We start from the raw sequence: 72,089 nt of genomic DNA on the forward strand, positions 1-72,089 counted from the left end.
TATGCACCTCCAGGGTCTTAGGGCCAGACTTTGAGGATCCCTGGACTGTGGAGTGCTTGCTTACCTTCATCCCTACCTGCAGGACCAGCCTGAGTCCTCCCAGCCCAGAGTTCTGCTTTTCTAGAACTCATTATCTGCTTCACGATGACCAGGGCAGCAACCTAGAGGTCAGGCCACTTTGAGGGCAATGATGTAAGATTTACATCTAGAGTTTTCACAGATGACACCTAATCCTTTCTGGATGCATATTTATTTTCATTTCCTTGCAGCCCATGTCTGAGCAGGTTCTCTAAGGGCTGTGTTTTAAGGGAGCTCAGTGTTACAGACTGCTTGTAAGATGGCAGAGGAACTAGTCTCAGTTTCCACCTGTGTTGATCCCTTTTGTCTGATGTACATTGCTAAGTCCTTGAAATGTGGGTCTGGGTCAAGTTCAGCAGACTTCTATGTGGTCCCCAGAGCAGTGCAGGCTGTGTGCCCAGCTCATGCAATTGTGACTGTTACTGTTCAGTTGCTCAGTTGTGTCTGAATCTTTGTGACCCAAAGAACTACACACAGCACACTAGATTTCTCTGTCCTTCACTATCTCCAGGAGTTTGTTCAGACTCATGTCCATTGAATCACTGATGCCATCCAACCATCTCAATTATGATTAGATACTCGGTTAATCTCTCTGGGTCTTTCATTTCTGTTTCATTTTCTCTAAGCAATGTATTGCACATTTGGCAAGGTGCTAAACCTCGTTTAAACAATTTAAGAAAGCTTGCAGTTATCTTTGCCATCAGTACAGGAGGTGACATCACCAAGGCACTCTGTAAACATCACCTCCACCCTCACAACATACCAGGAAGCTAATGTTGCTTTTGATTGAGGGCTGTCCAAACTTGAAATGAGAAGTTGACCTTTTAACAAACTAAATGGCAAGAATGGGGGAGCTGAGGTCTGTGTACAGTGCGGTTTTGTCGTTGATTTATTTTGTCACTAATCATATTCATTTTTTTGTGTCTCTACCCAGAGGTTGCTGTGATAGACACTTAAGAAAATTCAAAACAAAAATAAAATGTGCTATACCCAAGGCTTTTTTTGTTTTGATTTTTACAAAATGCACATGCGATTTAGGAGAAATTTTATCCATATGTTTTAGATTCACTTAACTGAAATCACAAAAGTTTTCTTTTTTTTTGGTTAGCTCTATTCTCTATTTGATTCTCCTTAAAACCTGTCTTGAATTTATGTATAAGACTCCCCTTTCTTTCCTTTTGTAAGTACCATGTCACTATTTTCCAAAGGCAAATGAACTCCATCTAGAGAGTTGGGGGTTTTCGTGGGAATTTGAAGAGCCCTGCATTTTTACTGGGGGCTTCCCAGGTGATGCTAGTGGAAAAGAGCCTGCCTGCCAGTGCAGAAGATGTAAGAGACATGGGTTCGATCCCTGGGTTGGGAAGATCCCCTGGAGAAGGGCATGGCAACCCACTCCAGTATTCTTGCCTGGGGAATCCCTTGGACAAAGGAGCCTGAAGGGCTACAGTCCATGGGGTCACAAAGAGTTGGACATGACTGAACAACTTAGCGTGCATGTGTTTTGATTAGAAATAAATTTCATTCTACCTGATGAGCTCACTTGTGGTCAGACAGGATGCTCACCCAGCTGCACAGACACTTCGTCATCCCCAGGCTGCATGTTTGCAGAGCAGGTAAACCTGCTGCTGAGATGTACTTCCTAAACTTTGTTCCAAATCCAGGTCTCAGACTGACTTATTTTCCTCCTGTAAGGAGAACTGCTTGTGCTTCTTCTGCCTCCTTTCCTCCCCTTTTACTTGATTCCTTTTTTATTTTCCTCCCCTGCAGAAAGTCACCCTGGCAAGGATGCTTCCAGGTCCAGTGGTGGGACCGGTAAAAGCCACCAGGAGCCACAGAGGATGAGGGAGAGGAGCCCTGCCCAGAGACGGCAGTGGTGCGCAGATGCGGCTGGAAGCAGGTGTGCAATGTGGACACAAGGCATATCCAGCAGGAAGTCTGGGAGCAGAAGGCTCCTTTCACTCAACTTTTGACAATATGCCTCTTTTGTGTCTGCAAGATGCTAGCAAACACACAGCGCTTGCCTGAACAGTCATGGTTCGGCTTTCTGAACCAGAGTATAGTTCTGGGGGATGTTATGAAGTTTGAGGGTGTGCTTCTAGAGGGAGGGTGGTTTCTGGGAAGGTATCCCCAGGGGATAGTCTTGATTTCTGCACTTCACCTGCCACCCGAGCTCTGGGCTGGTTCAGAGTCAGTCTCTGAAACCAGCCTGTGGATAAAATCACAGCTCCCGCCCAGGTGAGGGGTGGACCCTGGGAAAGCTCCTTACTGAATGCTCCCTCAGTCTCCTCATCTGTAAGATGGGATGATAACAATGGCCTCTGTCTCAGGGAACAGGTGGAAGCCTGCAGGACACAAAGGAAATGTTAGATGCACCGCTTGGTCATAGCTCTCAGCTTTTGCTTCCTTATTTGGAGAATAAGAATACTAATGTGCATGTGTGTGCTCATTCGTGTCCAACTCTCTGTGACTCCACGGAGAGTGGCCCGCCAGGCTCCTCTGTCCATTGGATTCTCCAGGCAAGAATACTGGAGTGGGTGGCCATTTCCTTCTCAAGGGGGTCTTCCTGACCCAGGGATCGAACCTGTGTCTCTTGCATCTCCTGCATTGGCAGGCAGATTCTTTACCACTGCACCACATGGGAAGCCCCTGGATAATAACAGTTTTTACCTAATAAGATTATTATAGAGATTAAATAAGATTAAGCATAGAAAGCATGGTGTGAGGCATGTAGCAAATATAATTAATGTTGTTATCTGTCACATTTGGGCAAACACTTATGAAGAAAGCACTTACTGCTGTACTCTTTCTGTTGGCAAAAAAGTAGAAGTCTAGAGAAATTTGACCATTTTATTTCGTTGATATTTGGAAGGTGAAATGATGTTTACAATGAATTTTTAATAACACTGGGAAAAGCTGTTGTAAAATATTAAATTTAAAGAGATAAATCTTGAGGTATCATCCAGAAAACCGGTACATAGGGGACAAAAATCTAGAAAAATACATCAATATATTTATTAGCACTTGCCTTTACATATGGCAAGCATAAAAAATGTATATTTTATTCCTACTATTTTTATATTTTTAAATAATTTTTATAGTGACAAAATATTACTTTTAGAAACTGGGGGTGGGTCCATGCTATTAGAAAACATTTAAAAATATTTTTAGGCTTGGGTTTTATAAACTATCTTCCTTCTTGATAGATCATTCAATGGCACTATGGTAACTGGAAAAACTGGGCTGTGATAAGTAATTTTATGATGACTGTGTAATATCAGCTCAAGTAGTAAATGAGAGTATTATCCACTCTTGTATCAGGCCCAGTGTCCATGCACATCATGATGAAAATTTAATAATTTATTAAGCACAAAGCCCAGCACATACCCGCTCAATAAATATTTATTAAATAAATGAGTAATTGTGTTAAAAATGAGGTTAGTCATTGAAAGAAGGTTCAATCCCTACCATGTCATCTGAGACTGTAAGAGGAGAGATGCCGAGTCATTTGTTTTAGCAGAAAGACCATCGACTCAAGGGCCAGGCATCTGCTGAAATCGTGCGCTTGGCACTCTGCTTCCTCAGCGGGCCATGACTTGTTTGCACTGAATGTTTTCTTGCGTCTTTTCTATCTTTGCGATTCCGAGGGAAATAAGTGATGATGATGATGAGTTGCACTGGTTTAATGGGAGCACACGGGCTTCCCAGGTGGCTCAGTGGGTAAAGAGCCCGCCTGCCAATGCAGGAAGCGCAAGAGACTCCGGTTCGATTCTTGGGTCGGGATGATCCCCTGGAGGAGGAAATGGCAACCCACTCCAGGATTCATGCCTGAAGAATCCCACGGACAGAGGAGCCTGCGGGCTACAGCCCATGGGGTCACAAAGAGTCAGACACAACCAAGCAACTAAACAACGACACTGTGGGCACACGGGGAGTTAGTGTGGTGAGCACAAGAGTCTCCTTGTTTTCCTTTGCAGCTGGAATGAAGACCAAACCCCTCCCAAGAGCTGAAGGGCTGGCGAGGCTGCGGGTCCTTGGTCCTCCTCCCCTCCCCCCTTCCCCTCCCCCTCCCTTCCCCTCCCCCCTTCTCCTCTCCCCTCCCTTCCCCTCCCCCTCCTTCCCCTCCCCCCTCCTTCCCCTCCCCCCTCCTTCCCCTCCCCCTTCTCCTCTCCCCTCCCTTCCCCTCCCCCCTCCCTTCCCCTCCCCCCTCCCTTCCCTTCCCCTCCCCCACCGCGATGCATCCTGGGTTGAGAGCAGCTCCGGATGATCCACACCCTCTCTCCCACTGGCGGACGCTGTCACAGCCTCTCTCTCTGCATCCTGCCTTCCCCCCACCCCAGCCTGCTCCCTCCTCTCACCTGTCAGAGCTCAGCTCAAGCGTCACCTTCTCAGGAACAGCCGAGTCTGCCCCTCGCTTCCCAGGCTGGGGTTGCTTCATTTACACACGCTCTGGGGGAACCGGGTTCCCTCTCTTTCGGAAGGTTCATCTTAGTTGGTAATTATGCCTCCACCAGCGCGATCACTTGATGCCTGTCCCTGTCTCTCACTGTTGTTTGTTTCCTTCACGGGAGCAAATGTAACTGTATGCTCTTGGCGCTTTGAAAATTGAGGCGACTCACCTCCTGTTTGCTGAAATCTGTGATCATTGCTAATAAATTAATTCAAGAATGAAAGTGTATTTATTTATCTACGAAAGAAAAGAAGAATATGAAGTCTGTGTGATGGTTAAAGCTTTCCTTACTCTGAGTTCCTACTTCATGTGACACACAGGCAGGGCAGGCTTGTTATCCATGCGTCCAAGTTGGAGAAAGAAGCCAGGGTCACGTGCAAGGTAGTGAGTGCCTAGCTCAGGAGGCAGCTCAGTGATGGAACTCCTCCAGGGCCAGAGCTGGACCACACGTTCTCTGGGTGCAGGAAATGCTCACACTTACACTCACTCTCCTCAGAGGACGATGTGGGGTCAAGTCAGCCCGGCTGGACTGGGGAGCTTGTTGGCAGGAAGCCAGGTGGCTGAGGACAGCCTGTGTCCTGTTCTGTCTCTGCAAGTGGTTTAAGCTGTCAGCTCTCTGGCACTTTCTTACTTCTGGTGTCTTCCTTCCAGGACACGGCCCAAAGTTAACGAGGAAAGCTTGGACCTCTGATGGGGGAGACACCCTGAGACTCTTTATAGCTTGACTGCAATGCATGTAGGTGTGGGTCTCTACGTTTTTCTATTTAAACTTCAGTGAACCACTTGGATCTGTAGATTAGTGTATTTCACCAAATTTGGGAAGGTTTTCTTCCCCTTTATCACTCTTCACTCTTTCTGAAACTCCTGTTACGTGTGCTGGTTTCCTTGATGTCTCATAAGTATCTTTCTTCAATTAATATTTCTTCTCTTTTTAAATCTTTTAATCTGTGGTTCAGTTTGGATCATTTCTATTGATTCTTGTTCACTTTCACTGATTCTTTCTTTTACTGTCTCACATCCCTTACTTGTTGAACCCACTCACTACAGTTTTCATTTCAGTTATTGTACTTTATGGCTTCAAATTTTCCATTGCTTTTTTTTTGTAATTCTAGTATTTTTATTGAGATTCCCTACTCATGGGGCCATTTTCATCATATTTGTATTTAATTCTCTAACTAGAGTTTGCATAATTTGAGTATTTTCAGTTGCTCTGAAGTTTTTGTCTGCTAAATTCTGCCTCTGGGCTCCATTATAATCAATTTTTGCCAACTACTTCCTCTTCTCCCTCTGAATATGAATCACACCTCCCTATTTTTACAAGCCTCATAATTTTTTTTTTATTGAAAACTGGAAATTTTAGGCAATGAATTATTGCAACTGTGAATTTCTTCCCTGAGTGTTATCATTGTTGCTTCTGCTTTTTGCTATATTTATCACTTGCCTAGGCTCAGTCTCCAGTATCAGTCTTCCCTATGATGTGTAGCTGGGGAGCTCTTTGCTTATTTTGCTTTTCTTATTTTTATCTTTAGATCTGGATTCTTAGGGGTCACTCCTGCGTCTACATAGTTTATTTTTCAACTGATGATTATTTAAAGTTTGTGCTCAAACTTTTGGTGCCAATAATTCTTCTTCCTTCTACTGGTGGATCCCCATGCAGTGCATTTAATGCTCAGGCATTAAAAGGCTGCCTGGACTTTCTCCTTCTGCATGTCTTCCCTTCTCTACCCATTGGAAGCACCATTGCAGTCACTGAATAGGCAGGAGGGGTGTGAGCAGCCCCGGAAAGGACCACTGCAGGTTCCCATTACTGGGACCAAAGTTCAATAGCTTTTCATGAGTAAACACGCCTCTGTTCATTGTTTGCTTTTGGTTACTCTTTAGAACCCTTAGGATGGTTGTTTTGCTATTTTTGTCCAGTTTAATATCTGTTTTACTGGGTGAAGAGGATTTGCTGACCTCTTCACTTGGATGAAACTTCAAGTCCACCCTCCAAATTTATCTATTTTATAAAGTATATTAGTACAAATATTATAATTCAGTCTTGTCCGACTCTTTGCAACCCTATGGACTGCAGCATGCTAGGCCTCCCTGTCCATCAGTAACTCCCAGAGCTTGTTTAAACACATGTCCACAGAGTCGGTGATGCTACCCAACCATCTCATCCTCTGTCATCCCCTTCTCCTCTTCCCTTCAATCTTTTCCAGCATCAGGGTCTTTTCTAACGAGTCAGTTCTTTGCATCAGGTAGCCAAAGTATGCTTCAGCATCAGTCCTTCCAATGAATATTCAGGACTGATTTCCTTTAGGATGGACTGGTTGGATCTCCTTGCAGTCCAAGGGACTCTCCAGAGTCTTCTCCAACATCACATTTCAAAAGCGTCAATTCTTCGGCCCTCAGCTTTCTGTATAGTCCAACTCTCACATCCATACATGACTGCTGGAAAAACCATAGCATTGACTAGATGGATATTTGTTGGCAAAGTAATGTCTCTGCTTTTTAATATGCTATCTAGGTTGGCCATAGCTTACCTTACAAGGAGCAAGCATCTTTTAATTTTATGGCTGCAGTCACCATCTGCAGTAATTTTGGAGCCCCACAAAATAAAATCTCTCATTGTTTCTATTCTTTCCCCATCTATTTCACGCACTCGATGGACGTGAGTCTGAGTGAACTCTGGGAGTTGGTGATGGACAGGGAGGCCTGGCGTGCTGCGATTCATGGGGTCACAAAGAGTTGGACATGACTGAGCGACTGAACTGAACTGAACTGATTTGCCATGAAGTGATGGGACTGGATGCCATGATCTTCATTTTCTGAATGCTGAGTTTTAAGTCAACTTTTTCATTCTCCTCTTTCACTTTCATCAAGAGGCTCTTTAGTTCTTCTTTGCTTTTGCCATAAAGGTGTTGTCATCTGCATATCTGAGGTTATTGATATTTCTCCCGGCAATCTTGATTCCAGCTTGTGCTTCATCCAGCCCAGCATTTCTCATGATGTACTCTGCATATAAATTAAATAAGCAGGGTGACAATATATAGCCTTTTCCTGTTTGGAACCAATCTATTGTTCCATGTCTCGTTCTAACTGTTGCTTCTTGACCTGCATACAGATTTCTCAGGAGGCAGATCAGCTGATCTGGTATTCCCATCTCTTTTTGAATTTTCCGCAGTTTCTTGTGATCCACACAGTCAAAGGCTTTGGCATAGTCAGTAAAGAAGAAGTAGATGTTTTTCTGGAACTTTCTTGCTTTTTCGATGATACAGCGGATGTTGGCAACTGTAGTCAGGTATAGTTAGATATTATAGTTAGCTGAATTGCAGCACGCCAGGCCTCCCTGTCCATCACCAACTCCCGGATTTCACTCAGACTCATATCCATCGACTCAGTGATGCCATCCAGCCATCTCATCCTCTGTCGTCCCCTTCTCCTCCTGCCCCCAATCCCTCCCAGCATCAGTCTTTTCCAATGAGTCAACACTTCGCATGAGGTGGCCAAAGTACTGGAGTTTCAGCTTCAGCATCATTCCCTCCAAAGAAATCCCAGGGCTGATCTCCTTCAGAATGGACTGGTTGGATCTCCTTGTAGTCCAAGGGACTCTCAAGAGTCTTCTCCAACACAGTTCAAAAGCATCAATTCTTCGGCGCTCAGCTTTCTTCATAGTCCAACTCTCACATCCATACATGACCACTGGAAAAACCATAGCCTTGACTAGACGGATCTTTGTTGGCAAAGTAATGTCTCTGCTTTTGAATATGCTGTCTAGGTTGGTCATAACTTTTCTTCCAAGGAGTAAGCATCTTTTAATTTCATGGCTGCAGTCACCAGAGTTGGACATGACTGAACTGAACTGAACTGAACTGAACTGATATATCTATATGTAATACAGATATTATAATTAGGTAAAAGTCAAAGTGGAAAAGTTACTATGGAGAAAAGAACAATGTAAGAACATTGCAGTGCATGTATCTGTATCTTCTAATCCCCTCTGTAACTTCACTCTGTGCAGTTTTCTTTTTGCGGAGGGAACACATTACATAGATGCGTCTTTCCTCCTGGGTGCCCCGAGTCCAAGAACAGACAGGAGCTCCTTACACTCCATCAGCATCAATGAATCCTAGCTTCCCTCAACCCTGGAGAAGAAATTGCCAGGAGTTTGTGGCAGCATCATCTTCACTATACTTCCTGCTCCAATCTCATTTGAATTCTGATCGCAGAGCTGAAGCCACAAATGTCTTTTCCTTCAGATTTAACCCTAATTTACACAGCTATATTGAGAAGCTTATGAGCAAATCATCTCAAAGTATTTGGAAGATGTATCAAGCTGAGCATTCTGGAATACAATTTTCTCTCTCTCCCCCCGACCTCCTCTCTCAGCCAATGATAGGTGCTCATGTTACTGAACCGCAGGGAGAAGGGTGTTGAGTGGGACCACAGACACACACACAGAAAATGAATGGCATTTCACAAAAGAAATGGGCTCATTAAACATCGTCTCTACAACATTCATCTTCCACGGTCATCTAATTTTGTGATGAAAAGGGGGGTCATTGAAACTGGCCTGATCCGTCTTTTAGCTTCTTGTCAGAATCCATCTGGGGGACCCAATTTTCTGGTTCAGCAGGGACCGTATGTGCATGGACAATGCCTCAGTGGCTGTGGATGAAGGACAGCCGTGATGGACTCGAGGTGTCATAATGGCTTCAGTTGAAGCTGACACAGGCAGCTGGACCACTCTCCAGGCACATCAGCTCTGCCGAGTTCTGGCCAGCAGATCGCACTTGCTTCTAATTGACAGTGACTGTGTGGAGATCTCATGTTGGTGCCCTATAGGCAAAGGAAGTTTGTGCCAACTGCTGAGGTTTGTAACATCTAACCTGTGCTGGCATTCGTCCTGGGAGAAATTGTAGACCTGAATGCATGGTCTAATCAGATTAACACTGGCCCTTCCTTCCCTCCTCTCTCCCTCTCTCCTTCCTTTCTTTCCTTCCTCCCTCCCTTCCATGATTTGCTTTTTATTCTGAACAATTTGGCTTTTGAAGATCTCAATTGCAGATTGTCTTTTGCAGGTATTTTATCCTTGCAATCGAGTGACATTTTATTCCTTTGTTGAGAAAATTTGAGGAAAAAAGCAGTTTCCTTTTGCTATACAGATCTTTGTCTGTAGCATAGTGCATTCAAAATAAAAAGTAATGAAAAAGAACAGAGCCGTGGCAAGCAGGAAGCTAGGGATTTGTCTAACTCACAATAACTGGAGCAAGTGTTGGCCCATTACTTACATGTAAGTTTCAGCTATATAAAATATTGAGCAATGGAAAAAAAAGAGCAATGTATTTCAAACAGCTTTTATTTCATTATTTACTCCCCCCTCCCCACACACATTTAATTTTTTTTTTTTTTAACTTGAAGGGAAACCATCGATTTTAGCATGTCTAATAAAGAAGGAAAGAGCCTGGAGAATGATGCTTTCATGAAGATTTAGCTAATTAAGCAGGGCAGAGACATCACAGTTGGGGGGAGAGAGAGGATTCAGTGGTTAAACTACTCATGCATTCTGAGAGCATTTAAATGAAGTCAGGGATGCAGGTACTGTTATATAAACCCCCTGACAACAGGAAATGCATTTTGAGAGTGCATGAATTTAAGCAGGTAAACTTCGATTTCTGTGGCATGAGGTAGGGCTTAAGGTGCCTTATAAATTGTATCTTGTTAATCTTTGAAAAATTCCAGGGAGACAGGGAGTTGGTAAATTCCATTGTCCTGTCTTTGGACAGTGAGAAGACCACAAGTGGGGAGAGATTAAGAGATTTGCCCAAGATTACACAGCAAGTTAATTAGAGAGTTTGAAAGACAGTGGGTGTCCCAGGCCAGCTTTCTTTCCATTAGACCCTGCTGCTCCATCTCTGCTCCTGGGTGTTTCAGGCCTTGACTGTGTTCCTGGCACTGGCTCATAATCAGTGACTTTGGGAGCCTTTTCTTTACAGGAGGCTTAGAGATCACGTCGGCGTGGGAACCAGTTAAGGGTTTTATTACCTCTGAAGCCACTTGGGCTCCAAACAAGCATACAGTTATTTGGAAGGCTGGTGGAAATATACCAGTTTGTGTGACTTCACAGAGGGGTCTGTGGAAACCCCGTCCAAACAAGGAGAGCTGCTGACAGTGGAGAGGAGCCTGGAGATCAGTGGTCATTGTCTTTTCAGGGGGTCTCAGGACCGTCGACTATCTTTGCATATCCTGGGGACCAAGGGAACATCTATTCATTACTCTGATTTCAGAATATCTCTTAGTGGGTACTACAACCCTTTGGATGAAGGTAAGTACTAGTTGCTCAGTCATGTCCGCCTCTTTGCGGCTGCATAGACTGTAGCCTGTCAGGCTCCAGTGGGATTTCCCACTGGAAATTTCCCAGGCAAGAATACTGAAGTGGGTTGCCATTTCCTCCTCCAGGGGATTTTCCTGAGCCAGGGATTGAACCTGGGTCTCCTGCATCGCAGGCAGGTTCTTTGCCATCTGAGCCACCAGGACAGCCCGCCCTTGGATGAAGGTAAGATGCAAGTGAAGGTGTATTCCTTGCAAACCATCTTCTCATTTGAATTTCCATAAAGCACCCCTTATGTCTTTCAGTCACATGGTCTTGAAACCACAGCGAGCCTTCCTGGGCATTTTCTCCTGCTTCATTCCCACCTGCTGTGACAAAAGCATATCAATGCCATGCCTACGATATTTTCTGTGATGTTTGCCCTGATCTTTTCTGGGCGCTACCAGGCTGTCCTGCCTCGTGTCTGGCTGCTTGACCCTGCTCGTCCCAGCGCACCCTGCTCAGGCCAGACAGACCGTGGGGAGCACACCACCCCCTCGGAGCCCAGGCTCGCCTGCCTCTGATGACTGACTCTGCAACCAAGTGTTCCAGCCAGCGGTCAAAACCTTGAACTTGCTCCCGCCTATTTTTCTGTCCCGATAGTCTCATTACGGGACACTCGGTCCCCACATACCATTGTCATCACCAGCAACCTTCTTTGCTTTGTTGGAACCCAGTTCTCTCCTTGAGATTTCCTGGAGTCCTCCTTGGTGTGGCTTATTCACTCACATATCCTGATCATCCCACATCAGGTTCAATGGTCTTCCCCTCTGTTGTTGAATTTCTTGGGAAACCTGCTTTCCCCGCTGTGCAAAGACTGTGTTGAAAGTTCCCCAGTCCCTTCCAATGCCCCATCTTCCTGCCTACCCTCACTTTCGACATATAACTTAGCTTTCAACTTCTCAGAGAAAATTCAAGCCATTAACTACTGGCTACTACCGCTCACCACTGCATGCGGCGTTTTTCCTTTCACTGCTCCTGCTGACGTCTTAAAGGAAGCGATTCTACTCCTCTTCAGAGTTATCTCCTCTACTTCTATGGTGGATCCTGTCCTTTTTGGTTTCCCAAGACTGTTACACATTCTCTCTTTCATATGTAATCAGCCTGTCCTGTCCAGGTGTCCTGGCATTATCTGAGCATCCTCATGTAACCCTACTCTCGTGATTACCCAGATTCACTCTCTTCCGCTTCCTGCCCCTCTCCTCCAAACCCCTGTCCTGCTGATGCCAGGCCCAGTAGACCCCGATGTTTCTTTGATACCCTAGCAGTACTGAATATGCTTAAGCACCCTCACCCTCCGCCGTTCTTGAAACCCTCCCTTTTCCTGGGGTTCACCACGGGTTCCTGACTGCCCTCCTACCTTTCTGGCCACTCCACCTCAGGCTCCCTTTCAGGGTCATCCTGCCCTTCAAAGCCATCGCCTGTAAAAATCCTCAGGGCTTGACCTAAGCCATTTCTCCTTCTAATGAATAGTTTCTTCTCTGGCAAATTCATTTATGCCCAGAGCTTCATCCATATCCCGTGTCCTTCTGCCTTTCTTCTCTGAGCTGCAGAGCTGTAGCTGCTCACGTGATCTCTTCGCCTGGGTTTATCCCAGGCATCTGGAACTCAATACATGCAAGCCCACATGCCTGGTTTACCATCAGGGAGCAGAGTCTCATCTGCCCATTGTTAGAAATATTTACCCACAGACTGTAGAGTGAGGGAAACCTCAGTATCCCCACTGTTCTCAAAGTCAACGGAAGTTATTATCTTCCAGTTTCCATTTTCTTGTCTAGACTCATGGTCTCCAGCCTTTCCTCTTCTGTGTCCCTAGTGTGACTCACACACTCTGCATCATCCTATACTCTTGCTGTCTGACTTACTGGTAGCTTCAAACAATAGGAGCACTTGATGGGAGACAAGAAGTCAGGAGGTGAGTGAAGTAGGATAACGTTTCCCCCTGATTCTGTTTTTGCTGGCTTGTTGCCACTCACGTCAGGCTGTCCTCTCATAAAGCGGTCTTCTCTAGATTCTTCACCCTTGGTGACAATCATCACTTCCTTCTATTCCTTTCCCTGAGACACTAAATTGTATGTCTGTGCTCAGTTGCTCAGTCAATGTTCGACTCTTTGCAACCTCATGGACTGTAGTTTGCAAGGCTTCTCTGTCCATGGGGTTCTCCAGGCAAGGATCCTGAAGCGGGTTGCCATTTCCTACTCTAAGGGATCTTCCCAAGCCAGGGATCAAACCCAAATCTCTTGCATCTCCTGCACTGGCAGGTGGATTCTTTGTCTCTGTATCACCTGGGAAGTCAAGTCGCTGGATTACTTATTAATTTGACTAAACTTTGCATTTATCTTTGAAATAGTCCCTGTACTAAATGCTCTTCAAATTACTTTGCCTGAATGCATCATGGATTGCCCAGTGGGAAATTGAGAAATGTGGAACTCTAAGTATTTGTTGAACCAAATAAAGAGTTAGTTCCCTGTTACTGCACAGGTTTCACATTAAAGCCTAAAAAACATATGGCCAGTTCTCAATGTCACTGGACACCCTGTGACTCATTAGAAGAGTAACCAGTACGTAGAAAAGTCTTAAAATTAAGTCTTGTGAAGGATGTTTATAAAAATTGGAAATATTTATTTTGCAGCCAAGAAGGCTAAGGAAGGGACTGCTGACTTTAACTATTTGAAGGGATGTCATGTAGGAGTGACATTCAGATGCATGACTTCAGAGCATAGACATGGGATGAATGAGTGAAAGTGACAAGGAATTAAAACTGGCTCAATGTTGGTGCTGTTTCCAGTCATCTGGAGTCAGTTGAAAATGGACTTCCAGTTCAGTCCACCAGGGACTCCTTGCTTGTGAAGATAGAAGCAGAGGTTGAAGAGCTTCATGTTGAGCTGTTAACAGGTGCAGGAGATGAGGTTGAACTTTGGTTAAAGCCATAGATTAAATGAAAGTAGCTGCTCTTGTTAAAAATAAAAAAGGTTTTGAGGTCATGGAACTTAGGTATTTAAATACAGAGACCAGGGACTTGTCTATTTTTTCATTTATATCTATCATTCATCCACATCTCTCTCTTTCTCTCTACCATGTACCCATCCATCCATATAGTCACCTGAATAAGAGACTTTAAGGAATGATGGACTTTATGGTAAACAGAAGTGCATTTCCTGCCTCAATGCCTTTAAGCATTAACAGATGCACTGTTTCAGCAAATCAGTTATCATATCATTTCCCCAGGCTAACTCTCTGTGACCCTAGTTCTAGTTCCAGGCATGTCCATTCACTCTCTTCCTCGACTTATCCTTATCTGTAAGTGCAGGAACAGCTAGAACTGGGGTTTAGACATAGAGTTCTCATGAATCTTTTTACCTCAGAATCCATTTTACTTTTGTGTGTTTTGTGTATATATGCATAGAGTGGTTCATTTTAATGTCTGACATTTTATATACACTAATTCCAGTACACATGGACTCTAATAATTTCCTCGAAATGAGGCTCTCTTGCTATTTTATGACTTAATAACCACACAAGAAAGAGAACAATCCTTAAAACATCTGATCAAGTCACATCTCTGTTTGGGACCCTGGCATGGTGTCACATCTCTTTCTGAATGAAACCCAAAGCCCTTCTTGTGGACAGGGACGCCCCATAGGATGTGTCCCAGTTCCCACTTGACTTCATCACCACCACCCTGCAGGCCCATCAGTTCTGACCACTTCTCAAATGTGCCAAGTGCAGAGGACCCCATACCCTTTTCTCTACCAGTAACCCTCTTCCCTAAGAATCCTTTAGGGTCACAGTAGCATCATCGCATTTGATAGGCTCTCCCAGACAAAATGGGGAGGATGTAAAGGCAGATGAAAGAGTCTTTAGCTTTTTCAGGAGCTTCTCCAGAGTTCCACTCAGTGGCTTCTTCTTGAATCTCAGCGTTGGCTGTAAGAGCAGTGTGCAAATATCATCTTATAGCTGGTGGGTTGCACCCCAAGTACCCCTGGGGCTTTTAAGAGTGGAGCAGAGAGGTTGTGAACCAGCATCCAGCATTTGCTCCACCACAGGTGTGTGAGGTAAATGCATCCCCATATGTTGCTTGTAAAGTATTTCCAATATATGCATAAATGTTCATTTTTCTCATTAGCAAGTACCTATTTTCCAGGACATTCTCAAAGTGGCTCATGACACAAAATGAGCTTTTAAGCAGTGCTTTGCAGTTAAGTGTGCTGCTCACCAAGGTGGGTTGGATCAGATTTGCCATAAAAGTCCTCTGGACAGAAGGAGGCAGTACATTTATGAAGCTGTTTCCATCCATTAACTTTTTGTTTTAATTGGAGGAAAATCACTTTACAATATTGCGTTGGTTTCTGCCATAGGTATACATATGTCCCCTCCCTCTTGAACCTCCCTGCCACCCCATGCCACTCCTCCTGGTTGTCACAGAGCACCAGGCTGATGTCACTGCATCATAGAGCAAATTCCCACTGGCTATTTTACACACGGTCATTTATATGTTTCACTGCTACTCTCTCAATTCATCCCCCCCTGCTCCTTCCTCCACTGTGTCTGCAAGTCTGTTCCCTATGTCTGAGTCTCTTCCTGCCCTGCAGATAAGGTTACCTGTACCATTTCTAGAGTCCCTGTATACACATTAATATACAATATTTGTTTTTCTCCTTCTGCTCACTTCACTCAGTGTAACCTACATAAGAGTTAATGGACAGACTTTAGTTCATCCAGTTCTAGTGAAGTAGGTGAACTGTACATTAACCCTTCCATGAACTGTCATTGAGAGGACTGCACGAATACCAGAGCATGTGTTAGGGATGCGAACACGGAGCAGCTCAAAAGGAGCCTAGGGAACGAAGGAAGAGTGATGCTCTCCTGGGCGAGCTGGTGGTCTCCTGGACAGTCCTCCCTTCTAGTGGCCTTGCTGCTCCTGCCTCAGGCTTGGCTGTGTTGCAACGATAGCTTTTGGTTCATGGAGTTTCATCGCCCCGATCACGCCAGCTCCTGGCATCCAGCAGGGTTGCACTGAGAGGTCACAAACAGGCTGAGGTTTTCAGATCTAAGTCCACAGGAGAGGGAGAAACTTAGACTGTTTTATAAATTGTTGGGGAAATTAAATGTTAAATGCCCAGAACAGATGCTACCTATTGGACCTTAATGAACAAGTTCTTTCCTGTTTTTCTTTTCCCCATCTTTCTACCTTCCTAATACTGGCGTCTTTCATGCTGGATTCTACATTTTTGAACCAGGAGCTGAATTCTGTCATTTTTAATCAGTGGATTTGGAGGCATACACAGATGTGACATATTTCAGCCAATTTTATATATTATAGAAAAAGGTCCAGTGTATTCACCAGCTTCATTTAAAAATATGAATGCTGTAGGGTCACTTTTCTTATTAATAATTATCTTCATTTTGCAGTTTTTTTCTAAATGCTGCTCATTTACAAAGATAAGGAGCATGAAGAAGCTTGAACTGTATTTGAACATTCATTGGTTAATAGCAATGATAGTTCTGTTGCTAATAATTTTATTTTTAGATGGCTTTGGGCCTGTAAAATGCTGTCTTGGTCCTTTTCTTAATAATTTTTCATATATTCCTGAGAGATAGAAATGGTTGATTTTATAATTTCCTTCTACTTGTGAGAAATCAAAAAATCAGAGTGTTTGTGGAATGGCCCCAGGTCACATGACTACTTGTCACAGAGTATTAGAGAAGCACTTTTTATTGCCAACAAATACTTTTTCCTTATGAAAAAAGAAACGGCAGTGTTCTCAGCATGGAACTTGCTATTTAAGATGTGCTCAGTAATTAAATTTTTCCCCCTCAGTGGATAGTAGTTTTTATTTTTTTTATTCACGACTGACAGAGTCTGGCCTTTCTTTGTGTCATTCTTTATATTCAATCCAGAAAAAAAATCTCATAATCCTTATTAATAATATGGTGTTCTCAATCCTGGCTGAATATTAGAAACACCTGAGGAGTTTAAGACACCATCTAGTCGGCCAAGCGTTCTGGGCATCAATAAGTTTTAAAGGCTTTGTGGGTAGTTCTCTTGAACAGATAGAGGTGAGAATCACTGGATCATATGTGACATTTAAGTAAGTTTCTTCCACTCAAATGTTTCCTAATTCTGAAAGGCCATGTAAGGTCTCTGCTTGCATTTTTAGGATTGCACGCGAAGGGTGTATGTGTGTATGTGTGTGTGTGTGTGTGCGCGCGCGCGCGCATGCACACACACGTGTGCACGTGTTTTCCCAGAAAAGAGGTTCCTTTTTTCCCAGGTTGAAGGTGGTACTGAGTTTGTCACAGTTAAGAACCTAGTCTTTATTTGTCGTTCTGAGTTCGCTCCTCTTCCTACTGTGGATAAAGTGCTCTGATTCCTCAGTCAATTGCTTCATCTGGAGGATAACCATACTTATTTCTCAAGACTGATCTGAGAATGAAAATACATGTGTTATGAGCTGAATTGTGTCCCCTATAAAAGATCGAAATTGTAACCCCAAGAACCTCAGAATGTGCCTTCATGGGGAGACTGGGCTTTAAAGAGGCCATCAGGTTAAAACAGAAATCATCAGGATGGGCCTTGAATCCAGTGATTTATAACAAGAGGGCACTGTGAAACAGAGACATGCCTGGAGGGGAAGACCACCAGCTACAAGCCGAGGAGAGAGGCCTCAAATATCCTCCCCTGCAGCCTCAGGAAGCGCGCGCCTCCCACACCTCGAAGTGGAACTCCAGCCTCTGATGTGGAAATGTGTTCCACATTTCTCCTGTTTAAGCTGCCCAGGCTGGGGCACTTGGTTATGGCAGCCCAGGTCCACTAATATAACATTCTTTAGCAGCTTGCCACCTGCCCCAGTGCATTCTATAAACTCAATAAAAGAAAAGCTAGACTGAAGGAAATATAAAGCAGAAAATATGACCAATGCTTCTAAAAACAAACAATAGATCAGTTAAGAAAGTCATGGTTTATGAGACTTCATAAAAAAGATACACAATAAAGTCGTTGAACATTTTACTCTATTTAACATCATATTAGACTACATATATATCAGCCAATTCCTTGGTGTACTGTGAAAGCCAGCTTCATTGAATATGGATCTGATAATTGACCATCTTGTTTTCTTTTCTCCCTTTAGCTATAATCATACATATAGTTTGTAAAGTCCAGTGACTTTCCTTTAAAGTGGAATGAAACACTACAGTTGGGGGAGAAATCTCAGTTTTTCCTTTTTTAAATCTGAAATAGAATTGCTGGATTATCTGATTCAGTGGAATGGGTAAACCAGACATGGTCTATGCATACAAAGGAGCATAGTTCAGCCCTAAAAGGAAGGACGCTCTGACACTGCTACAGCATGGGTGGGCCACGAAGACATCGTGTTCAGTGAAACAGGCCAGTCACAAAGGACAAATACTGCATGATTCCTTCCTTATGAGGTGTTCAAAGTAGCCAAGTTAATAGAGACAGAAAGTAGAAGGTGGTTGCCAGGGGCCTAGAGGAGGCAGGAACTGGGGAGTTAGTGCTTGATTAGGGTGCAGAGTTTCAGATTTGAAAGATGAAAAATGTTCTGTGGATGAAGATAGTGACAGTTGTACAACAACGTGAATGTAAGTAATGCTACGGAACTTTATGCTTAAAAATGGTGAAAATGGCATATTTTTGTGTATTTTGCTACGACTTAAAAATTATGATGCTGTCCATTCTGAGATCTGCCTCTCTGATTTCAGCTCTTTATCTCTGCTGTCTCTTTCCATTGTCTCCACTGCCCTTGGTTCTGTTCAGACTCTACTCCCACTGGGGTCTTCACAGAGGAGGGTCGTGTCCCATGGGTCGGGTCCGTGAAGCCCAGCCCCAGTCCCTCTGCCATCCTCGTCTGGCTGTGGATTTTCCCATGGTCGCCTGACAGCAGCGTGTGTCGGCATGCTGCCCCTCGCCTCCCCCTGCTCCCTCCTGCAGCTTCTGACGGCTTGGCTCATGGGGCCATGATGATCTGCCCCACCGGCCGCTATTTCAGGTTGCCTAGGCATCTTGTCACTAACTTCAGAGTACATGCTGCTGTGGAATTTAGGTTTTATTATCTTGGCACTTGTCTGCTTTTATGTGGTACTCTGGGGGAGATTCAGAGCTAGTCTACCACCACCATCTTAGAATCCTTAATTAAGCCTTTGATTTTTTTCCTTTCCCTTTTTGGTTTCTTCTCTTTTCTTTCATTCCATTTTTTTTTTTTTTTCTCTTAGAACATCAGAGAATTGAATCGTAATATAATCAACTGATAAAATGGATTTTTTTCAAGTGAAAGTGAAGTCGTTCAGTCGTATCCGACGATTGTCCAGGCAAGAATACTGGAGTGGGTTGCCATTTCCTCCTCCAGGAGATCTTCCCAACCCAGGGATTGAAGCAGGGTCTCCTGCATTGTAGGCTGATGCTTTACCATCTGGAGCCACGAGGGAAGTCTTAAGGGTCTGTCCTAGACATGTCCAACTCTAACACTTCCTATATTTTAGAATAAAAACATTTGGTCCTTAAGACAGTGGTTTTCAAGGAGTCCATATAAACGATTTTTTAAAATTAGATTTGCTCAAGAAAGTTGATCAATGCATATCTTTCCTTCATTAGCATGAATTAAAACAACATTTTAAGATCCATCTTTATTTAATTAAGAAGAATTCTGTAAATGTCCTGATTGAGATTATACTGTGTATCTATTTGATGACAGTGAGTAGCTAAGATTCAAACTTGCCTGAGCAACTGAACTAAACTGATTCTGCACAGTTAATATGTGATTAAATTTCAACTTTACTTTTCTGTCATTCAGTTTCCCCTCCCTCACTGGACTCCTCTCCGTTCCTTCCTGGTGTAAACCTTCCCAACACCTCCCTTCCCATCCTTATGTCTGCTGGCCCAGTAACTTGGTTACATAGGTGTTCAGTACATTTTCTTAGAAATAAAAATCACTATTCTATTTTCCAGTGCTTTTTCTAAGAAATGGCTGAGGACACTGGCCTTATAAAATGTCAGTTCTCTTAAAGAAGAAATTCTAACAATGAAAACCACATTTAACAATTACTGGAAGGTTTTCGTCTTTTCATTGATTCTAGCTGGTTCAACTTTATTCACTGTGAAATTATAATGTAAATTAAAATGTCTGTTCCCCTTTGTTTTAGCTGTGTTAATGCTATTCAAAATTGTCTTGCATATATTCAGAAATAATAGCACTTTTGCACATCATTTATGGAAGCACTTAATGCAAACGAATCTAGCTATTATTATCAGTAGCTATAGGCTGTTGACTCCTGCAGGCTTTTTAAAAAAGGATGGGCAAATCCCTCTTATTAGTGCAGAAGGACTTGTGGTGAAGTGAGAGACATTAAGATTCATGGGATTCCTGCCCTCTTTTCACTGAACCTGCTCAGCATCACATCCATAAATTAAATTATTTAGACACATGTTAAAGAACAGGCCTCAGGAACAAAGGGGACAGCAAATGGTGACATTAGCTTAATTGCTCCACAATCTGGAGACAGCTCAGCATTGCTATGAATACGGACAAGAATATTTGGACCGATCTTTAGAAGAACTTGCTTTTAATTTTTTCCACTCTGAAACTCTTTTCCTCCCTCCCTCCCTTCCTCCCCAACTCTGTCTCTCTCTCTCCCTCTTATACACACCCACACACAAACATACACACATGCTCACATATACAGAGGCAAACCCTTTCTTCCCACTCCGTTTCACCGTAAATATTACTTTTGAGTGTCTTGTTCTAAAAACAACTGATTTTTGAGGGGAAATAACTGAGAGGAAAAGAGAAGGAAAGGTATAATACTGTAAAAGTTTACTAGACAAATTTTGTAAAATCAAATATTGTCTGTTTCTTTTTGATACATTTAAGTTGCCTTTAGCTTCATGGCCAAAAGTCCCATAATCAGAATCTGTAGGTTTTCTACCAACAAATCAACATTGAATTATCTTGATTATGCCTTTGGAGGGAGGTTTGCCTCAGAAAGTCTGCAGTGTTTTATTTCTGTTTTTTTCTTCTCCTTTGTTCATAACAGGATGTGTGCCCCAAACTCAGGAATTACTTTGGATAGTGACTGATGAAGACACTGTATCCAGATGTTAGTTTCTTGATCTGTAATGAATGTCATGGTGGTAATTATCTGGAGTTGCTTCTCATCTATAAATACAGTTCAGGAAATCCAGGGAAAATATCTTATTCTCTATATGATTCACTGTCGAATTAAATGTTTTAAATAATTTTTTCTAGACTGTGTGTCTAACAGTAGGCTTATTTTCTGCCTAGAACATACCTGCTACTGATCCTCAGTAGTTTCCTTGATCTTTTATGTGGTCACAGGGAAATGGAGTCTCAATGCTCTCCTATCTGCACATGGACCCATTCCTACAAACAATGGTCTTCAAGGGGGAGAATACCCCATGGAAGACCACTCTCATCCACGTGTGGAAGAAGCTAGTGCCTGTGGCAACAGAAGAAGTCTTGTCAAAATCACACCTACTGTAAGCCTTCCAAAGTGGCCAGACTTCCCAGTATCAATCCTTCTTTTCGATTCAGGGATAATAGTAGTCCACAAAGGGGACATGGAAATTCTGCGAATGTAAATTGATCTGTAGCTTGCTTCCCAGATTCAGGAGACATTTGGCTGTGCTCAGACAGAGGAGCGGCTGCTGACTTGAGGAAGGACTTGAGGAAAGAGTGATGGTCAGCAGGTGAGATATGTTTTGTCTGGCCAGCCAAAGAGCTTACAGGAGAGGTTTCTAATCAAGTGTTCTTGTCGGTGAGCTTGGTTTTTTTTTCTTTTTAATCCCTGGAAACAAGTCAATGATCTAGGGCATTTGGAACTTTATGGAAACCCTCTTTTCTTGCTTTACAGAGATTAAAATGTCTTTTTATCTCCAGTTGAAATTAGCAACTATTAATATATGACAAAACCTTGCTAAAAGTTAGTTTAATGTTTGTACACAACAATTGAGCATATTATTTTTGCATGAAAATGAACAATGTCTTTACAATGGCTTGATTAACACACACCTGAAATTACAATGTCCTAATTAAATACAGACTTTACAAATCCATACCAGATACCTCAGCTGCTTTTCATAAATTAACTTTATTCAAATAATAACAAAGTGGCCTCTCTTTTTAATAGGAAAAACATGTGTGTTTTCAGGGAGCTCAGTACAGCGCTCTAGTGTGAATGTGTTTCATATTTCCTATCTCTGTGATGGAATCCACAAAGGATATTGACCTGATGCTGCACCATCTTTCAATTCAATCACTGCGAGCACTTCTATTTCTAAACAGTAGAGTCTACAGAAAAGAACCGTAGAAATAGGAGAACTATCTTTTGTTTGTTTATGTTCCATTAGATAGCACTGTGCTATTTGTTTTGGCTCATTCTGCAGCCAAATGCTGAATCATCAGCTAAATATCATCTTGATGTTTTTCTTAGTTTCTTTTCTAAAGTTATAAACAGGTATTTCTGGGATGCTGTGATCTCAGTGTCTCCACCTCTGGCTACTTGCCTGGTTGGCTACGTACCTGCCAGTTCATGAAAGGCAGCACATTGCTGGCTGCTCCATAAGGCAGGGACTCCACCACATTGGCCAGAACTGTTCCACTTTCCACTTCTGTGTTCATCGCACTTGTTAATCCAGTGACCTGATTCAGTGAGTGCTTGTTGATACTAAGAGGCTGGTGCTTTGTCACATGTACCTTGTTGAAACTAGGAAGAGGAGAATTGAGGGACACCTGAATTTCAGTCAGCGGCAGGCTTCTGCTGTGTAGATATGACATCTGAAAACTTGGGTAGGGAGTCCATTCTTGTTACTTCCCTACTGGTCCAGGGGCAAAGAGTCCAAGACTCCACGTTCCCAGTGCAGGGGGCCTGGGTTTGATCCCTAGTCAGGGAACTAGATTCCACATCTGCAACTAAGACCCAGGACAACCAAATAAATATTTAGAAAAAAAAGTCCATTCTGAGCTCTGGGGACTCCCAGGCCCTGCCCTGAATTCCTGGTTTGTTACTAAGTAGTTTCGTGCCATGTGATCAAAAGTGGTTATGGCTCAGGGGTAAAGCATACACCTGCAATGTAAGAGACCATCTTCGATGCAGGAGATGCGGGTTTGATCCCTGGGTCAGGAAGATCGCCTGGAGAAGGAAATGGCAACCCATTCCAGGTATTCCTGCCTGGAGTATTCCATGGACAAAGGAGCCCAGTGGGCTGCAGTCCATGGGGTTGCAGAGAGTTGCGTATCCGAGTGACTGAGCATGTATATGAAATAGACAATCAACAAGGACCACAGGGAAATATACTCAGTAATCTGTAATAACCTATATACGAAGGGAATCTGAAAAAGAATAGATTTATGAATATGTATAATTAAATCACTTTGCTGTACGCCTGAAATTAACATTATAAATCAACTCTACCCTAATATAAAAATAAAAAAAGAAACATATGCAGTGTTGTAGGTGCAAATCCAGGTCGTGTACTTTGGGGCATCAGAGAAGGCACTGCTTGAGGTCCTGTGTCTTGTGCCATCTCTGGACACCTACATCCTGGTCTTTGCCTTTGCTTCCAGGGCCTTTCACTCTTTGTTCAGCCCCTTCCACTTCCTCCAGCTTCTCTCTCTCCTGGAGCTCCTCTCTCTTCCCATGAGGCAACCGCTGGTTGTCCTTGGACACAAACTGTGCTTTTCTTCCCTGAATTCTTATTTTCCTGAGTGCCTGGGGCAAGTTAGTGATGGTTTTATCTTTAAAAAAAAAAAGACACAAAAAACTTAAAGCCCTGTTTCTCTTTAAATGTTTGAGCGCTTCAAAGAGAAAGCTTTCTATTATTGTTATTCAGTTGCTCCGTCTTGTCAGACTCTTTGCAACCCCATAGATTGCAGCATACCAGGCTTCCCTGTGATTCAGCACTTCCACGACTGTGCTCAAACTCATGTCCATTGAGTTGGTGATGCCATCCAACCATCTCATCCTCTGTTGTTCCCTTCTCCTCCTGCCTTCAGTCTTTTCCAGCATCAGAGTCTTTTCTGGTGAGTTAGCTCTTAGTATGAAGTGGCTTAAGTATTGGAGTTTCAGCTTCAGCATCAGCCCTTCCAATGAATATTCAGGATTGATTTCCTTTAGAATTGACTGGTTCAATCTCCTTACCATCCAAGGGACTCTCAAGAGTCTTCTCCAGCACCACAATTTGAAGGCATCAATTTTTCAGTGCTCAGACTTTTTATTGTCCAGCTCTCACATGACTACTGGAAAAACCATAGCTTTGACTGTATGAATCTTTGTCAGCAAAGTAATGTTCTATTTTTAAATACACTATCTAGGTTTGTCATTTCTTTCTATTAAAAAAATTATTTATTTACTAATTACAGTACAACATTGTGGTGATTTTGCCCAACATTGACATGAATCAGCCATAGGTATACATGTGTCCCCCATCCTGAACCCCCCTCCCACCTTCCTCCCCATCTCATCCCTCTGGTTGTCCCAGTGCACTGGCTTTGAGTGCCCTGTTTCATGCATCAAACTTGGACCGGTGATCTATTTCGTATATGATAATATACATGTTTCAATGCTATTCTCTCAAATCATCCCACTCTACCCTTCTCCCACAGAGTCCAAAAGACTGTTCTTCACATCTGTGTCTCTTTTGCTGTCTCACATATAGGGTCATTGTTACCATCTTTCTAAATTCCATATATATGTGTTTTTCTTTCTGAGACTTTCCTCACTCTGTATAATAAGCTCCAGTTTCATCCACCTCATTAGAACTGATTCAAATGCATTCTTTTAATAGCTGAGTTATAGTCCATTGTGTATATGTACCACAGCTTTCTTATCCATTCATCTGCCAATGGACATTTAGGTTGCTTCCATATTCTGGCTATTGTAAACAATGCTGTGATGAACATTGGGGTACATGTGTCTCTTTCAATTCTGGTGTCCTTGGTGTGTATGCCCAGCAGTGGGATTGCTGGGTCATATGGCAGTTCTATTTTCAGTTTTTTACGGAATCTCCACACTGTTCTCCAAAGTGGCTGTACTAGTTTGCATTCCCACTAACAGTGTAAGAGGACTCCCTTTTCTCCGCACCCTCTCCAGCACTTATTTTTTGTTTTTATTTTTTTGGTATTGAGCTGCATGAGCTGTTTATATATTTTTGAGATTACTTCTTTGTTAGTTGCTTCATTTGCCATTATTTTCACCCATTCTGTAGGCTGTCTTTTCACCTTGCTTATAGTTTCCTTCATTGTTCAAAAACTTTTAAGTTTAATTAGGTCCTATTTGTTTATTTTTGCTTTTATTTCCATTACTCTGGAAGGTAGGTCATAGAGGATCTTGCTGTGATTTATGTCAGAGAGTGTTCTGCCTATGTTTTCTTCTAGGAGTTTTATAGTTACTGGTCTTACATTTGATCTTTAATCCATTTTGAGTTTATTTTTGTGTATGGTGTTAGAACATGTTGTAATTTCATTCTTTTACTGGTGGTTGACCAGTTATCCCAGCACCACTTGTTAAAGAGATTGTCTTTTCTCCATTGTATATTTTTGCCTCCTTTTTCAAAAATAAGGTGTCCATAGGTGTGTGTATTTATCTCTGGGCTCTCTAATTTGTTCCATTGATCTATATTACTGTCTTTGTGCCAGTACCATATTGTCTTGATGACTGTGGATTTGTAGTATAGTCTGAAATCAGGCAGGTTGATTCCTCCGGTGAAGATTGCTTTGGCCATTTGAGTTTTTTTGTGTTTCCATACAAATTGTGAAATTATTTGTTCTAGTTCTGTGAAAAATACCATTGGTAGTTTGATGGGGATTGCAGTGAATCAATAGATTGCTTTGGGTAGTATACTCACTTTCACTATATTGATTCTTTTGATCCATGAACATGATATATTTCTCCATCTATTTATGTCATCTTTGATTTCTTTCATCACTGTTTTATAGCTTTCTTTATATAGGCCATTTGTTTCTTTAGGTAAATTTATTCCTATGTATTTTATTGTTTTCATTGCAATGGTGAATGGGATTGTTTCCTTAATTTCTCTTTCTGTTTTCTCATTGTTAGTGTATAGGAATGCAAGGGATTTCTGTGTATTAGTTTTATATCCTGAAACTTTACTATATTAACTGATTAGCTTTAATAATTTTCTGGTGGTGTCTTTAGGATTGTCTATGTAGAGGCTCATGTCATCTGCAAACAGTTTATACTTCTTCTTTTCCAATATGGATTCCTTTTATTTTTTTTTTCTTCTCTGATTGCTGTGGCTAAAACTTACAAAACTGTTGAATAGTCATGGTGAGAGTGGGCACCCTTGTCTTGTTCCTGACTTTAGGGGAAAGGCTTTCAATTTTTCTCCTTTGAGGATAATGCTTTCTGTGGGTTTATTATATATGGCTTTTACTATGTTATGGTATGTTCCTTCTATGTCTGCTTTCTGGAGAGTTTTTATCATAAAACATTGCTGAATTTTGTCAAAGGCTTTCTCTCCATCTACTGAGATCATCATATGGTTTTTATCTTTCAATTTGTTACTGTGGTGTATCACATTGACTGATTTGCAAATATTGAATCCTTGCATTGCTGGGATAAAGCCCATTTGATCATGATGTATGATTTTTTTTAATATGTTGCTGGATTCTGTTTGCTAGAGTTTTATTGAAGACTTTTGCATCTATGTTCATCAGTGGCATTGGCTTGTAGTTTTCTCTTTTGTGTGTGGCATCTTTGTCTGGTTTTTGTATTAGGGTGATGGTGACCTCATAGAATGAGTTTGGGAGTTTACTTCCTCTGCAATTTTCTGGAAGAGTTTGTGTCATTGTTTTCTATAATGCTGCACTATTCACACAGGGTGAAGGACAGAGAAGTCTGGCATGCTATATTCCATGGGGTCACAAAGAGACACAACTGAACAACTGAAGAACAACAATTCACACTGGGCAGGTAAATGCTGGTGGACTTGATTTTGTTTAATGCAGGAAAATATATTACTTAATAAAATTACTTAATAAAATAAATTATAAAATAATTTATTTTTTAATTGGAGGAAAATTGCTTTATAATGTTGTTTTGGTTTCTGCTGTACAATAATGCAAGTCATCTCTAACTATACATGTATCCCTTCCCTCCTGATCAAAAGATAATTTTAATTGAATACATTTGTGATGACTTTTCAGAAATACTGTCCCTATCAGAGCTTCAGACATTTGGAGGCACCTCTTAAGTTTCTGGAGATCTGATATTGCCAATTAGTCATTGCAAGTCAAAAGTTACAGTTTTTAAAAACTCTTTGGGTTAAGCATCCCTTCTTAGAACTCTTCCTATATGACATAGCTTTGAAACATCTCTTTACTGTAAGTACATCAACTCTTTATTTTATCATTCTTATTTTCTGCATTTAATGTCCAGACTAGATGCAAAATGAAGCAGTGGCATGGTAACTGCTCGGATCTGTTCAGCGGAGGACTTGGGGGGGGCGCATGCGCTGGTGCCCTGATGGGTTTACCTTCTCACACTCAGTGATGGCACAGAAAACAGCCATGGGGGAGTATTCACACATGGAAACTGGCAAGCCAGGGCTTTTTCTTTCGTGGTGCATGGATCAACTCACCACTGCCAGAAAGAGAAGAGCCCTCGTATTCTTCAGTTTGTGTACTTGTCTCTGAAACTAATCTAAGGTAACACTCTTCATTTTGTGAGGTTTCTCCACAAAACGTTGACTCAAATTGACTCAAGTAAGTCTTATGTCTTTTTTTTGCTGTTAAATAAACAGCCTTCATATTAAGCAAATGTAAATAAAGACAGAAATCACCTGCGGTTGTTGATTTGTCACAGGGCTGTCTGCCTCTGCTTTTGTTTTTATTTTTAACCAAAGCATGCACACATATAGTTTAGCCAGGTCTTCCCTGATGGCTCAGTGGGTAAAGAATCCACCTGCCAAGCAGGAGACATGGGTATGGTCCCTTGGTGGGGAAGATTCCCTGGAGAAGGAAATGACAACCCACTCCCATACTCTTGCTTAGAGAATTCCATGGACAGAGGAGCATGGCAGGTTACAGTCCATGGGATTGCAAAGAATCAGACATGACTGAGCAACTAACACTTTCACTTTTCAGTATTCTTGTCTGTTATATCCCATAGACAGGGGAGCCTGACAGGCTACAGTCCATGGAGTCACCAGAGTCAGACGGGGCTTAGCAACTAAACAACAACAATGTATTAAAGTTATTATTCAGTTCAGTTCAGTTCAGTCACTCAGTCGTGTCCGACTCTTTGTGACCCCATGAATCGCAGCACGCCAGGCCTCCCTGTCCATCACCAACTCCCAGAGTTCACTCAAATCGCGTCCATTGAGTCAGTGACGCCATCCAGCCATCTCATCCTCTGTCATCCCCTTCTCCTGCCCCCAATCCCTCCCAGCATCAGAGTCTTTTCCAATGAGTCAACCCTTCACATGAGGTGGCCAAAGTACTGGAGTTTCAGCTTCAGCATCATTCCTTCCAAAGAAATCCCAGGGTTGATCTCCTGCAGAATGGACTGGTTGGATCTGCTTGCAGTTCAAGGGACTCTCAAGAGTCTTCTCCACACTACAGTTCAAAAGCATCAATTCTTCGGCACTCAGCCTTCTTCACAGTCCAACTCTCACATCCATACATGACCACAGGAAAAATCATAGCCTTGACTAGATGGACCTTAGTCGCAAAGTAATGGCTCTGCTTTTGAATATGTTGTCTAGGTTGGTCATAACTTTTCTTCCAAGGAGTAAGCATCTTTTAATTTCATGGCTGCAGTCACCATCTGCAGTGATTTTGGAGCCAAAAAAATAAAGCCTGACACTGTTTCCACTGTATCCCCAATTTTTCCCCATGAAGTGATGGGACTAGATGCCATGATCTTTGTTTTCTGAATGTTGAGCTTTCACTCTCCACTTTCACTTTCATCAAGAGGCTTTTTAGTTCCTCTTCACTTTCTGCCATAAGGGTGGTGTCATCTGCATATCTGAGGTTATTGATATTTCTCCCAGCAATCTTGATTCCAGCTTGTGTTTCTTCCAGTCCAGCGTTTCTCATGATGTACTCTGCATAGAAGTTAAATAAGCAGGGTGACAATATACAACCTTGACGTACTCCTTTTCCTATTTGGAACTAGTCTGTTGTTCCATGTCCCGTTCTAATTGTTGCTTCCTGACCTGCATACAGATTTCTCAAGAGGCAGGTCAGGTGATCTGGTATTCCCATGTCTTTCAGAATTTTCCACAGTTTATTGTGATCCACACAGTCAAAGGCTTTGGCATAGTCAATAAAGAAGAAATAGATGTATTTCTGGAACTCTCTTGCTTTTTCCATGATCCAGCGGATGTTGGCAATTTGATCTCTGGTTCCTCTGCCTTTTCTAAAACCAACTTGAACATCAGGAAGTTCACAGTTCACGTATTGCTGAAGCCTGGCTTGGAGAATTTTGAGCGTTACTTTACTAGTATGTGAGATGAGTGCAATTGTGTGGTACTTTGAGCATTCTTTGGCATTGCCTTTCTTTGGGATTGGAATGAAAACTGACCTTTTCCAGTCCTGTGGCCACTGCTGAGTTTTCCAAATTTGCTGGCATATTGAGTGAAGCACTTTCACAGCATCATCTTTCAGGATTTGAAATAGCGCCACTGGAATTCCTTTGTTCATAGTGATGCTTTCCAAGGCCCACTTGACTTCACATTCCAGGATGTCTGGCTCTAGATGAGTGATCACACCACCGTGATTTTCCGGGTTGTGAAGATCTTTTTTGTACAGTTCTTCTGTGTATTCTTGCCACCTCTTCTTAATATCTTCTGCTTCTGTTGGGTCCATACCATTTCTGTCCTTTATCCAGCCCGTCTTTGCATGAAGTATTCCCTTGGTATCTCTAATTTTCTTGAAGAGATCTCTAGTCTTTCCCATTCTGTTGTTTTCCTCTATTTCTTTGCATTGATCGCTGAAGAAGGCTTATCTCTTCTTGCTCTTCTTTGGAACTCTGCATTCAGATGCTTATATCTTTGCTTTTCTCCTTTGCTTTTCACCTCTCTTCTTTTCACAGCTATTTGTAAGGCCTCCCCAGACAGCCATTTTGCTTTTTTGCATTTCTTTTCCATGGGGATGGTCTTGATCCCTGTCTCCTGTATGATGACACGAACCTCATTCCATAGTTCATCAGGCACTCTATCTATCAGATCTAGGTCCTTAAATCTATTTCTCACTTCCACTGTATAATCATAAGGGATTTGATTTAGGTCATATCTGAATGGTCTAGCCGTTTTCCCTACTTTCTTCAATTTGAGTCTGAATTTTGTAATAAGGAGTTCATGATCTGAGCCACAGTCAGCTCCTGGTCTTGTTTTGTTGACTGTATAGAGTTTCTCCATCTTTGGCTGCAAAGAATATAATCAGTCTGATTTTGGTGTTGACCATCTGGTGATGTCCGTGTGTAGAGTCTTCTCTTGTGTTGTTGGAAGTGGGTGTTTGCTATGCCCAGTGCATTTTCTTGGCAAAACTCTATTAGTCTTTGCCCTGCTTCATGTAACATTAACTATGTCCAACTCAATTGAAATGTTGAGTTCACAGTCAAAATTTATAGGGAAGTAAAAATTTAGAAGCTTCCAGGCAGACCTTGCAGAACCTGACTTTGATCTTAAGAAGATACCATACAAAGCACTAAACACTATTTAACACATGTATTTAACATCTCTTTGTCATGAATTTTAAATTATTTGTCTCACAATTATTTTAAGGTTATTTCTCCTTTTCTGTTCCCTCTGGTCCACTTATTGAAGAACCATATGTGTCTCCCCTGTATTAGGATATTTCACATTCTATTTCTTTCTCCTGACCACCTCTGTGAAATAGAGGTTCCTTCCTGTAGCTCAGATGGGAAAGAATCTGCCCACAATGTGGGAGACCTGGGTTTGATCCCTGGGTCAGGAAGATCTGCTGGAGAAGGGAATGGCAACCCACTGTAGTATTCTTGCTTGGAGAATTCCATGGACAGAGGAGCCTGGTGGGCTACAGTCCATGGGATTGCAGAGAGTTGGACATGACTGAGTGACTAACTCTCTCTCTCTCTTTCTCTGAAATAGGGCTTCTTAGGTGGCGTTAGAGGTAAAGAACACACCTGACAATTCAGAAGACCCAGGTTCAATCCCTGGGTCGGAAAGATCCCCTGAAGAAGGAAATGGCAATCCACTCCAGTATTCTTGCCTGGAGAATTCCAAGACAAAGTAGCCTGGTGGGTTATAGTCCTTGGGATCACTAAGGGTCAAACTTGACTGGGCACACACACAAGTCTGTGAAATAAGGGCTATACATCATCCTCATTGCCATCTTGTGTTTTTTACAAATGAGAAAATAAATGAAGATTGTAAGAAGTTCAGTAATTGGTCCAAGACCTCTGATTTGTATGTGGTTTAGTGAACAGAGAGTTAAGAGAAAAGACACTGTTTGGGGACAAAATGTGTGGGGATTTCTTAATGACTCAGAGAATATAGTACTGTGACAATTATTTTAAAAGATGAAAGAAAGAAAAGAAAGAAGAAAAAAGGAAGGAAGGGAGTAAGAAAAAAAAAATCTACACAGCTACTGGTAATAAGGATAGTGTTGTACAGATTAAAATCTATCAGGGTTGGTTTTCCTATCTTGTTACAAGATTGTTGCCTGATTACAAATTCTGAAATGAGGACCTGTATTCCTAGAAGGAAGTTTGAAAGGGATAGTATTTTCATTTTCTTGCCTTTCTAAGTGATATAATACATACAGTACCCATTGCATTGGTTTTCTCAAAATGGATCATTTTTCTTTCTTTTTTTTCCTTTTGATTTATTCACTTGTCACAAAGAAACTTTTACTGAAATACCATCATTTTCCTAATTGTCAGGGAGGATGACTTGAGTACCCAAGACCAGGGAGAAGATATAAGCGTGCAGTCTTGAGGAGGGTTGATTCTCTCATCTTGATTTACCAGCAAACAGCTGGTTTTCTCTGGGAGTGGAGTTAAAAAGTCAAAGAAAGAAATGGATGGGGAAACTTTCCAGGGGTTCCATTATATTTTCTTGGAGTGCCAATAAATGCTTTTTTCATCGTCTTTCCAATTGTTTTGCTTTCTTTTAATCTGCTCTAGTTTGGGGGAACAATTTTCTGCAGTGAAAAGAAATAACAGCTTCAAAGTCAGCATCTGCGGGATCTGCCTGAAGTGAGTAGCCTTGGGAAAGGTGCTTCACATTTTGAACTTAGTTTCCCAGTGGCTCAGTGATAAAGAATTCACCTGTCAATTCTGGAAGTGCAAGAGACGCAGATTCGATCTCTGTGTTGGAAAGATCCCCTGGAGGACGAAATGGCAACACACTCCAGTATTCTTGCCTGGAAAATTCAATGGGCAGTGGAGATTGGCGGGCTACAGTCCATGGGGTTGCAAAAGAGTCAGGCATGACTGACCTTCCCAAATGTAGGAGACAGATAATAACTCGAATTCCTTGTAAAGATTGTGTGATACGGCATTTGTGTGAATTTGTTACAGGGTTTGGGACATAACCTCTACAGTAAATAAATGTTACTCCCATTCCTTTCTCAATATAACCATGACTGGTCTCTGACAGAGCCCAATATTTGACGTCTACACACCAGTTTTAAAATATGAGCCTATAATTACAATCTGGAGCAAAAGTGCAAATGATTTTCAATGAAATTAAGTTCATTAAATAAAAATGCCTGGTATTTTTAAGGTGCTGTATTTGGAACAACAGACAATAAATCTGAGTAAAGCATAATCTTTTTCTTAAGTCATAAGCATTCTACTCAAATATTAAGGGAAGAGTTAAAAAATGACTAGGTTAGTTGGTAGGTTGGATCTCAGATAAGAGATAGATGGTCTAGATTTTAAAGAGTGACTTAAACTATTCAAGCATTGACTAGGAACATGAGTCATTCACAGAAAGAAATATTACTGCTCTAAGAGTTATCAAAAACATTCATAAGAATAAAAAGTGTACTGATGAATTATTTGAGACAATGTTAATATAGGCATCTTTCAATTTGTGAACTGGAATCTAGAACAAAATTAAAATTAAATCTTTTTAGTGTCCCATTTAAAGGCATATTGATAGTGTTCCTAACATTTGTAGCTTTTTGTGACTTTTCTGGGTTTATCACTATAGAAGCTTTTTCTGTTGTAATAATTTGTGTAGTCATCTCCCATGGATGTATAAAATATTTTTTTCTCTTCATAGGAAGAGATTTTCTTTTTGGGATCTTAAATGCTGTGCTTTCCATAGAATTGGCATTAATATCACCAAGACCTCTCAGGAGCACAGCAGGACTCTTGCAAAGTGCAACACACAGTGAAAAATCAAATCTAAGACTAACCTGAAAAAGGATTAGCCTTTGAGCATAATTAAATGCCAACTAACATTAGATCAGATTAAAAAACACCTGCCACAAAAAGTTTGAAAATTACTATGGATAGCTAAAGAGTTAGATAACTTGGAAATCTAGAATGCAATTCTCATAATTAACTTAGAAGTGTAGAAATACATCTTATATAATTGTTGTGACAAGAGAAATAATTTATTAACATGTAGAAAAGAGTCCCAACCTTGCAGAAAAGGAATGGTTAATTATGGGATTAATTAAGTCGGAGCGACTCAACTTTCCAGTTTTTACTGAATGGATCAGTTGCTTCTCAAGTGATTTCCTGTATGGTTTGCAGGAGGAAATAATTTTCATGACTTTAAGCCTAAACTGTTTTTGTGACAGCGTTTTTGTTTTAAGCTTATGATCCACTCTTTAAAGAAATGGCTCTTATTTAAGCCCATTCTAATGGGGTAAGCAAAGCTGTGTTAAGCTGATTTATACATGCTGCAAACATCATTTTAGCACCTGAGTGCTTGCTGGTAAAAATTACTCTCTCCCTCTGAAGATTATTATAATAATCTTGGCTATCAGCATAGCTAGTAAATGTATTCAATGTGCCTTCCTTGCAATTCTCCATAATCAACAGATTATCACTGGATTCCACCCCTGCTTCACAGGAAGAGATTTCTTTCTTTAGGGGCTAATGATTAAAATACCAAATCATCTCCAATCATTATCATTATTTTAGATTATTTTTCTGTGCATGACTTCAGGTTTATGAAATGCTAACTAGAGTCTATAACAATGCCATTACTCGGATGCGTGACTGGTAGGGCAAAATGTAGTCTAATGGTGTCTCCAAATATTTAATTTATAACTCTTGTTAAAAATCAGTGATAAACATCACTGTCTTTGCTTCCTCTTTTGTAATAGTTTTGAATGTATTATTCATTGTAATTTTAATCTTTTCATTAACAATAATATCTTGATCATGTGGGGATCTGCTTCTATTTTTTCTTTTTTTCTTTCTCATTTTTATTTATCATATGGTTTTGTCTCTGGGCTTCCCTGGTAGCTCAGAGAGTAAAGAATCTGCCTGCAGTGCAGGAGACCCAGGTTCTATCCCTGGGTCAGGAAGGTGCTCTGGAGAATGGAATGGCAACCTACTCCAATATTCTTGCCTGGAGAATCCTTGTGGACAGAAGAGCCTGGCAGGCTACAGTTCATGGAGTTGTAAAGAGTCTGACGCGAATGAGTGATTAACACTTTTCCTTGTCTCTCATGTTGAGTTATTTCTAGTTATATTCTGGACAACTACAGAAATTATAATGAAAAAGACTCTGGTGATGATTATCTTCATTTCTGATGTTTTGCTAGAAACACATGTCTATTTCAAAAGAATCCCAAATTCTTACTTGGTGCCTCCACACTCCAGAAATGGCCTTTTTGGAAGCCAAACCTAAATTCTCACCTTCTGTATATCCACAGTCAACACACACCCCTTCAAACTGTGTTGTGGATCATCTAGTGTTAACGCTTCCTTCTAGGGTTTTTATCTTGCTTGTGTTTTGTGTTCAGGACTGTTTTCCTGGAACATCATTGAATCCTGAGCACTGTAAGAGTGCAGGGAATTTTGGTCTAAGGGTCAGAAGCTCCCAGCCCAGCCCTTTGGCTCTTGAGCAGTCTCAGGATTCAGCAAGCATCTTTAGTGGAAACCTGGTGGCTATCTGGAGCTTTCCAGTATGTCATTCTAACCTATGTGGTTGTCAGAACCCAGCTGGTTTCTCTTTTCTCCGGCAACAGCCTTTTCCTGGGCCTGGCCCAGATCTCCAGCCATGCTCAGCTGGCAAACATCTGCCAGGGGAGAGAGATGGATGTCATGAGCTCATCTCTGAAGGATCTCCTTCCTCTGAGTTTCCATCATCCTCTAAATGCCTTGAAAATGTTATCTTTTAAAATATAATGTACTACCTTTTTCTGTATCAGCAGGAGCATTTGCCTACTTTGACCTATACATGCAATCAGAAAACATGCATTGTATGTCATTATTTTTAAAATGTGCTCAGTCACTCAATCGTGTCTGACTCTTTGCGTCTCCTGGACTGTAGCCTTCCAGACTCTTTTGTCCATGGAATTTCCTAGGCAACAATACTGGAGTGAGGGACCATTTCCTACTCTAAGGGATCTTCCTGACCCAGGGATAGAACCCATGTTTCTTGTGTCTTCTGCATTGGCAGGTAGATTCTTTACCATTAGCACCACCTGGGAAGCCCTTGAGATATGAAAACTCATCCAGGGGAAATTGTGCAGGGAAAGATGACCAAGTGGGTAAAAGTGATTCATTTGAGGCAATTTAAGTACTTCCTGGAGGCATCCGTGATGCTGTCTGTGAGTAGAGGTAATCCAGGCATACTTGGTGCCTGCCTGAAAATAATTAAAAGATTTCCATGTGGCAGAGAGGTTAGATATTTTATGTATGGCCTCAGATGATGAGACCATGCTAGAAGGGGTTGGACTTCAGACCTAAGTAGGCAGGATTTTCTCTGAAATCTCAGATCTATGGGAAAACACAGCATGCCATCTCTGGAGAGGATGCATGTTCTCCTGCTGGGGCTCTGTGAGCAGAGGTTGAGGTTTGTCTGGAAAGTGTGAAGAGGACATTGGGTTGGTGGGATCCTCATGATTCCTTCGGATTTTGTGGTTCTATGAATTCCTTCTGTGTCCTCTCCTATAACATGAAGAATTTGTGCTTACCTAGCAGTGATCCAGGGCTTCCCAGGTTGCTCAGTGGTAAAGAATTTGCCTGCAGTGCGGGTTCCATCCTTGGGTTGGCAAGATCCCCTGGAGAAGAAAATGGCAACCCACTCCAGTATTCTTGCCTGGAGAATCCTATGGACAGAGGAGCCTGGTGGGCTACAGTCCATGGGGTTGCAAACAGTCAGATAAGGCTTAATGGCTAAACAACAATAACAATTAACAACAGCAATGATCACAGTTATTAAAGGTACTGCATGGCTTACAGAATTTTTTTCTGGGCTCTAATACCTTTGGTTTCAGTTATTTATGTCAAAGCTATTAGTTCTTTTTCCTGATGAATGAATCCTGTAGTGATATCTCTGTCTAGATCTCGAATTAAAAAGAATTATCACCGCTGAACCTAAGTTAATACTAATACATTATGAACATTCCTCTTTTTATATAAAAACATGCTTTTAGAATCAATGTCCACTCTCAATAGTTAAGCACCTATTCAGAGGAGAGAAAAGTGGTGATATATTTCCATACCAGCTAAAGTCCTTGATGCAGCAATTATGCTATTTTCCAGAGTAGGCTGCAGGTCTATTATAATTACTACATTCCACATTCAGATTTCATCATTTTCAGAATAACTTAGGCCTGGAAAAATTGCTCACTAGTTGAATTTTAGAATGATAGATATGTATCCTCTATGTAGATATAAGAGCTAATGTTTGCAATATATTTAATTGCAATCTCCATTAAGGTTTTGTTCAACAAATTCATTTACTAAATCTATAAAAGCAGTAATAACAACAATAGCATTAATAAGTTGTAACAACTGTAGCTTTTTACTCTTCAAGGTTTTCTCATGTGTAAGATTAGGTCATTATCACATTAAGTCTCTGAGTCAGGCAGGGCAATCAGAAATTGCCCTGAAGACCTTGGGAAGTGCCCCGTCAATTTCAGAAATGAAAAACTGAGGTCCCAAATTGTTAATGGACTTTTTAAATATCTCACAGCTGGGAGAAAACTGGTATTAACATTTAGGCTCCTTTACCCCCAGTCATTCTGTCTACTAATAAAAGTAATAAAATTCTGTAAATCTTATGCCAAAACAGAAGCCTTTGCAACTGAATTAGTTTACTGTGGATTGACCCCACACAGGTGACCCATCTCCTTTTGGCTGTAAATAAGCAACCCAAGACCTCCTTCAAACTCACCTTAAAAAGACAGAGGTCTTGAGTGAGTTGCTCTCAAAGAGGATTCTCATACCTGCCAGTGAAGGAGGCTTGACTAGAAAGAAATAGAAGCAAAGTCAGCTGGATGTCTCTGTTTATTCACTTCTGTTAAAGTGGAAATATTGGTTGTTTTTTTAAAAAATGACCAATGAAAAACCGTTTTACTCCCTTTCTAGAAAATCTGGTTTCTGGGATGTTATGACCCAAATGTGAATATTCTTTCCACATGAAAGAATGGAATATGCTTTCCACATAGTCTAGGTCTTGGCTATTACCTCACGTTGTACAATCCTTTTTGACCTCATGGACTGTAGCCCACCAGGCTCCTCTGCCCATGGGATTCCCCAGGCAAGAATACTGGCGTGGGTTTCTACTTCCTTCTGCAGGGGATCTTCCTGACCCAGGGACTGAACCTGAATCTCTTGCATTGGCAGGTGGATTCTTTCCCATTGAGCCACCAGGGAACTTGGATTTGTGACCCTTCCTAACTGATGGACATGGTGCATGTTTTTGGAAGCACTGCCTGGAGATAGACTCTAGGGGTGCATTGGAGAGGACAGGGCACCTCCCAAGGTCATAGAGACTGATCTAGAAGACAGTTGGGTACCTGTACTACCACCAGGAAATCACGATAGGGGAGCGAATTCAGAAGGGTATTGTAGAGGAAAGATGCTCCTGCCGTAACAGTGAACAAAAGAGGTTGCAGAGACCAAGCCAGCAGCCACTGCAGCCATCTCCAGCTGTGCACCCCAGGGGCCTCAGGCTAGAGAAAACAGGACGCTGGCCCCAAAGAGTGAGGTGTGGATCAGAGGAATGGTTTCAGTGAGCCCAGACTCTTGCCTATTCTCATATGCAGAAAAGGGCTAAATTCCTTGAGATGTCTGATTTTCTTTGATTAACAGAAATAGTAACCAAACATAATTTTTTTTTTATTTTCAAACTATGTGTTTTTTCTTTTCATATCAATAGAACCTATATCCTTAAAAAAAATCATTGGAGTGCAGTTGATTTATAATGTTGTGTTAGTTTCAAGTGTACAGCAAAGTGAATCAGTTATATGAGTTCATATTCACTTTTTTTTTCAGATTGTTTTCCTGTATAGGTCATTACAGAGTACTGAGGAGAGTTCCCTGTCTATATAATAGGTTCTCTATTTTATATACATGCGTGTGTGTGTGCTAAGTTGCTTCAGTTGTGTCCAACTCTGTGACACTATGGACTGTAGCCCACGAGGCTCCTCTGTCCATGGGATTCTCCAGGCAAGAATACTGGAGTGGGCTGCTATACACTCCTCCAGGGGATCTTCCCGACCCAGGGGTCGAACCCACATCTCTTATGTCTCCTGCATTGGCAGGTAGATTCTTTATACTAGCACCACCTGGGAAGCCTGTTTTCTATATAGTAGTGTGTATATGTCAATCCCAATCTCCCGATTCATCCCTTGCTACCTTATCCCCTGGTAAACATAAGTCTGTTTTTTGCAAAAATTTCTATATATCCTGACTCATTCCTTACCTCTTCAGAGTTATCTGAGAGGCTGCCTCCAGGCTTAAGTCCTCTGTTTTGTTCACCAAATAGCAGAAACTTACCAAATTTTAGACTGTGTACTTTTTTTTTTCGGTCAATAGTGCTTGAATGAGGTGGTAGAAACTTAGGGCATAGAAATAGTACCTGAATTGGGACTATAGGGTCAACCTGTTTGCTAAGAGGAGAGGTTGCCATGGGAAGCAAGGTCAACAAAGGCCAAGGTCAACAAAGGCAGATTCATCCTAACAATTATGACCATTGTCAGTGGTCAGCTAATCTCTTTATTTGTTGTTCAGTCACTCAGTTGTGTCCAACTCTTTGTGACCCCATGAACTGCAGCATGCCAGCCTTCCTTTTCTGTTACCATCTCCTGGAGTTTACTCAAACTCATGTCCATTGAGTCAGTAATGCCATCCAACCATCTCATCCTCTGTTGTTCCCTTCTCCTGCCTTCAATCTTTCCCAGCATCAGGGTCTTTTCCAATGGGTCAGTTATTCACATCATGTGGCCAAAGTACTAGAGTTTCAACTTTAGCATCAATCCTTCCAATGAATATTCAGGATTGATTTCCTTTAGGATGGACTGGTTGGATCTGCGTGCAGTCCAAGGGACTCTCAAGCTTCTTCTCCCACACCACAGTTCAAAAGCATCAGTTCTTTGTTATTCAGCCTTCTTAATGATCCAGCTCTCACATGTATACATGGCTAGTGGAAAAACCATACCTTTGACTAGATGGACGGCAAAGTAATGTCTCTGCTTTTTAATATACTGTCTAAGTTTGTCATAGCTTTTCTTCCAAGGAGAAAGTGTCTTTTAATTTTGTGACTGCATTTACCATCTGCAGTGATTTTGATCTTGTTTGTAGATCTTATTTTATCATCATATGAGCTATGCCTAGCTGTTATTTCAATCATAAAGGATAGTGTGAACTCTAGAATAATTCATATCTGTAGCACAACTGATAAAGTTATCAGTAGTAATAAGTAGTTATAAGGGTACTTACTGTCCCTAAAAAACTACAAATCTGAAGTTTTGCCAATTATATTTATTTCCCAGCTTTTGTGGAATGTACATATGCAAGTGGACCAATAAATAACTAGAGATGACATGTTTAACTTTGAAAAAAGAGGGGAAAAAGCCTCATCTTTCAAAGAGGAATTTTCATTCTGAGTTTTCAGAATAAAAACATAAGTAGATCACATAACACTTGTTTCAAATCAAAAAAGATAAATAACTCATTTCTCACCAGGAGACTTGGACAAACGGTGCAGAAAAGAGATGTCAAAACGATGTAATTGACACCATGGCACTGATGGGCCTCATGTACGAGGCTGGTTGTGATGTGTCCGGGAAAAGAATAAAACACAAGGTCAGGAGCAAGAGTTCTTAATAGCTTCAAGGCCAAGACATGGGTACCTATTTCCTACAGGAACAAACCCAGAAATAGATGGGGAGGGGTAGCTGGTTTGGAACCAGCAGCATGATACACGGCCAGGTGGAATGAAGGAGCAGAGGTTAAATTTGAAAGGCATCAAGGCACCTTTGGTGGATGTGACCTTGACTGCAACACATAGAGAGATGATCAGAGGCACCATTTTAGCTGCTATAAAATTGCATTAGGCAAATAAGTAAATATTGGTGTTAGCTCAGGCCTTCACAAAGCCAGGCGTTCAAGGACAGGCCACATATTCATCTTGTAGAAGCTGGTCTCTGTCAAATGCCAATTGGAAGTAATTTGTAAAATTTCCTTTAGTCTTAATGAAAACACTTGGCTATGTTTTGATACATCACTGCTCTTATAGTGATTTTTTTTTTTTTTCTCCCAGGCCTTTAAAATATATGTCAACTCACAGATACAGAGAACAGATTTGTGGCTGCAAGGGGAAGGGGGAGTGAGGGAAGAATGGACAGGGAGTTTGGGATTAACAGATGCAAACTATTATATATAGGATGGATGAACAGCAAAGTACCACTGTATAGCACAGGGAACTATATTCGATATCCTGTGATAATATGTAAAGGAAAAGAGTATGAAAAAGAATACATATATATGTATGACTGAGTCGCTCTGCTGTGCAGCAAAAATCAGCACAACACTGTAAATTCACTAAACTTCAATGTAATAAACAAAAAAAATACTTGTCAGTTCTTCACAGGACAATTTGACACGCACTTTGTAAAGCAATTAATACCGACTCACAGGTGTTTCAAAAATATTTTATAATAAATATTTTTTCAGTTTTGTTGCCTGAAACCAAAAGTCAGCCTGCGGGTAACACCGACTTCTTTGTGTTCCCATGTTCTGGACCACATTCCAGAGCAGAGGGATTAACTAGGACAACTGGGCTAAGTTTGAACAAGTACTTATTTTAATTACATAGTATGAGGCAAAGCTGACTTTTCACTGAGCAGATGGTTGTTTGGTAAAGATTTCAGAAAAAATGATACATTCTGTAATTTTTTACCTACACTGAAGCTACTGAGTTCTCCTCCAGTTGGAAGTAATTAAACTAACTTTATTTTTCTCTATATGAGAAACATTCTACAAATTTATGGAGCTACTTATAAATTATTTTATGCCTTTGTGGAATTTAGAATTTCTATGCATGTCTTTTCCCCCCCTTTGTATTCTAAACTGGAATGAATCTAAGGCCACAAACCCTTACAGCTGGGTCTTAGTGTTCAGACTCAATAAATATGTTGATTTGAAATAAATGTAAGCTTTCTGCTCTGACTTAGATGCAAGGCCAATCAAGATGAAAAGTTGGTCATTTAAAAAGTAGGTTTTGATGAACATTTGGGTCTTGACATTTTATTTTCTGAAGAAGAAATCTTTGAGATCCTGGGTGGTTTCAAACCTTTTCTGTTGAGTGTGAGGTTTCTAGTTGAAATCCATCCAAATGGATGAAAGGAGAGAGACTTGGAATGTGCAGGGGGAACCCCAGGGCACTGAGTAGGTGGTGAACCTCACGGGGTGGCTCCTTTATCTACTCCCCACCCCTTATTTCAAAAACTAGGATATGAAAGTCAGAGCAGAAGCCCCTTCTCCTGTGAGCCCCCAGTTCTGTTGGGGTTTCAGCACCTTTCTGCTCAGCCATGCCGCTAGGTCCTGGATATCCTGACCCACTCTGACCCAGATGCTTTCTTGTGCCTAGTGTGGATTCTTAATATGTGCTCACTTCCCAAATCCACACCAGGAATTGCTACTCCTTTAGAGGTGGTTGGCTATAATATTTAAATAGTGAAAGTTCAGCAACAGCAGAAAGTACCATCAGGTCAGGTCAGTTCAGTTCAGTTGCACAGTCATGTCTGACTCTTTGCAACCCCATGGACTGCAGCACACCAGCCTTCCCTATCCATCACCAACTCCTGGAGTTTACTCAAACTCATGTCCACTGAGTCAGTGATGCCATCCAACAATGTCATCCTCTCTTGTCCCCTTCTCCTCCTGCCTTCAATTTTTCCGAGCATCAGGGTCTTCTCAGATGAGTCAGCTCTCAGCAACAGGTGGCCAAAGTATTGGAGTTTCATCTTCAGCATCAGTCCTTCCAGTGAACATTCAGGACTGATCTCCTTTAGGATGAACTTGTTGGATCTCCTTGCAGTCCAGGGGACTCTCAAGAGTCTTCTCCAACACCACAGTTCAAAAGCATCACACTCAGCTTTCTTTATATTCCAACTGTCACATCCATACACGACCACTGGAAAATCCATAGCCTTAACTAGATGGACCTTTGTTGCCAAAGTAATGTCTCTGCTTTTTAATACACTGCCTAGGTTGGTCATAACTGTTCTTCCAAGGGGTAAGCGTCTTTTAATTGCATGGCTGCAGTTACCATCTGCAGTGATTTTGGATCCCCTCAAAATAAAGTCTGAAAGTATCACAGTGAGTGGGAATTCCACTATTCTCTAGAAATATGATATTAAGAAGGGTTTTGTAGAAATAGCAGCAATTAGAAAAATGTCTTACTTGACTTCTGGCATGATGTCATGAGCATTCTCTTCCCATCACTTGCTGTGATTTCCACGTCCCCGTCCCTGCCGCACTTTTGTTCTTAAGTCACTCAAGTCTCTCATCCGAGAAACAAGGAAGCTGACATTATCAAATGAGCCCGGCTCTGCACTGGGTGTATTCATACACATGCTATCTGATCTAATGCTGGCTGCAAGCCAGTGGAGATAGCTGTACTGCTCATTTTGGTTTTGCACCCTCAGATTTGCCCTTTGTCCGCCCCAGTTAGCCCTGCCCTTTGTCCCAGGAGGGTGACCTCGGTGAAGTATGATGCAGACCCCCCTGGACTAGTCGAATACTGTAGATTTCTCTTAAGGCAGTTCCCCAGCACACAGTCGGTTCTGGCTCCACTAGGAGCCTTGTGTACCCACCTTGAATGTAGATACCACTATCCCGTCATTGCTCATCAGAGATAGCAGAGCTGGGAGTCACAGTTTAGTTTTTATGCTGAAGTTGGTGATTTTTTGTATGATACTCAACCTGTCTGTCTTGGGTTGGGTCCCTTCAAAAACCGACTCTGATACAAGGATTCAAGAACAACACTTATGTTGGAAGGTCACCCTAGGAAGGGAATGAAGTCAAGGGAGCAGGTCGTGGCTGTGGGCAGGAGGACTCGGTCCTGCTCCGGAGCCTGTAGGACAGTGTGGACCATCTCTGAGAGCTCTCCTACCCCAGGATTGATGTGGCCGCCATATTGACCACCAGCCACCCTTACTCATCTGTCAATGGTGACTGCTCTCAGGATGCTGATCTCCAAGCCTTTACAGACTGCCCATCTTGGATCAAGCAGACGCCCTCGGCCCACACGGCCCTGGGCAGGTGGAATCACAGACCTGCCTCTGATGGGGTGAGAGCAAGGGAAGATGGGCAAAGCAATTCTCCAAGATGGTGCCTGTCCTTTGTTTATTTTTATTTTTCACTTTAGTTCCACAGGGAATTATAATCACACTGGTGTTACATAGCAGTTTTCACTTGACAAAGAATTATCATAAACCAGATGTTTTTACACTAGAAAGACCTTATTTCAGTCTTCAGATAATTTTTGTGAGTCTCTCTGTCTCTCTCTCTCTCTCTTTTTTTTTTTTTTTTACCATATTTTGTTGGTTCATTTCTTATATACAGTCAAATTGAATTTAGCTGATGATACCCATTTAAGAACTCTACTACAAAATATAATCACAGTTCACAAAAACAGAGATATTGGATGCAGGTAAGCCCAGGGTGCAAATAATCAATATTTCCTTGTTGCAAAATGAGGAGAAAATTGCATGGCTCTAGCCTTCAGGAGCTGTCAGACTTCTGTATTCTTCACACACTTTGCTATTAACTCATTTTCATGACTTTGGAAACATCCCTGTAGCCAATATCTATGCCATTTGAGATAAATAGATGTATTTTATCTGCAATATAATTTCCAATATGTTGTGTTTGAATTACTTTTGAGTCTATAAAGACAGGCATCATTTGTAATCAGCAACATACAACTATTTGGCGACCTGTTACTTTAAGATAAATATTTTAATATCTGAAAAGAAGCACAAATACCTGCTGGGAAATTGATTTTTTTTTTAAACTGATTCAACAGAGACTAAGTGAGCTGTTCTCTTAAGTTGGTAAGATAACCGTCTGAGCATCTGGGCTGTGTTTATGATAGGTTGGTAAATATTTTTCTAGTTATTTGAAAAAGTAACATAGATATTCACTGGTTGAAATACTTCCTTCTACCTTTAAAGAAAATAAATGACTTCCGTATGATAACATCTAGGACCCATGGTTTGGAAAGGTAATGAATAAAGCGCTTTCTTGGTCAAAAAGCCTTGTATCTGGATCTTCACAGAGAAGTTTCAAACGCATGTGGTCATGTTCTTTTGTTCATAGATTAACTGACCTTCATGGAAGAGTCAAGATGGCTTGTGCCTAAGGCAGGGGAAATAAAAGAGCCTGAAAATTAAAAAAAAAAATTAAAATGACTTAAGTGGAAAGGAGCATCATGATTCATCACGCTGGATGGAGAAACACTGTCACAGCTTTCCCCTAATTTACTCTATTCGCGCTCATTCATTTGCAAAGAGGGGGAGGTGCAGGTTAATAATTAGAGGGTGGGAGGAGAACGCCATTCAAATATCGCTTCTTCAAGTTCGTGGAGAGAACAGTTTGCTAGTATGTGTCATTATATCACTTTGGAGATGAGTCTATCATTTCAGACAGCAGACCTTTGTCTGGGGTTGTCTTGTTTTGTCTTTGAAAGTAGGAAAGAATCTTGGTATTTTTGTGCCCTCAGAAGGTTGGACCTAACAGGTTCTCAAAATACTTGTTAGATAAGTGAATAAATTATTATTAAAATATAATGCAGCATGGTAGTCAGAAATGGTTTCAAATCCTGAATGATGGATAACACATCAGTCTAATAGACATGCAGAATCCTGATGAGTGGAAATGCAATACGTGACACTGTTAAGGACCTCTTAAGCAAATGACAGAGCTGAAATCACCATGTGGGTGGGTGAGTTTCTGATGGCTGACTTTAATTTTAATCCCCTTACTCACTTTGAATCTAACGGAGTCTCAGAAATAAAACTAATGGTGTGAACCTTGGATATGTTTAATGAGACATTGGTTTTTACTGAAAAAGGATAATTTTCTTTAAATTTAAATGTGTTATACTACAGTTCTGTGAAACAATGATCCAGTAACTTATCTTTCTTGGTTGCTAATTATAAGCCAACTGGGGCCTGTGATCTCACCAAGACAATGTAAATGTCAGCTAGGAGGGTTCATGACTCACACTTGATTTTTTTCCTGGGGGGGACATGTATTTTATTTATTTTCCTTTACTTCCTTTTTCTTTTCTTTCTCATAGGAGTACAGTTGCTTTACAACGTAGTGTTATTAATAATTTCTGCTGTACAGAAAAGTGAACGAGCCACACATGCAGATACATCTCCTTTTCCTTGGATTTCCTTCCCACTTCAGTTCAGTTCAGCTCAGTCGCTCAGTCGTGTCTGACTCTTTGCGACCCCATGAATCGCAGCACACCAGGCCTCCCTGTCCATCACCAACTCCCAGAGTTTACTCAGACTCACGTCCATCGAGTCAGTGATGCCATTGAGCCATCTCATCCTCTGTCGTCCCTTTCTCCTCCTGCCCCCAATCCCTCCCAGCATCAGAGTCTTTTCCAATGAGTCAACTCTTCGCATGAGGTGGCCAAAGAACTGGAGTTTCAGGTCACCACAAAACACTGAGCAGCGTTCCTTGTGCTATACAGTCAGTTCTCATTAGTTATCTGCTTTATACACTGTACTATATATGTGCCAATCTCAATCTCCCAAGCCATCATACCCCCCATAAGCGCTTAGTGTTCACATCTTTACACACTCGATTTTATAGCAAGCATTTCTGTTAGTTTTTCAGGTCCATGCATACCCCTCATCAATAACCTAGATGAGATTTATACAGGTGAGATTTCTTTCACATTGGGTTTTCAAGAACCAGCCCATCAGAGAATACCACTCTGCATTCACTTCACAACTTTATCGTTTTGCAAGAGAGAAGCATGTGGACACATAAAGGGCCAGTCATATGTAAGTACATATTTACAAAGGCAACATTTATCTTAATATTTAGAGAAATGAGAGTAATTTGCTCATTTAAAGTCAGCGAACATTTTCTGAAAAATCTGCGTAATATTTTTAAGCTGCGTTGCTTGTGTGTCTGTGTTCACCTGTCCAAGGTTATATAAAAGAAGTTACATATTCTCTTTTTTATCACATCAAGATCATATTGAGTAAGGAGCATAAGGGAGGGACACAGATGCAAGCTGGGGTCACCCTGACCCTGAGTATTTGAGTCAGAAGGTCACATTCATTCAGTTGTCCCCAAATATTTGCTCTCTTCTCTGTCAACATGTAACCTTTCTGTAGCGAGGACAGGAGAACAAAAAGGTTCTGTTTTCTATCACATTCCTTCAACCTGCAGTGACATTGTCAATGTTAAGGACAATTATATGTGTTTAAAGGTTTAGAAAGTCTGAGATGTTTAAAAAGCAAAACACTGGGTGTTTTATGTCAGGGCTCTGGATTCTAACCTGTAATTCCCTCCCCTTCTTTGTGAGGCAGAATTCCTTTGTGCAAGCCTGTAGCAAGCTTGTCAATAAATCAAGTGAAGATTATACGGATTTAAAAGTCTTCATAGAAACACAGAAAAATAACTGCCTGGTTTAGAAGTTTAAAACCAAATGACAGTGTGCGTTTTGCCTGCACTCTGTACAAATAAGTCATAATTTGATTTGTATTTGCTTTTCCAAATTAGTAGAATCTGCTAGAATTGTCAACATTTCATCGTAGTTTTCTAAGGTGTCAGAGTTCTGGCTTAGAATAATTTATTATCTAAACCCTGAGATGGTGTGGTGACAAGGGGTTTTAGTCTAGACTATTCTACACAATTTAAATAGAAATGTCTTCTTAGGGTTTATAACTCAATTCATCTACCTATTTTCATTCCAAATTTTATCTTCTCTTGCTTGATATCTTGTTTAAGTTACTTCTTCCTTGTGTACAAAATATTTCAGCTTTTACATAGTACATTGTCATTGTCTTTTAGTAAATATTAATACATCACTAGGGGCTCCCCTGGTGGCCCCAGTGCAGAAGAATCTGCCTGCAGTCCAGGAGACATAGAGATATAGGTTCGATCCCTGGGTTGGGAAGATCCCCTGGAGAAGGGCATGGCAGCCCACTCCAGTATTCTTGCCTGGAGAATCCCATGGACGGAGAAGCTAGCAGGCTCCATGGGGTTACAAAGAGTCGGGCATGACTGAAGCAACATAGTACACGTATGGGCACTAGGGAGAAATCAATGTAATAACTTTTTAGTACAAAAATATGCAGAGTCCTGCTCTTACAGGCATGCTTTTAAATTGGCATTTCAAGTGGATGAAACTGTGTATTAGAAATGAAGAACAAAATTCGCTTCAAGAGGACAGGAGCGTGCTCTCAAATTTGGCATTTTAACCCGAGATCATTGTTCTGTGTCCTGAGTCCCTGTGGGTATTGGTATCTACTTTACCACCACTCTCCTCTCTTTCCAAATTACTGTTAAAAAGTTATCATCTATTGTCTAACTTTTCCAAAAAATTAGAAATGAATTTGCATTTTAGAAATAGATCCAGTGGGAATTTGGTAAATGCTCACTTTTCTAGGTGATAAATGAAAAACATAATACAATATATTCTAAGATATACATAATCCCTTTATTTTGAATAGCCAACTTTTGATTAATTAATCAGTCAGTCAAATTTGAGGGAATAATTCTGTCTATGACTTAAGACTTAGTTCTGATATCAGACTTTTTCCTTCTTTTGTTCTCTGTGTTCCTATGTCAAGAATTTTTGTTGTAATTTTTATACAGATATTTTTTAGTGGTGGCAATAATAACTTTTACATATAAAATATTGTAATTTTCTGATGTTGACATTTTATCATCTTGAGAGAATGTAGATGTCTTTCTTTTTAAATTCGTTTCAGTTCAGTTCAGTTCAGCTCAGTCATGTCCGACTCTTTGCAACCCCATTAATCGCCAGCACGCCAGGCCTCCCTGTCCATCACCAACTCCCAGAGTTCACTCAAACTCATGTAACTGAGTTGGTGATGCCATCCAGCCATCTCATCCTATGTTGTCCCCTTCTCCTCCTGCCCCCAATCCCTCCCAGCATTAGAGTCTTTTCCAATGAATCAACTCTTCACATGAGGTGGCCAAAATATTGGAGTTTCAGCTTTAGCATCAGTCCTTCCAAAGAACATCCAGGACTGATCTCCTTTAGGACATACTGGTTGGATCTCCTTGCAGTCCAAGGGACTCTCAAGAGTCTTCTCCAACACCACACTTCAAAAGCATCAGTTCTTCGGTGCTCAGCCTTCTTCACAGTCCAACTCTCACATCCATACATGACCACAGGAAAAACCATAGCCTTGACTAGAAGGACCTTTGTTGGCAAAGTAATGTCTCTGCTTTTGAATATGCTATCTAGGTTGGTCATGACTTTCCTTCCAAGGAGTAAGCGTCTTTTCGTTTCATGGCTGAAATCATCATCTGCAGTGATTTTGGAGCCCCCCAAAATATAGTCAACCACTGTTTCCACTGTTTCCGCATCTATTTCCCATGAAGTAATGGGACCAGGTGCCATGATCTTAGTTTTTTGAATGTTGACCTTAAAGTCAACTTTTTCACTCTTCTCTTTCAGTTTCATCAAGAGGTTTTTTAGTTCCTCTTCACTTTCTGCCATAAGGGTGGTGTCATCTGCATATCTGAGGTTATTGATATTTCTCCTGGCAATCTTGATTCCAGCTTGTGTTTCTTCCAGTCCAGCGTTTCTCATGATGTACTTTGCATATAAGTTAAATAAGCTGGATGACAATATACAGCCTTGACGTACTCCTTTTCCTATTTGGAACCAGTCTGTTGTTCCATGTCTGATTCTAACTGTTGCTTCCTGACCTGTATACAGATTTCTCAAGAGGCAGGTCAGGTGGTCTGATATTCCCATCTCTCTCAGAATTTTCCACAGTTTATTGTGATCCACACAGTCAAAGGCTTTGGCATAGTCAATAAAGCAGAAATAGATGTTTTTCTGGAACTCTCTTCCTTTTTCCATGATCCAGCGAATGTTGGCAATTTGATCTCTGGTTCCTCTGCCTTTTCTAAAACTAGCTTGAACATCTGAAAGTTCACGATTCATGTATTGCTGAAGCCTGGCCTGGAGAATTTTGAGCGTTACTTTACTAGCATGTGAGATGAGTGCAATTGTGCGGTAGTTTGAGCATTCTTTGGCATTGTCTCTCTTTGGGATTCAAATGAAAACTGACCTTTTCCAGTCCTGTGGCCACTGCTGAGTTTTCCAAATTGTGGGCATATTGAGTGCAGCACTTTCACAGCATCATCTTTCAGGATTTGAAATAGCTCAACTGGAATTCTGTCACGTCCACTAGCTTTGTTCGTAGTGATGCTTTCTAAGGCCCACTTGATTTCACATTCCAGGATGTCTGGCTCTAGGTGAGTGATCACACCATCGTGATCATCTTGGTTGTGAAGATCGTTTTTGTACAGTTCTTCTGTGTATTCTTGCCACCTCTTCTTAACATCTTCTGCTTCTGTTAGGTCCATTCCATTTCTGTCCTTTATCGAGTACTCACCTCCATTTATAATATTATTGCCTTAAATAATTTCTCTACATACTTTGAAAGCCAAATCAGACAATGCTGTGATATTTTGTCTAACTTTGAAACACAATTTATAAAATTCAAGAGGAGAAAAAACAATTATTGCATTTACTCATATTTTTGGTTACTTAGCTTTTTTTTTATTCTTGATATTTCTAGATTTCTTCTCTTATTTGCTTTCTCTTTGGTGAACTTCCTTTATCCACCTTTGAAGATAAGTCTTCTATTGAAAAGTCTCTTAGCTTTTCTTTATCTGAGAGGGCCTGGATTTATTCTTATTTCCTGTAGAATAGTTTTGTATGATATGGAATTCTGGGTTACAGTTCTTTTTTTTTCTTAAACCACTTGAAAAACATTGTCCACTTCCTTCTGGCTTCCATAATTTTTCACAAAAAGCTGCTCTAATTTAAATTATACTAACTCTTATAAGTAAGGTGCTTTTCCTTATTCACTGTATTCTAGCTATTTTTCCTTTGCTGTTTAAATTTCAAGTGTTTGATTATGATGTGATGTTGTGAGTTTCTTTGGATTTCTCCTTTCTGGTATTTGCTCACCTTCTTGAATCTGTAACAGAGGCCCACTACCAAGTTTGCGTAATTTTCAGCTATGTTTCTCTGGCTACTTTTAAAATCCTGACTCTTTTGGTCAGACCCCAGGGACATGTGCTAAATATCTTGCTATCACAATACACAGCTCCAAGATCCTGTTCATGTCCCTGCCAGCCTGCTCATGTCTCTGTTGTTCAAACTGGCCCATTCCTTCCATTTTACATCAGGTTCAACAGATTGGTCTGACCTCATCTCAGATATGATACTGAGCCCATCCAGCAAGCTTCGTATTTTATCCATCGCATTTTTCTATTCTAAAATTTACATTTAGTTTTTCTTTGTATCATCAATTTCTTTGCTGAGGCTTTCTTTCTTTCTTTTTTTTTCAGGTTGGTTTTAAATCCTTTCAGAGAATTCCATCATCGGTGATGTTCGTATTGACATCTGTTAGTTGTCTTTTCTCATTCAAGTTGAGATTTTCCTGGTTTGCGGTGTGATAAGTAATCCTCATTTACATCCTGGACATTTTGGGTTTTACGTGATGAGAGTCTGTACCTTATTCAGATCTTCTGATTTTGCAGGTTTCTCTTGATCCTGCCCTGTCAGGAGAAGGACACGCTGTCTCAATACTGCCGAGTGCTCCTGGGGGTCCAGGTTTCCGCTCAGCTTCCGCTGCTACCTAGGGGAGGAGGGGCACCTCATGACTGCTCCTCGGGTGGTCTCTCCTGATACTACAGAGGGGGCTTCTTCCCAGGGAATAAGGGTGAAAGCCCCACCTCCCCACTGGAGCTTCTCTGACAGTATCCCAGCAGAAAGAGGGTTCTACATTAAGGCCAGGCGTGGGTTTCATTCTTAGTTCTAAATAGGCTTTTACTTTGCATGCGCACTTTATGTGGATGAACATTGTCCAGGCAAGGGAAGAAGGACACAAGGTGGGTCCTCGCTGTAGCAAAGCTGGAGGACAGGCTGGAGGAGGCAGGTCAGTTATAGAAGGCCATAAGCCAGAGAATGAGGAGGAACTGATTTAGCAAATATCACTCTTCAGTGTTGGGCTTCCCTTGTAGCTCAGTTGGTGAAGAATCTGCCTGCAGTGCAGGAGTCCGCCTGCAGTGCAGGAGTCCGCCTGCAATGCAGGAGACCCGGGTTTGATCCCTGGGTTGGAAAGATACCCTGGAGAAGGAAATGATAACCCACTCCAATATTCTTGCCTGGGAAATGCTATGGACAGAGGAGCTTGGCAGGCTATATAGTCCATGGCGACACAAGTGTCGGACATGACTTAGCAACTAAACTGCTCTTCAGTGTTACCAAGGTTCTTCTGCCCTAGAGCAGGAGCACTGCAGCCAGGACGGGGCAATCATCCCCTACCCCCCAACCCTCTGGTGAATTGTCGAATTTGATCAGCAGAGGCTTGGGCACCAGGAGCGAGAGTGGGCATGTGTAGGGCAGCTGTGGGAGGTAGTAAGGAATAGTAACAGTGTGGGTCTGTGTTGGTCACACGTAGAAAAATAAGGCTGTGTGTACATCAAAGTACCTGGCCATAAATTGTTAAACATTACAGTTGATTACTAGAATAACTCCTCTCCAAAACAGGATGATGCATTATAATCCTTACCTGAGGAAATGGTAGACTAGAAACACACCTCAGCAATGTCCTTCTGAATGCATTTTCTATGCCACAACAGAGTTTATGTGTGTGTGTTCATGAAGTCACTTCAGCCGTTTTCAACTCTTTGTGACCCCAAGGACTGTAGCCACCAGGCTCCTCAGTTCATGAGATTCTCCAGGCAAGAATACTGGAGTGGGTTGCCACGCCCTTCTCCAGGGGATCTTCCTGACCCAGGGATGGAACTCACGTCTCTTACATGTCCTGCATTGGCAGGTGGGTTCTTTACTACTAGTGCCATTTGGAAAGCCCAGTAGAATTTACACATAAATATAAATAAAATGTTATATAAAAACCAGTTTAGAGGGCCAAAAAATGAGGAAAGAATGGAAAAGAAAAAGAAAACCAAGAATGGAAACAACTATAAGTTGTGCAAGGAGCAACGAATTTGTTTAAGTGGATATTTGCCTATGAATGCATAAATTCCTGGGGCATTTTCTCCATGTAAACTGGGGCTGTGATGAACAGTTTGGGTGGAGAATACCTGTATTGCACAAGGACTGATAAAACATGTCTTTATTAAATCCGCTCACGGGTGTGTTCTGATTCCACTAGATTTGCGGAGCTATATGATTTAGGCAGAAATGTGTCATAAGATTGTATAGGTTCCAACAATCGTTGAAAGGGTTGCTTTGGCATTACAAGGAAAGGATTTGAGCAATTTCTGCTCTCTTTTGGTGTGGTCCTTCGTCCATTTGGCAACTGGCATGCAGAACATTTCCTATAGTCCTGATAAGAGCATAACAACTCCCTTAGTTAAGTGACTTTCTGGCTGCCCTCCACTTTTAGCAAGAATTATTAAGACATAGAGCTTTTCCCTTAGGAATCTACATTTCCCAAAAAGTAAATTAAGAGATTGAGAAAAGATAATTCCAGGTTTTGTTTACTACAGCAATATTCACCATTAAAAAAAAAAATGAGTGGGTTGCTGTGCCCTCCTCCAGGGTGTCTTCCCGACCCAGAGAGTGAACTTGTGTCTCTTATGTATCTTGCATTGGCAGGCAGGTTCTTTACCGCTAGTGCCAACTGGGAAGTCCATATGCCATGTGTACTTGCATATGTAAACTCATATACATCAATTATATGCAAAGCTCATTATTTGGGGGCACTTTCACTTGTAAATTTGACCTACAAAAATAGTTATTACAAAAGGGGCATGAAAGTAGGACTTAATTTCAGAAATAGTCATCATTAAAACATTATATTTTGAAAACAATCATATCAAATTTAACATCAAACTTTAACTTCTTCTTGATAATTCTTCCCAGACTGCCTTAGTTTAGTGAGATTGCTCCTTTCCCCAAATTCATGAGTTAACCACACATGGAATCACTTTGGAATATCTCTCATCCTGTGCTCTTTTTTGCTGTTTCGTTTGCAGTGTTACTTTTTAATGTTTATGCCTCTTCAATCATTGTCTACCATTATATTCCTCAAAATCCCTGACACTATTTAATTTTAATAAATGTTATTGACATAAAAAATAAGAATTACTCATAGTTTTTTAAATATCTTCAACATGTCTGCTTATTTGAAGTCTTTGAGTTGTTGTTGTTCAGTCACTCAGTTGTGTCTGACTCTTTGCGACCCCGTGGACTGCAGCACACCAGGCCTCCCTGTCCCTCACCATCTTCCGGAGCTTGCTCAAACTCATGTCCATCGAGTCGGTGATGCCATCCAACCATCTCGCCCTCTGTCATTCCCCTCTCCTCCTGCCTTCAATCTTTCCCAGCATCAGGGACTTTCCCAGTGAGTCAGTTCTTCACATCAGGTGGCCAAAGTGTTGGATCATGAACTCCTAATTGCAAAATTCAGACTTAAAATGAAGAAAGTACGGATAGACCATTCAGATATGACCTAAATCAAATCCCTTAGGATTATATAATGAAAGTGACAAATAGATCCAAGGGATTAGATCTGATAGACAGAGTGTCTGAAGAAATATGGATGGAAGTTTGTAACATTGTACAGGAGGCAGTGATCAAAACCATCCCCAAGAGAAAGAAATGCAAAAAGGCAAAATGGCTGTCTGATGAGGGCTTACAAATAGCTGAGACAAGAAGACAGGTGAAAGGCAAAGGAGAAAAGGAAAGATACATCCATCTGAATGCAGAGTCTTTGAGAGCTGTGATATATTAACGTTTTTCTTTCTGGGTTGTTATTCTTTAGTTGCTCAGTCGTGTCTGACTCTTCCTGACCCCATGGACTATGGCCTGCCAGGCTCCTCTGTCCATGGGATTCTCCAGGCAAGATTACTAGAGTGGGTTGTCATTTTCTTCTCCAGGAGATCTTCCAGGCCCAGGGATCGAATCCATGTCTCCTGCATTGCAGATGGATTCTTTACCACTGAGCCCCCAGGGAAGCCATTGCTCTCGGGTATTTAGAGAGAAATCACTTCTTAATCTCAGGAACTCAGAGCATCACTTCTGTCACATACACAGAGAGAGTGTACAGATCTTCTGTGAAGGGGAGTCTCATTTCCTTACCTGTCAGATGCTTTATTATCAGGAACCTAATCCCCTCACCTCAACCGTGGCTTCAATATGGCACCATGTAGGTGGTTAGGCTCACAGCCAGGGGTTCTAATCTAATTTAAATAACTGGGGTAACTTTATGGGCTACTGTCATCCCAAAGATGCTCTACACCATATGGCCACATGCTGTTGCTGCTGCTGCTAAGTTGCTTCAGTCGTGTCCGACTCTGTGCGACCCCATAGATGGCAGCCCTCAAGGCTCCCCGTCCCTGGGATTCTCCAGGCAAGAACACTGGAGTGGGTTGCCATTTCCTTCTCCAATGCGTGAAAGTGAAAACTCAAAGTGAAGTCGCTCAGTCATGTACAACTCCTAGCGACCCCATGGACTGCAGCCCATCAGGCTCCTCTGTCCATGGGATTTGCCAGGCAAGAGTACTGGAGTGGGTTGCCATTGCCTTCTCCCATATGGGCACATAGTGAATGTCAAATTATAATGATGAAAATAAAGGACGCATTTTCATGTAGCTGGACTTTCTACTTAAGTCAAAATTTTGATACCTAATGAAAACTCTTTGCAAAAGTTACCCTTGTAATAAGACTAAATTGAATATAATTGGATTTTTGTTTGAGGATTTAGGTTTTTAAGGACCTTGGGTTCCAATTAAATCATGTTCCATCCAGAGTTGATACTGTAAGTGAACCTGTTTTCTTGTGATTATCTTTTCTTTTAATACCATAGGAAATATATGTTAATTTAAGGTTGTCTTCATTGAGGTTCTGCTTAATTAAGATTGAGGGGTCAAACCTTCAATGAGCAGCATTTCTTTTTGCTTCTCTTTGTAAAATTTTGTGTTGCGGAAATCATGTTTTAATGTCTCAGTCATCAAAATCATCAAAAAGCTTTGCACGTGAATTAACTGAAGTAACACGTATTAGGGACACATGGTAACCACACCAAGAGACATAGGTCCACTTGGGTAGGTGTCACTAATGTAAACATAGTTTTCTTAATTTGAACATTATTGAAACTTCTTAAAAACTGCAAATGGATTTCATGTGAGGAAATAATAATATATGCAAATGACTTTAGAAAACAAAATGCAGTACATAGAAAATGTCCTTTCTGAAATCATTGCCTCTGACACTCTTAATATGGGAAGCTTGAATTGTATTTCTAAACATCACCTACAGAGAAGATTTTTAGAACACAAAGGCAATTTTGCTTACCTGCTTGGAAGTCAAAAATTCAGGACTTCTGACAAACACAAACAGGATAGAAAAATGTGGTTTGGAAAAGGGATAAAAAAGTACACTATTGGAAGGTAATTCTTCAGGAATCTGGGGTTTCTGCGTGCCTTCTAAGCAAAGGTTCAAGAATGTTCTCACAACAGAGAGCCTTGGAAAGAGAAAAATAGTATCTCCCTCTAGAGAGATTTAGTGTCTCTGCCAAGAGACGTTTCAAGGCAACAAATCTAGAGATGTCACGTATCCTCCCCAGAGAAATGCTGATAGGAAAGTGGATCTCTCTCTCTGGAGGCGGGAGGGGTGGGTTTTCCAGCAGCCTCTGAAAGATGGGGTGTCCCAGTCACAAGCTTCCTCAGCTCTGACACGCTTTCTCCCTGGACCACCTCTGCGTCACCCCAGGAGGACTCGGCAGCCATGAGGAACCACCATGGGCAGGAAGCTCATGATCTCAGGTTCTTTGTTTCTCTGTCAGCCATGTCCGTCGATGTGTGAGTAACCAGTCTGGAGGTCCCACTTCCTAAAGCCCACTCCACCCAGTTCCCCTTAAGAGAAAGAGGTCAGAAATATTTGCAGAACAGTCCTGCAGAATGTTGCAGAAATGCCCGCAACTTGCTTAGTTGGCTGTGGATTCACATTTTCAGATGCACATGGAATCAGAAAATACCTTATTTTGAAGCAAATGAAAGTAGGTATCCAATGCCTATTTTTATCTCCAAAAGCCATAGCAAATCTCACATTTCAAGCATTTCCTTTAAAACATACTCTTAACATGCACTTTGAAAGTTCCCTGTGCCTCAGTGAGTCCTGGAGCACATCACTGGCTGAGAGGGGAGGCTCTGGGTGGGGAATGAGAAGGGATGCTGAGTGGTCCAGGCTCAGGGGGAGGGATGTGGCCACAGAGCCATCAACTCACTCCTGGATTGGCTGACACGCACCTTGAGGGGCAGAGGAGAGTTTGCCTTTGGTCAGCCCTCTGTATTTGCAGATCACCATCCTTGGAGTCTCCTGCATAATCTCCAAGCATGAGCATTTGGAGGTTTTAAAATGGAACCAGGCAGCAGGGTTGGAAGAGCTCCGACACCCACGGAGGCTTCCAGGGTACTGGCTGGTGGCCCAGCGTCAGAGGGAAGCTGGTGAAAGTGAGTTCCAACTGACTCTATTGCTAGAAAGACAGTGCCTCACACACTGCGTATTTTGGTTTCTTTTTGTTCTACTTAAATTAGGAAGAAACTCTATTATGTTGCTAGGGTTTTACTCATTTGGCTGTAGCCACAGGCAGAAAAGTACACAAAGGGGAGGGCAGGGAGAGGACAGTGCCTTGAGCGGTGAGATGTCTGAGAAGGGTCTTGTAGGACACAGCAGACCTCACAGGACTTGAACATGCTGCCTCCCAGGAAAGCCACACGTAGGTGAACTGTCCCCGAGTCTCTCTTTTCCTGAGGGCTCACACATCATAGCGGGAATTTTCCGGGTGCTCTGTGCTGTGAGGTGATGGCGTCAGTTTGTCCGTATCTATCTATTCTGTGCAGCAAAACAGCAGTATTTTAATAACTCAGTTTCTGATGTTCAGCGCTTAGACAAGGCTCCAATTTGCACATTTTTAGATTTATTTCTGGCTTCACGAGTACTGGACAGTTCGTGAACATTTCACAGTAATTGCAAGTTGATTTCTCCACTTCACACCCCAGCCTTACATTTGCCTGTGCAATTAAGGTGACTGGGAATGATTTTCAGCTCAAGAAAAATGCTGTCCACGGAGTTTGCCAGAAGCAACAGTGTTTTCTTTAAAGGTGTTCTGAAATGGGTAATTGGCTTGAAATTTTATTTTCTTTTTAAAAAGCAAAACATATTGATCTGTAAAAGGCTATATTTTATTTAAAACATGTACTTTAAAATCAGCCCAATTGGTGCTATCTTACTGAAAAGAGATAATTGAGCTCTGGGGAATTGCAAACCCAGAGGCGCAGTCTATTAGGGGACATGTGGAAATTGTGTGATTTTCCTGGAAATGACAGTATTTCTGAAATCCTCCAGGACCGCCCGTGGCCCTTCCTGGTAGCAATCTCCTTGATTAAGAAGGTTCCTCCATGGTAGAGATGTCTAGGAAGAGCCCGAAAAGAAAAAGGATCAGTTCAGCGCCTGAGCAGAGTCCCTCACTAACTCAGAAGAGGCCATGGTTTCGGTCTAAGCCTGCAGGTCCTGGGCTACGAGCCCTTCAGGGTGACACTCCCCTCGGCTTCTGTCTCCCATGGTGACTCCTGAATCAAGGTTTAACAGGTTACCCTGGTCCTTATTCTCTCTGCAAGAAGACTCAGCTGAATCACATGACTCCATGATGGTTTCTAAAGCTAAGAGTTCAGCACAAATGACTAGGAACAAAACAAGTCTTCCTTCACTAAGAGGACAAAAGGAATGTTGAGGTGCATCTAGGCCTGAGCTCACTTACTGTACTGAATCTACAATTTGTAAGACTTCTTTCCTAAACAGCAGGCTGTGTGCGTGCTCAGTTGTGCCCGACTCTTCTGTGACTCCGTGGACTGTATCCCGCCAGGCTCCTCTGTCCACAGGATTCTCCAGGCAAGAATACTGGAGTGGGTGGCCATGCCCTCTTCCAGAGGATCTTCTTGACTGAGGGATCGAACCCACGTCTCTTACATCGCCTGCATTGGCAGGCAGATTCTTTACCACTAGCGCCCCCTGAAAAGCAGAAACCTCTGATTCAGGTAGAAATAAAATAACCCCAGCTTTCTTTGTGCTGTTGTAATGTCTCATAGTAAATTTAGCATTTACATAGCACTTTAAGCCTTTTCAAGTGATTTTATATCTTTTCATAGCTTTATATTAGTTTGCTACACTTTTCTACTAAATCACTGGAAATATTTGTTACTTCCTATAACCACTAGGACTGGAATGTTCGCTCAAATGATTAATGATGTTGTTTTATATATTTCTCTTTGCTATTTATATAATTTCTTTAATCCAGTTTACTTCTGATGGTTTTTCCATTGCTAGATGAGATGTTAATTTGACAAAATTTGCTAAAACTTTTACAAATGCCATAAATCCTATTAGGAATTCATTATTCAAGGTACAAAATAGAATGCATTTTATAGAGCTTTTAACAGTCGCCGAGCCTGAGGCAATTGCCTGAGTTTTTGCTCTAAATAGGGGGCAAGAGATGGGCTATTGCCTTGACGTCCCACCGCTGAGGGCAATGGCCAGCTCAATTTATTGCTAAATGGAGAAGCATTTGTTGTGGAAAATGGGTATGAAATAAAAACAACCGAAGCAACTTTTTTCTTGATTTCTTTAGAATGAAAACCTTGAGGTGGTATCTGCGTAGGGTTTTTATTTTTTCCTTTCTGTCCTCTTTTCTCCATCTCTTTTCTTAATCAGCATTTGACAGCTGCAGGACAAATCTGAATATTTATCCTTAGAGGGTACCTGTCTCTGTTCGCAGCTGCCGCCCTGCTTTCTCCCTGGTCACTGATGCACATCCTACTGCCCTGAGGCTATACACTTAATCTCTCTGGATTCTGATCTGTTTGCCCGTAATTCTGTTCCTGCCACCCTGCTTCTTTAGAGAAGGCTATCTGTGGTTCATGGAGGAAATGTAATCTGTGAATTTTTCTCTGACAATTTAAATCTAGTATTACATAATTCCTTAGATCCTCTTTACAAAGTCTTAAAAATGAATAATTTTCTTAATTTCAAGTCATTTTTATAGCCCATATATTTTCCTTAAGTGAATAAAATTTGATATTCCCTACTTTCTTTTCATCTTCAGTTTTTGTTCTTTTTTCCCCTGAAATGCTAACCTAAAATATTTTTGATTATATAAGTTTTATGTATTTATTACTACCCATAATAATTTAGAAGTGCATTTCATGGGTTCATTTCATGTTTAATATTGTATTTTACCATCAATACAATATTTTTTGTGTGGTAAATTTCACATTAAAAAGAGGGCTTTAAGTCAATCAACAATATTTTATTTTTGAATAAAATAAATAAACATCAAATAATATTTTTTCGGGGGTCAAAGCTTATCTATCTCATTAATTTCGATAATACAAATAGCATTTTAAAATTCTTGAAATTCTTAACACAGTGCCCCTCACATACAGCAAACACTCAGTAATAGGTATAAGAGTGTATGTTCCATTATTCCTACATTTTCCTTTGTGATAGAATAGTATTAGCTCAGCTGTAAGAAACAGGAAGTGTCTGCAGGCTTTAAATAAAATTGTTTAGAGATGGGAGTGAGAACAGGATCAGAGTAAATAGCAAATATTCATGGCTATGTAGTGGTTTTCTGAGAAAAACTCAACAGATTATCAAGTGTACTATTTACTGAGCATGTAATTAATATTTGACAAATAATTTTATTTCTCATAAGAGTCTGACACAAAAACTATTTATCTGCCTTACCTTTAAGACTTGGTTTTCTGTTATCATTTGTATAAAAGACTCATTTGAGGTTTTTCAGAGAAATACACAAACCATTATATTTTAAATGAAACCAAAATTGAAAAGGACACGCGAATAAAAATTCTCAGAACCTAATGTCTATATGGATTAGAACTAACAGATAACTTGCATGTGTGTGTGTGCTCAATCGTGTCCAGCTCTTTGCTACCCCATGGACAGTAGCTCACCAGGCTCCTCTGTCCATGGGATTTTTCAGGCGGGAATACTGGAGTGGGTTGCCATTTGCTCCTCCAGGGGATCATCCTGACTCAGGGACTGAACACATGTCTTCTGTGTCTCCTGCATTGTAGGCAGATTCTTTACCGCTTGAGCCAACAGATGCCTTAAGGCAGTACAACGTGGCTGTTAAAAGCACATTCTTGGAACTGGGTAAGATCCCAGACTTCCGGGGACCCCCAATGCCTCATTTTTAAAGGTGTAAAGACAGTACTTCACTTGCAGTAGGTTGAGGGTGTGTCATTACCATTCATACCATTTACTTAGTCAGAAATACAAACCTGAATATCTTTTGTAGGTAACTTTGAATTGTGAAGTGTTTTTTAAAATAAACTTTTACTTTAGAATAACATTGGATGTACAAAAATGTTGCAAGTGTAGTAGAGAGTTCCCACACCACACACCAGTTTCTCTTATTACTGACATCTGACCTTAGTATGAGTTATTTGATGCAACTAATGAATCAATATTGATCCATTATTATTATCTAAATTCTGCAGCTAATTTCATCTCTTTAGTTTTCACAAAAAGTCCTTTTTCTGTCCCAGGATCCCATCCAGAATCTCACATGCCAGTTGGTCCCCAAGTCTTTTCAGACCCTCTAGGCTGTGACTGTTCTTCCCTGAAATGAAGTGAAGTAAAGTGAAAGTCACTCAGTCGTATCTGACTCTTGGCAACCCCATGGATTACACAGCCCATGAAATTCTCCAGGCCAGAATACTGGAGTGGGTAATTATTCCCTTCTCCAGGGGATCTTCCCAACCCAGGGGTCAAACCCAGGTTTCCCGCATTGCAGGTGGATTCTTTACCAGCTGAGCCACAAGGGAAACCCTAGAATATTGGAGTGGGTAGCCTATCCCTTCTCTAGCAGATCTTCTGGACCCAGGAATCGAACTGGGGTCTCCTGCATTCAGCTCTGGTTTTTGATGACTCTGGCAGTTTCGAGGAGAACTGATGAGGTGTTTTGTAGAATGCCACTGAATTGGGATGACTGGTGTTTTTCCCCTGGGAGGAAGACTGCAGAAATAAAGTACCCTTCCCATCACATTGTGTTAAGGGTGCTGCTCTCAGTCTGATTCTGTTTACCTGGATTATCTGGCTGAAGTGAAGCAATTTCTTTTCCTAAGAAATTCTAAATTACTAACGCTCCTCTTTGGGGCTTCCCTGGTGGTGCGGCAGTAAAGAATCCATCTGCCAGTGCAAGAGACGTGGGTTTTGGATCCCTGAGTCTGGAAGATCCCCCAGAGAAGGAAATGGCAATCCACTCCAGAATTCTTGCCTGGGAAATCCTGTGGACAGAGGAGCCTGATGGGCTGCAGCCAATGTGGTCGCAACAGTCAGGACTGAGTGACTAAAACAGCAATAACAGTGCTCTTCTTTAACAAGTGATGGTTAGTAAGATTTTTAGATAATTTTGTCAAAAAATGTCTCATTTCCTGATTCTTTCACTTAACTAAAGGAAAACAGACTTGTCTTTAAGTAACAGCTTTATCTATAAACATTGTTTTCTAGATGAAATCGTATTGGAATTTTAAAAGAGAACTTACTGCTTAGCAGTTAATGCCTGATTTAGCTTCATTATATAACAAATATATTCTTGACAAGGACGAGTGACCCAAAACACGTTTGCTAAAATGTAGTTGAAGAAATGTGTACTTTCAATAAAACCCTTGTTGTTACAGCATACCCTGAAGATTGCTATTTCAAAAAGCAAATCACCTAGGTAAGTTCCAGTTTAAACACACTTTCCTCAAACAACAGAAAGGTTCTTTTCACCAGGAGTCTTAATGGAGCTGCTGAGGGTTTGCTGATGCTGGGGAGCATGGGGGGAGGCAGGAGTCTGTAGATTCCTCTGACTTGGATTTCACCTCCATGCTCTGTTAGCGACTTCTTCCTATAGTTAGCTTTATATTTCTAAACAAGATTTCTCTTCTGATATTTATTTATCTCTGGCTGCAGCTTGTGGGATCCTAGTTCCCCAGCCAGGGATTGAATCTGTGTTCCCTGAAGTGGGAGTGAAGAGTCCTAATCACTGGACTGACAGGGAAGTACCTTCATACTTCTTAATACAATTTTAGTCATCATCTTTGGGTTTCTAGTAGGTAACCTGGGATTTTCTTACTATCACACCGTTCACTCCATTGTTCACCTTTTTTCAAACTCCTGATTATGATATCACAATTGTCATCTGATCAGTATTCATAGTTACATTACATAACTTAAGTAAATAGTCACTGCTGACAAGTAGTACTGTGACCTCACTTCTTTTTTTTTGCTCTTATATCACTCTTTGCTTTCTTTGGATTAGTTGATTAATTTTGTTAACCTGTGTTGAATTTTGATCTGGCTCTGATGTTTTAATTTTCAAGAAATCTTTCTAGTTCTGTGAACCCAGTATTTATGTTTTTTAATATAGTATTTTCTAATCTTGTTTCATGAGAGACGTATCCTCTATCTCTTTGAGAAAAATATTTTTATTTTAAATTTCTTTCTTTCTTTCTTTCTTTTTTTTTTTTTTTTTTACATTTTTGGTGCTTCCTTGAAGTTGCTTTTGCTTTGTTTTGATTTACTTTGTTTTGTCTTGTTTTTTGGTATTGTTTGCTTCTTCTTTATCTTTTGTTAATGCTGTAAAATTTTTTCCTTTTATTTTTTCTGTCATTCCGGAGGTTTTTCTCAATACATGGTAATCCTTAGTATTCTATTTCTATCTAGGAGTAAGACTCTGAGAAGCTGTTTAGAAGCTTTGTATGCATGGATGGGATTTCTCAACTGATGAGCTTTGCTGTAGATCAATTAGAAAATATAGTTATTTTCTGAAATCTTTCCGTTTCTGCAGAGAACCATCCCTTTAAATCCTGCCTCCAGGGTGAGATGACTGGTTGCCAGCTTTCTTGGAACCACATGGGGCTTGAGCTATTAACAATCAGGACAAGGTTTTTACTCAATCTCTCTGTTTTAGGATGTGTACCCCCTCGTGTCTCCCTCTACCCACAGCTACCCAAGATCTGGAGTGACCTTCATTTAAAAAACATGATGATATGTATACTTGTAGCTGATGCATGTTGATGTATGGCACGATATTGTAAAGCAAATATCTTGCAATAGAAAATTTTTAAAAAGAAATCAAAACCCATGAAAATTAAGATCCATTAAATCTCTTTGTCCTTATTCCTAGTTTTTGTACTCTATGTATTTAAGATGTATTCTTGGCTGTCTAGTCCGAGAATAAAGATAGTAATCAAAATGCGTTTGAATTCAAGTGATTCAGATTTTTTTTTTTTCTTTAAACACCATTTAGTAACTCTTCAAGAGAGGCTTTTAAAAGATACTAGGAAAGTTTTCTGAGCGTGTCTGAACACAAACAACAGTTTGTATGCTCCTCCAATTTCTCTCTTGCTACTTGTTTGTATAAGATTTAAACGTCTGATGATAGGACACAGCACGATGACATTCTGGGAGATAAAAGGCTTTTATCTTTGTTACTCCAAGCTTTCAATGCAAGAGTTTGTACCCAGGACAGAATAATGGCATCTAGGGCTGCAGGCGGTGATGTAGGAAAGGATAGCTAGGTTTCTGGGCTCCTTGTGGATTTGACGATTTGGATAATTGTGCAGAACCCATGGTGTTGGGCTGGCCCTTGTTGCCCAGTCCCTGGCCCTGGGGATGTATAGAAGTTGGCAGTGTGTCAGCCTTAGGAGGGAAGTGGGTGGGCTGTGGACTTGATGGCTTCAGAAAGGGAACTGACCAATCTCTAGCCAGAGCCTCCAAACTGGGTCAAGAGAGCATTTAAAACAAAGCATGAAACAAACAAACAAAAAACCTACTTAACTTCCCTCTTTCTTCCTCCAGACTGGAAACACACGTTTGTAACTGCTGTATGTACGTGCATGCTCAGATGTGTCTGATTCCTTGCAACCCCATAGATTGTATCCCACAGTTTCCTCTGTTCATTTAATTTAATGAACAGGTTCCTCTGTTCATTTAATTTTCCAGGCAAGAATACTGGACTGGGTTACCATTTCCTACTCCAGGGGATCTTTTAGACCCAGGGATCAAAACCACGTCTCTTGTGTCTCCTGAGGCAGATTCTTAACCGCTGCACCACCTGGGATGAGCAATTTATACAGAGCTTGTCTATACCATGGCAACAGGAGTTCATTTGACAAGTGTCTCTTGTATCTGATTGAGGGTTTGGGAGGCTGAATCTAACCCATGTATAGTAGATGTAAGGTTGCAAACTCACAGCATCTCCAGCTCTACTCCAGGACAAGTGGTTCCCTCACAACTCTTTGTGACTCATGTCCATTGCGTTGGTGATGCCATCCAACAATCTCATCCTCTGTCATCACTGACTCAATGGACATGAGTTTGAATAAACTCCGGGAGTTGGTGATGGACAGGGAGGCCTGGCGTGCTGCAGTCCATGGGGTCGCAAAGAGTCGGACACGACTGAGTGACTGAACTGAACTGAACTAAACTGATGTTTTATTCTGAACTACTAGTCTTAATCCTTTCCACATAGGATGAAGCCTAAGAATCGAGTCACATACTAGCTTTTGTTGCACAGACCTACAGAATACAGAAGCAGGAGTATCTACTTCCGTTGTGAGGGAACGGCTTGTCCTGGAGTAGAGCTGGAGATGCTGTGAGTTTGCAAGCTTACATCTACTATACATGGGTTAGATTCGCCCCCCGCCCCCCAAACCCTCAATCAGATACAAGAGACATTTGTTAAATGAACTCCTGTCGCCTTGGTCTCGGCCCAACAGACTGAACAGAGTTCTCTGTTGATCAACAAGAACAGAGCAGGGGACTAAGAAGTGGGGCTGCCAAACACCCTGGGACACTGAGGGCTATGTGTTCACAGAACCCTGGCCCTTCCACCAGTCACCCCAGAGAGAACTTCCCTCTTCTCTTTTGTACCTGGTTAGGGAAACAGTGGAAACAGTGTCAGACTTTATTTTTGGGGGCTCCAAAATCACTGCAGATGGTGACTGCAGCCATGAAATTAAAAGACGCTTACTTCTTGGAAGAAAAGTTATGAGCAACCTAGATAGCGTATTCAAAAGCAGAGACATTACTTTGCCGACTAAGGTCTGTCTAGTCAAGGCTATGGTTTTTCCTGTGGTCATGTATGGATGTGAGAGTTGGACTGTGAAGAAGGCTGAGTGCCAAAGAATTGATGCTTTTGAACTATGGTGTTGGAGAAGACTCTTGAGAGTCCCTTGGACTGCAAGGAGATCCAACCAGCCCATTCTGAAGGAGATCAACCCTGGGATTTCTTTGGAAGGAATGATGCTAAAGCTGAAACTCCATTACTTTGGCCACCTCATGCAAAGAGCTGACTCATTGGAGAAGACCCTGATGCTGGGAGGGATTGAGGGCAGGAGGAGAAGGGGACGACCCAGGATGAGATGGCTGGATGGCATCACTGACTCGATGGATGCGAGTCTGAGTGAACTCCGGGAGTTGGTGATGGACAGGGAGGCCTGGTGTGCTGCAGTTCATGGGGTCGCAGAGAGTCGGACACAACTGAGTGACTGAGCTGAACTGAACTGAGCCTGTTCATTTGTCTATAACAGTCTGGTAATTCATTACCTGACAGTATCTTCATTTTGGCTTATTATACCGACTTTGAAAAGAAGAACTGCAGTTTATTATCCACGTCACTTGGACTTGATCATCAGCCCACAGTAATAGTAGTTATTTGTTGAATTAATTGAGTAATTATTTACTAAGTTAATATGATATTCAAATGAGAACCAGAGATTATAAAATACAACTCTACATAACAAAGTTCATTTTTCTTTGTTCTGCATTATTAGATTATTAACTTTGCATGGTAAAATACCGTGTCCCTGAAGTGTTTTCCTTTTCCCATGGAGTTATCTCTGAGAGTAGAGTAGAATTGGAAATACAGATTTTTCTAATAATACTCTTCTTAAATTTTGGATTTAGCCACCAGGGAAGCCCAGTTCCCAATCAATAAATAAGGGAATGTGATCTCCCTCCCTACATGTTGTGGAACAAATGGGAAGACAGTTAAAAAGTCAGGGAGCTGGAATTCAGCTGTCTGCTTCCTGCCTGGGGTGCCTGGATTGGAGGATGTCCCTTCCAGCTGCAGCCCCACTGTGCTTGCATGTCCTGGCAGCCTGGAGGTTTGGCTTCACAGGCACCCGCGGGGGTCCAGCGGAGCAGTGTCCTGCAGAGACCTGCAGGGGAAGTGTCTCAGGTGGGGCTTCTCAGGGACTCGCCGGAAGGGAATTTACTGTTGCAGGATTTCCTCAGTTTCAAACCCATTCACTTATTCAGCATCAAAAATAACCATGCACCCTGTCAAACATTTTAAGTTAACATTTAAAATTTTTTCTTCATAATTTTAAATGGATACAAAACACATAATTTTTGGCATGTTGAAACGAGTGACACTGTAATAATAAAATGGATACAAAACTCTTTTAAATGCATTGAATGTACTCTCAACTTTATGCTCACCATAATCCATTAAAATACATGATTGATTGTGTGTTTGAGGGTGCAGTGAAGTGTAAGGAATATTCACACATATTCTCACACATGTATATGTGTGTGTGTGTATATGTGTGTGTGTGTGTAAGTGTACCAACCAATTCTGCCTTGATACCAGGGAATTTTTATCTCATTTTTTCCCACTTGAATTCACATTTCAATTCCACTTCTACAGAATTTTGTGTAAGTTATGTTTATCTTTGAAAATGATCAGTTACCAAGTCACATACACACATGCTTCTACATATGGAAATTAAAAAAAGAAATTATTTTCTGTGACCGTAAGTAACAATATTTATCTTTGGACTTAAGTTTCCTTAATTTATTATTGTACGAGATCGGTTCCTCGGTTGTGTCCAACCCTTTGCAACCCCATGGATTGCCAGGCTCCTCTGTCCACGGGATTCCCCAGGCCAGAATATTGGAGTGAGCTACCATTTTCTACTCTCTAGGATCTTCCTAACCCAGGGATAAAATTTGTGTCTCTTGCACCTCCTGCACTGGCAGGCAGATTCTTTACCACTGTACCCACCTGAGAAGCCCCCTTACTACACTTGATTGTAGCCAAAGGCTGAGAAGTGATTGATCAATACACAGTTGATCAAAATATAAATACAGAAGAACTTTGACATGTAGATAGCAAAGTAGAAATTTTTACAGCAAAACCATCTCTGAATGAATGAGATAGATGGAACTTTTTATCGATTGGTTTTATGTATCCAGGGAATAAAATAACTTTCTGTTACAATTAGTCATGGCTCACATACACTTTCAACTCCTGAAAACTATTATTTTCTTCATAGAGATACACTGAGCAGTATTAGGTGGGGGAGGTTGTGAGGGGTGTGTGTGTGTGTGTGTGTGCACATGTTTAAGAAACAAAACTTAACATTGAGACCCACTTTCAGGGTGGCTAAACATCTTTTTAAAAATATCTCCTGTAAGAACTAATATGCAAAATACAGGAGCACCCACATGGTTTCCAGTAATCTTATCAGGCTGTGAATATGGACAGACTTGATGTTGGCTGGCATCTGTTTCTCCAAGTATGAGTGACTAGGACAGATATGTGTCCAGGTTTGGGGTTCAGCCCTCTGCTGGGCCCCACACTCAGTTGGGTTGGAGGAAGTTCTCACGTTCTGTGGAAAGCAGAGATTCCCAGGGTCTGGGAGCTAAGAGTACGTGGCAGGACTGAGGTCAAAGTTTCGATAAAAGAGTGATTCTTGTACTTGAGTGGGCCAGCAATTTGGCAGCTCCACTTTAAAATGATTTCAGGTAGAACTTAAATTTGCTATTCCTTTTAAAAAAGGAGGGGTTAGCTTGAACTTGAGAATGGAATCCCACAAGTCATTTCTGCTGTATGAAGGAAAAGAATATCAGAGCACAAGTCATGTCCAGTCACCTGCAGGTCTTGTCCATCTTACTCAGGAAGCTTCTAGAAAAGTGATGCCCAAATCAGCTTCCTGTAATGGGAGAAATGCTCTCCAGCTGTGCTGTTCACTACAGGAGCCATTGACCACGTGTGGCCACAGAGCACTTGAAACGTGACTCATGTGACTGAGGAACCTCATTATAATTTTTTTGTTCTTTAGTTACTAAGTTATATCTGGCACTTTGCGACCCCATGGACTGCCGCACGCCAGGCTTCCCTGTCCTTCAGTATCTCCTGGAATTTGCTCAAACTCATGTCCACTGAGTTGGCGATGCCATCCAACCATCTCATCCTCTGTCTCCCTCCTCCTGCCCTCAATCTTTGCCAGCATCAGAGTCTTTTGCAATGAGTCAGCTCTTTGCATCAGGTGGCCAAAGTATTGGAGCTGCAGCTTCAGTATCAGTCCTTCCAATGAATATTCAGGGTTGATTTCATTTAGGGTTTCAGGTTTTATTTAACTGTGAAAAAAACATAAATTCAATTTGCTGCATACAGCTGGTGCTATCATGTTGTAGGAACAGTTCTAGAAGGTAATCCTCACCCTCACTCACATCCAGGGTGAAGTGTTGGCTGTGAGGCAGGTACTACATGCTATGTTTCCCTCATGTTTCCTTAATGTTTATCCTCCAAAAACGAGATCTCTGGATATAAATGGCTTAATCTGAGTTTTTTGATCTATGCAAAGATCATTTATTTTCTTTTTTTCTCTTTATTTTTATTTATTTATTTATTTATTATTATTTTTTTAAAATTTTAAAATCTTTAATTCTTACGTGTGTTCCCAAACATGAACCCCCCTCCCACCTCCCTCCCCATAACATCTCTCTGGGTCATCCCTGTGCACCAGCCCCAAGAGGGTGGGATGATTTGGGAGAATGGCATTCTAACGTGTATACTATCATGTAAGAATCGAATCGCCAGTCTATGTCAGATCATTTATTTTCAATTTCTGACAGTTTCTCAGGTATTCTTGGATATTAATGACAAAGTTAAGTGATAGTTAAAAATCCATAGCCTAAAGGCAGAGAATCTTGGTTTGAGTGTATTTAAATTAGAAATAAGATTGAAAATTAATCAGTTAATCATTTATGCTCATTTCATTCTAAATTATGATTGTATGTTTTATCTGTAATTTTTTATGTGTATTTTCAACAAAAAAAGTAGTCATCAGAAAAAGCTTCTAAATGAGTTCCAAAGTCACCAAGGCTTTTATTTTTTAGTTCTCTCTTTGGCTCTCTGATTAATTTTTTTTTAACTAAAATAAAAACTTATTTAATTTCTCCTGACCTGACCTCTCTCCTGGCATCATCTGTAAGCCAAGAAAAAGCAGAGAGGGAGGGCAGAATGGGACACGTGGCTGTGTCTTCATGTGCTGCCTGATATAAAAGCGGGAATAAATTACACGAGGGCAACACGCTTTTATTATCATGTTAAAAACCCAAATGGGTAATGCTAGGTTGCTGTACAGTCAAGGATCACTCTCTATCTCATTTTTAACGCAGACGTTTTGCTTTTAATAATGTGTTAATGGGAGGAAACGCGAATGCCATTTGTGTGATTCTTTGTTCTGGCTGAGGAATAACTGATATTATCTAATGAATATGCAAATAACTCAAGGCTCCTTATTAATTGTGTCTAACCATCTGTTCCTGTAAAGAGCACTTGACTGTTTGCCACATCACACTCTATGGATGTGTGTGGAGAACTGTTAGAGAAACTTGGAGCAGTTAATCTATATATTTGAACGAATCTGTGGTTTTATTACTGTCAATAAATGAGGCAATTTCCCTAAACCGAAATTAATTGTTCAAATGAGATTATTTGAGGTTGATATTTCAATAGGAAAATAATGGTTTAAATGACCCAACCCATGAGTTTTCAATTCCTAAGATTTTAAATAGAACCCAATTTATGTGATCTGAATCTACCCAATTTGATTCTGTAATAGACTTGTACTGCTCATGTATATGTATGATTAACGTAACACAATCACATTTAATCAGGAGATTTACAACATGGACTATTTTCTGATGGGATCTTATAAAAGGTGAACAGTAGCTTTGATTTTTTTTTTTTTTTTAAAGGGCAAGTGAGAGAAGATAGAAATCAAACCTTGGCTGTAAAGCACTCCTGTACTGAAATTTCAAACAGTGAAAGTGAGTTGGAAATAAGTTTATTTCTACTTTTGCTGCACTCCTTCTCAAACTGAAAATTCTTAGCTCCATTTTGAATGGTGGGTGATGGTTTTCCATAAAGTAAGCTGCCCAGGCCAAGCTGATTGCATGGCTACCATCTTTCACTGTGGTATTTTTATCTTTTGTCCATGGGGGGAGCAGTAAGCCAGCTGTTTCGCTTTACTTATATCTCTGTGTAAAGTCACACATTTTCTATCTTTTTAGATTACAGCTCTTCATAAGGATTATATACATGCATCTGGTGTTCATTTCTGTTCAAATGAATGAACACTTTATAAACATCCCTATCTCAAGTAAAATTCTTCCTCACACAAGTGAGCAAATCAGTGGATTTGTGATTTGTGTTAGAAAACAATGTAAATTGTATGAATTTGATAAGATTTCTTCTCTGCTGACTACAGCATTGACCATGCTCTGGTTTCAGGAACAAAATAATCACTTTTAAGATTTGAAAGTAAAACATTTTCTTAATACCTGGAATTTTTTTTTAGAATATTCCTTCAGGAATATATAATAAAATCATAAAATTATGATAGATTGATTATTACTCAAATTAATCTAATCATTATAAAGCTAATGCATAGCCCCATCATAGCCCCATCCCCACACCTTTTATAGCTCATGATTTCCACATGTCTATCTCATTAGGAAGCTTCCATAAGCCTCTTATCCTTCTCTAACAGAGGACAGACAGAGTGAAAACCACATTCACAGAAAACTAACCAATCTGATCATATGGACCACAGTCTTGTCTAACTCTATGAAACCATGAGCCATGCCATGCAGGGCCACCCAAGACAGATGGGTCATGATGCAGAGTTCTGACAACACGTGGTCCACTGGAGAAGGGAATGGCAAACCACTTCAGTATTTTTGCCTTGAGAACTCTGTGAATAGTATGAAAAGGCAAAAAGTTAGGACACTGAAAGATGAACTCCCCAGGTCAGTAGGTGCCCAATAGGCTACTAGAGATCACTGGAGAAATAACTCCAGAAAGAATGAAGAGATGGAGCCAAAGCAAAAACAACACACAGCTGTGGATGTGACTGGTGATGGAAGTAAAGTCTGATGCTGTAAAGAGCAATGTTGCATAGGAACCTGGAATGTTAGGTCCATGAATCAAGGTAAATTGAAAGTTGTCAAACAGGAGATGGCAAGAATGAGCATCAATATTTTAGGAGTCAGTGAACTACAATGGACTGGAATGGATGAATTTAACTTAGATGACCATTACATCTACTACTGTGGGCAAGAATCCCTTAGAAGAAATAGAGTAGCCCTCATAGTCA

The sequence above is a fragment of the Capricornis sumatraensis genome, chromosome 1, assembly GCF_032405125.1.
Source record: "Capricornis sumatraensis isolate serow.1 chromosome 1, serow.2, whole genome shotgun sequence".
NCBI classification, from domain to species: Eukaryota; Metazoa; Chordata; class Mammalia; order Artiodactyla; family Bovidae; genus Capricornis; species Capricornis sumatraensis.